Genomic DNA, 60,034 nt, shown 5'->3' on the forward strand with positions numbered 1-60,034 from the left:
AAACGTGCGCGGTGCTCGGCAGCGTGCCTCTCCCCGGCACCGCAAACGCCGTGGTGCCAGCAGCGCGCCTCTCCTCATCTCTACCCAGACATTGAGCACTGCTCATCCTGTCACCAAAGGTTTCCTGAAGGGGTGCTAAACCCTATATCCAGATGTTAAGTCACTACCCTCCATGGAATCTTCACCTAGTATTGTCCTGTTTAACTCACCAACCCTTTGAGCCTTAGCCACTGCTCCCTTTTGCACCTTTCAATGAAACAGCCCTTGGTGGCCATTACTCCTCCAGATGGGCAGGCGAGATAGCAGCTCTTGCGGCGGATCCACCATGTGCCCTTCTTCAAGGACAGAGTTGTTCTGCGTTTACACCCAAAAATTTCTTCCAAAAGTTCATGCCCCTTTTCACCTCAAGAACCAATACAGTTACCAACTTTCTTCCCGAAACCACACGCAACTCCTTGTGGCCACGATGCACACACCTGATGTGCGGAGGCCTTGTCCTTTATCTGGACAGAACACGACCTTCCGAGGCTCACCTGGACTCTTTGTCTCTATTGCGGACATTCAGGGCATGGCTATCTCTGCTCAGAGGCCTCGAGATGCATCTCTGAGGCACACGTCTCTGTTATCAGATAGGGAACGTTACACCTCCGGCATTGATTGGGACACATTCCACTGGATCTGTATCTACCCCTGTACCTTCCTACGCAGAGTACCCTTGTCAGACATCTGTAGGGCGGCCACCTGGTCCTCCCACCATACTTCATTACTCACTATGCCCTTACTGAGAGCCCTCTCTGACACTCGATTAGGCAGGGCAGTATTGCTACGGCATTCCTGCCAGATCCGAAGTCCTACCTCCTTGAGATACACGCTTTGAAGTCACCTAAAGTGAGCACCCACAGGGACATCTCTCGAAGAAGAAGAGGAGGTACTCACCTTGTGCAGTAACTGACGTTCTTCGAGATGAGTGCCCTGAGGGTCTGCCGGAATTTTTGGCTGGTGGCAGCGAGATCAAATCTGAGCTGGTAATTAAGCTTAGAGGGGTTCATGCTAGCTTCTCAGGTTATGAACGCTAAGGTTCAAATCGGAGTAGGAAAGCTACGACAGGTGCCAGAGTCAAAGGTGCCGGAGAAGAGGAGAGCTTGTATTTCAGCTGCACTCTACTTTCATCTCCAGGCCTAGAAGACTTCAGTGCCAGCGCCCTTCCTCTCTCGGTGGTCTGCTTAGAGATCTTATGCCTCTTCTTAGGTACCGGGGACAATGAGCTGCGTTGGGAATCAAGCAACATAAGAGGTGCACTCCTAAGCGATGCTGACCAACTGGACTCTGACAGAGATCTCAGGGCCACCTCCATGAGTAAAAACTTTAGTCTGGCTTCTGTGTCTTTCCTTGTCCGAGGCTTAAAGTCTTTGCAGGTCTGACAAACAATCCTGAATTTGAACTTCCCCTAAACATTTCAAGCAGCTTGAGTGTGAGTCCCTCATGGGCATTGGCCTAGCACAAGAGAGAGAGGTCTTGAAGCCTGGTGATCAAGACATCCCTCAGTACTGAGTAATGGAAAACACCCCAAACTGGGGACGAAAAAGGAAAACATACTTAGTTCATACTGTAAATAGTGTATTAACACTACATATCTAGAAAAATATCTACAGTTAATTTACAATGAACACACTGAGAGAGCACTTGCTAAGGCAAGTCAAGCAATTCCAATGACCGTCATAGGCAGTAAAAAGGAATTGAGGGAGTTTGGGTTCCTTTATACTGGCCTGCAGGGCATGCAGCAGCAAAGAACACTTGAGCCGCTTCTATAGTACCTATGAGGGAAAAATTTCCGATGACTGTGCACGAGGTACACACAGTGCGGATTAATGATTTTGCCGCCCCTAGGCCCTGAAATAATTGCCGCCCCGCCCCGACTCCACCCTTTCCCCACCCCCATTCCAACCCTTTCCTCAAAGTCCCCGCCCCAACTCTGCCCCCTTCCTGCCCCTATTGGATCCCTTCCCCAGCCCTGCCTCTTCCCCCAGCGTGTCATGTTCCCCCTCCTCCCCTTTCCCTCCCTGCCCCACAAAACAGCTGTTTTCGTGGCGCAAGTGCTGGGAGGCAGGGGAGAGAAAAAGGACATGGCAGCACGCTTGCGGAGGAGGCAGAAGCGAGCTGGAGTGGCGGGGCAGGGAGGTGAGCTTCTCCGTGGGTGCTCAAATTTGCCACCCCTGCACATTTGCTGCCCTAGGCGATAATACGCAGCTGGTACACATACACCAAGAGTGGAATGGCCATGTGCAGTCACTCGAAGAACTTGAACTGCCTGTCTAGAATAGGAGGGACAAAAACAAACACAATTTTAGGCTTATTTGTGTATTTGCATATAAATCTGAAAATAAGTATCAGCCTCCACACCTACAAACAGAGCTGCAATGAGGAGATCCAGCACGTAGATCAGAAAATCGTCATTATGTTAACCATGGAGGTCAATGACGTTCAGGCTGCAGAGTATGATGTGTGTTAAAATATGCTGCTTCACTGTGAAGTAAGGCAAAGTGCACCATTTGCTAAATTTTGTCTTTATGAAAGAACCTCATTGGTAATCAGTAAACACTGGGTAAAATCTACTCTGCTCTGATAACTGTTACCACTTTCAATGAACAATTAATAAAAATGAGCTAACTTCAGCACTGATAGGCCATTTTTAATGACTAATATTTGCAGAGATGACTAAGTTGAGAATTCTTTGTGTAGCCAATTTGCCTGCTGGCCCATTTTTGTTGGATTATTTTTATTTTTTTCATACACCTTCTTCAAAGGCTTTAAGATTGTCAGTGCAATTGCACAGATGTCAATGGTCAGAGAGTGACAGAAAGCTGCCAATACCTGTGCCCTGCTCCAATTCACACCACAGAGAGCAGACTGTCACACTTAAAGGGGACTGTTTCTGACAGCTGTGGAGATATAATTTAGCACTGAGAGCACTTGAGACCTTCTGCACTTATTTCAGGCTTGATAAACCATCAAGAAAACCTGCAGATTATCTCATTAAATAGCTCTACCAGAAGCAAGTCTAATCAGACTTTTCTAGCTGAAAACACTTTGAGAAACCTCATTGCTGCCTTCCTCAGCTTCCTCATAAGCCAGCTGTAAGTTTACATTTCAAGTCACTTATAAAAAATTTAAATCTTTTATTTTTTATTTGCAGAGTGACACTCAGTGAGTTAACCAGCCATGATGGCATTCTATGTGCAAGTGTTGATACATTTGATCGCCTGAACATTGCATATTTATCATAACCCACACACATTCTTTGCATATCTTTCTTTGGACTGTTATGCTTTCACAAGATGTGCTTGTGTCTTGGAGATTAGAATCTTAGAAGGCACAGTTGAGAAGTTTGAGATTGTGGAGTAAATTGGCTGGACCCTTCTGCTAAAATGGTCAGCAGTGAAATAGAAGAGTGTGCAGAAAGTAGCCCACAAAAATGATTTGAGGATTAGAGAAGCTGAAAGAGCTCAATTTATTTATCAAAGTAGGCTGATTTTATTAGAGTATATCGGTACCTTCACAGAGAGAATATAGGGTATTAAAGAGCTTTTTAGTTTAGTTGAGAATGAACCAGTGACTGGAAGCTGAAGCTAGACAAATTCAAACTAGAAAATAAGGCACAATCTAACAGTGAGTGGTTAAACATTGGAACAAGTTTCCAAGCAAAGTGGATTCTCCATTTCTTGCTATCTTCAAATAAAGAATGTATGACATTCTGGAAGAATACTTTAGTCCAGCAGTTCTCAAATTGTGGGGTGGGACCCCAAAGTGGGTCATGACCCTGTTTTAATGGGGTCACCAGGGCTAGTATTAACTTGCTAAGGCTTGGAGCCAAAGCCCAAGCCCCCATCACCTGGGGCCAAAATCCAAGGGCTTCAGCTGTGCCCCTCCCTGCCCAGGACAGTAGGGCTCAGGCTTAGATTCCCCCCCTACCCCCCGCCCCCATTTTGGGATCATGTAGTAACTTTTTATGTCAGAAGGAGTCCCAGTGCAATGATGTTAAATTGGAAAAGATGGGGATGAATGTGAAAGTTGTAAGGTGGATAAGGAACTGGTTAAAGGGGAGACTCCAGCGGGTCGTACTGAAGGGTGAACTGTCAGGCTGGAAGGAGGTTACTAGCGGAGTCCCTCAAGGATCGGTTTTGGGACCGATCTTATTTAACCTATTTATTACTGACCTTGGCACAAAGAGCGGGAATGTGTTAATAAAGTTTGCTGATGACACGAAGCTGGGGGGTATTGCTAACACGGAGAAGGACCGGGATACTATTCAGGAAGATCTGGACCACCTTGTACACTGGAGTAATAGTAATAGGATGAAATATAATAGTGAAAAGTGCAAGGTCATGCACTTAGGGATTAATAATAAGAATTTTAGATATACGTTGGGGACGCATCAGTTGGAAACGACGGAGGAGGAGAAGGACCTTGGGGTATTGGTTGATAGCAGGATGACTATGAGCCGCCAATGTGATATGGCTGTTAAAAAAGCAAATGCGGTTTTAGGATGCATCAGGCGAGGTATTTCCAGCAAGGAGAAGGAGGTGTTAGTGCCGTTATATACGGCGCTGGTGAGACCCCACCTGGGATATTGTGTGCAGTTCTGGTGTCCCATGTTTAAGAAGGATGAATTCAAACTGGAACAGGTTCAGAGACGGGCTACTAGGATGATCCGAGGAATGGAAAATCTGCCTTATGAAAGGAGACTCAAAGAGCTTGGCTTGTTTAGCCTGGCCAAAAGAAGGCTCCGGGGGGATATGCTTGCTCTATATAAATATATCAGGGGGATTAACGTTAGGGAGGGAGAGGAATTATTTAAGTTTAGTACTAATGTAGGCACGAGGACGAATGGGTACAAACTGGATATTAGGAAGTTTAGACTTGAAATTAGACGAAGGTTTCTAACCATTAGGGGAGTGAAGTTCTGGAACAGCCTTCCGAGGGAAGTAGTGGGGGCAAAAGACTTATCTGGCTTTAAGATTAAGCTTGATAAGTATATGGAGGGGATGTTATGATGGGATAGTTTAATTTGGGCAATTGATTTTGGATTATCGGCAGATAAGTCTGCTCAATGGTCTGTGAGGGGATGTTGGATGGGATGGGAACTGAGTTACTGCAGAGAATTCTTTCTTGGGTGCTGGCTGGTGAGTCTTGCCCACATGCTCAGGGTTTAGCTGATCGCCATATTTGGGGTCGGGAAGGAATTTTCCTCCAGGGCGGATTGGCAGGGGCCCTGGAGGTTTTTCGCCTTCCTCTGCAGCGTGGGGCATGGGTCGCTTGCTGGTGGATTCCCTGCAGCTTGAGGTCTTCAAATCTCAATTTTGAGGATTTCAATAACTCAGTCATGGGTTCGGGGTTGTTATAAATGTGTATGGGTAGGGTTTTGTGGCCTGCCTTGTGCAGGAGGTCAGACTAGATGATCATATTGGTTCCTTCTGACCTATGAGTCTATGAGTCTAAGTTTGAGAATTCCTGCTTTAGTCAAATACAATTTATTCATTCAGGGTAACTGAGTGAATTGTGGGCATGCATTGTAGAGGTTGGCTAGATAATCTAATCTGTTATACAAGAGTCATTTCAGAGATCTCGTTTTCTTTGCAGGAGCAAAATATTGATACCAAGGTCAAGTTTGATTTTTGGATATGCATGTACATCTCCAGTTGAAATCAGTGGGAGTGGCATGTACATATTAAGAGAGCTGTACAGTTGTCTTACCACAGTGAAGGGTTAAATTTGAAATAAGCAAAAGCATTGGTATAAGGCAGGCTAATTTTAGAGTTGGTTTTGGGAATCTAACCACTACCTATATATGATAATCAGCTGTCTTATATCACTTACCACCACAGGACTTTGGAAATAAAATATTTCAGTGCTAGAATGAAGTTTCCACAACAAATGTCAAAAGCCAATAGTATTGATTCTATAGGATCCAGCCCCCGACAATGCCATTCATTTTCACTGGAAGTCACTACTTCATGATTGACTTCTTAGCAGATGTCCCAAAGAGCACATCTGACATGGTCAGTAGCATGGACTTCAGAAGCAGTTGTCAACTGAGAAACAGATTAAACGGGACAGAATAGAAGATACAAAAAATTGGCAATGGACCCAAAATGATCAAGGATAAGCAAAATGCAATAGACTGGATTGCAACACGCCCTAAAGGCAGCCATTGACAGACACCTGCAGAACTACTCCATGACAAAATCCTGCTCCTGACCAGAAGCAGACAAGTAAGAGGAACATGGAAAGCAAAAGGAGACCTCATGTGTGTAAGGATGTAAGATGCGATGAAAGAATTACTGTTATAAATCTATTGATCTATTTCATTTATAAAGGCCTTCATTCAATTGGTTTAATTCATTCTTCGCTTTGGAATTCTCCAAATCCCTGATCCCAACCTAGGAGATGGAGACAAAACTAATACACACATACAGTATTTTTTTTTTTCCAGTCAGTCTGCACTCCACCAAAGAGTTCATTTCTTAGGCTGGTTAATAGCAAATATTTGTTCTACTCCATTCTACAACATCATTTGTCACATGGCAAGTAGTTCACACGCCACTGAGGTGAAGGGAGGGAAGAATTCAGAGCTTGGCAATTGCACTACACTGACATTTTTTCAATGGGGATAGCATAGGTTGTATCAGAAGTGAAATTAATGCTGGCATGTATTAACAGCCTATCCCATTGCATCTCCCAGATGATCTCATGTAGTTAATGAACAGAAAAGCATGATGTATCCTCTGACTGTGAAAGTGAAGGACTTTGAGACAAGCAGCATTTGCTCATTCCCCTTGTTGGACACTGTCCCTTATGCCCCAGGAGCTCGCAGCCCCACTGCCTCGAGCATTGCACTGGCAGCGCAGTGAGCTGAGGCTGCAGGGGAGGGAGGGGCCGGGGGCTAGCCTCCTGGGCCAGGAGCTCTGGGGCCGGACAGGACAGTCCCATGGCCTGTAGTTTGCCCACCTTTGATTTAAAGTGTTCCTTCCTAATGGAAAAAAGTAATTACACGTTTGAGGGAGTTTAAGAACTAACTTCTCCTCCTAATACCAAAGTAAGCAACATGTCACTGAAAGGTACTCAGACAGGATATAGCACCAGTACATAACAGCTTATAACAATTTTTATTAGAAAAGTTATACATACAGCATCACCTATTTTCAAGAATATCAACCTTGAAAAGCAACAAAAAACAGACTAACAAAATGCATAACAAGAAACTAATGACCTTTCTATAATTAAACACTCAAGTTATCTACAATGTCTTTTTACAAAGGGGCAAATCATGGTTTTACAGGCACATTATGTTGAAAATAAAACTGCAGTAACTATTTTATACAATTAACTTTTTCAACAATTATTAAAACACGGTCATTATGTAGTCTCAATTTTTAAAACATTCACATAATTTTACACTTGAGTATACACTGAAATTTCAGAGTCCCAAAAGAGAATCATTTCACAGAAGTGCCAACATTAAAACCAGAACTTTCAGTGTGAATAATTTTGCCCTAAAAAAGTTAAGACGTGTTTCCATAATCAACATATTCACATAATTTCTGATACTATCTGGTCCTAACAGTAAAGCTTTTATTCTTTATAGTAAAACCCAATAGGACTTATTTTGCAAAGCTGTTAAAATGTTCTGAACAGAGGAGTGTGCATTATTGGAAAAAATTGTTACTAAAACTATAAATATATCTGAAGAGCCATTAATACACTTTACACAGCAACATTTGCTTTAAGTGTAACTATGTCTGCTTACTATATATTTAGTTTGCTGTCCTTTCAGTACAGGTTGTGTCTTGATTTAATTCAATATTTTACAAATGCAAACTATTCAACTTCTCCTATGCTCATCTCCATAGGCTTGCTTAATGTCAGAAAATATACAATCCAGAAGTGTGTTCTTTAAAAAAGTTTGGGGTTTATGTACAGCTCTATCAAACCTAAAGCACATGGATATTTTAAGTTTTAAATGAAATTACTAGAATTATTTGCTGCCTATTAACAGTAGCTAGTCATTATCAGTAGTGGACTGCAATGAGGTGATAAATGAAAAGGAATGTTTTGTCTAAGATGTTTTACACATACTCTGTCCTTCTGCAGAAGTAGGATCAGTTATAGGAAGTGCTTTCCATAGACATCTGTTTTCCTTTAGCATCAAGGGCTACAAAATCCTACTGCAAAAATGACAAAGCAAAATTCACATGCCAGGCACTACCATTCACACTGGCAGCTGCAAGAGACCCATGGTACTCTGGAAGAAAACAGACACAGAAATCTAGGGAAGGAAAATTTCATTACTATGAGAAGCAGACAGAACATATTAGACAAGTTTGGCAAAGTTTTTAATCAGACAATAGGTTGGCCTTTCAGGTTTACTTGTGTAGGTTAAAAATATCATTACTCAATTAAGCTAGTCAAATTATAGTAAGACATTTTCATTGTCACAACATTACATGCACCAATATTGCACACATCTGCTCTGAATAAAACAAACAATCTTTATCTGGGTCCTTGAATTGCTTGTCTTGTTTTTGCAGTTGGAACTCAAGCCATCCACCCCAGCAGTGTCACTAAAAATGAAAAGTGGTAATTTTAAAATACAAGAACCAAAACCAAAAGAAAACCAAGGACTTTGTACAGACAATTAAAATCTAAATTTTCTCCAATGGTCTTGTGGGCCCTACACATGGGGCAATACATATGCACTAGTGAAATTAACACTAGCTATGATGTATCTAACCATTCAAATAATATGGAATCTGGGACCAGGTGTTGCAATGATGTCACTGTATGGCTCTTCTTGTGTCAGCTCTATAGCTTGCTGCTTTTTGAGTACCAAGAAACTGTAGAATTTTGCTGCCGCTTGTTTTCTGTTTGTATTTCTGCACAGCTCAAGCAAACTGATAGATTCTGCTCCAGTCTTCGCAAGAGCCCTCTGGAAAAAAAAAAAAAGAAACACAAAAGTTGGTTGATACCATAAACAATCCCTGCAAAATTCTACATATCCAATTATGATCAACACTGATTAGTACAGAAGTCAAATATTGCAAAAGCTCAAGAGCGTTTTGGCAGCTGTGGGTTTGGTGTCAAGGCACTCATTAATGGGTGCAGGATGTTTTAATCAGCAGGGAGGGGCAACTACATTCAGGATTTGAGGTTCCACTTAATGTCATCCACAGCTGCTGGGGCAGGAGACTTTACTTCTCCTCCAACTCAGGATACATTGGCTCTCAAAGTAATCCCCATTTTAGCAGGGAGCACACCTGTGATAGATGCACCACTAGTTCTGCCAGAAAGAACAATTAGAGAGATATAACAATACATGTGAGATCAAGTAACTTCAATCCTCTGGTAGAATCCCAAGCCACTTAAAGCCATATGCTTGCCTGTGATTCAGTAAGTATTTGGGAGAAGAGGCATATTACAGTAATCAAGTAAAGGACAAGATTTTCAGAAATGACTAGAGATTTTGGGTGCCTGTGTTTTTGGATGCTCAACTTGAGATTATTATTATTATTTTTTTTTAAGGGGGCTTGATTTTCCAACAGTGGGTACTTCTGAAAAAAATCAGACACCTTTCTGGTGAGAGCATCGCAAATCACTCCTTTTTTCAAAATTGCTAGGGTTCAGGAGAATTGAGATTCTCCTAGCCAACAATAATTTTGTAATGACAGACCAAAGTGACAGTTTCTGCTGAACATAAATTACAGTTAGTAGATGTACATGTACAGAACAGTTTGCCTTACAAAGTCTATCGAATGGGAAAAAAATCCATGGATAGTCAAACCAAAACAGAAGTATCCACAAAGGGGTTTGCATGAGTTTAATGAAATTAATTTTATTCCTTTAGTTAAACTGATTCAACTTATAACAGATAAGCCCTAAGGTGGAACTCCGGCATTGTATTCAGAAGGAAGTTAGGATGCTTCTGAACACGAGCTTCATCTGTGAAGAATTTAGTCAAGACAGATTACTGATGTTCAGTTTTCAGAATGAGAAATCTGTGATATCAACTAAAACTTCCATGTATGAAGTGAGCTCACAGGTTCAATGCGACACCAAAAGGAGCTTTTATCAGCAGCTAAAGCCACATTAATATTGCACAGGACAGGCAGGCTTTTAAATAGGGTATTATAAATGCTCTAATCGCCTCTCCCTAAAACAAATATTGGGAAAGTGGGTTATCTTCAGTGTCTGTAGAAATTAAAGAGCTGTCAAATGAATTGAGGGAAAAAAGAATCCAGACCGACAGGTCAAGGAGATCAAGTAACAAGTATAGGGGGCCTTTTTTGTATCAGATCGCAACCATTTTCTGTTCAGATTTGTGCAATCTTATGCCCAAATGCAAACTAGTACTCATGTCAAGCAGCTAGGGTTCAGACAACTGATCAGAAACCCACCCCCTCTCCCCAAGAATTATGCCTACAAAGGGATGACTTCTAGACTGAGATGTAGCAAGGTGATTTGATTCGGGGAGTTCAGTTCAAACTTACCTACTGACCTCCCCAACAACGCTGAGAATCATATTTATTTCAACCAGGAGGACTGAGAATGTGTGTTTCTCATGAACTTGCTCAGAGAGATTTTGCTATGAGAAAGTAGTAAAGTCATATGGAATTTCTTCTATAGCTTTTAAGAGACTCTAGTGCAGTTTTTTCCTGGTGCTTTGTGTGGAACCAGTATTTTGTTGTTCAGAGACAGGAACAGAACTCTTATGTCCTATTCAAGATCAATCTGATCCAGGTGCTCCAGATTCAGGTAGAATTCATACAAATTCACGGTCAGTTAAGTGTAACAACATCTTGAGACATGGCTTTATCCCACATTTGTAGGGTTTCCTGAGACAGCAGGAATGATTTTGTTTTTCTGCAAACTGATATAGAATACAGTGACTTGACTCTCTGAATTAAGACCAATTTCAGGGATGCACGTTCTTCGAAAGGTTCCCTCAGACAGTTGCTCAAGCAGCAGACTGAAGGTCAGGATCTCAGTCATGCGTGTGTCTGAAGTATGTGAGAATAGTAGGAAGTACAGCTGTTTCTAGTATATATGATTGGGTGTGAATGGTCTTTTCAATACTGAGCTGTGTTCATATGGTTCTTGGCCAATTTCACTGAGTACTACTTCTCTTTGTTGAAGTGGTCAAGAGTATTTCCATAACTTGAGATATTTGCTAACCAAGGTTAGGAGTTCCGAATGCGGTCTGCAGGCAGCTGAAAGAACTGGAGGTGCCTAGGTTCCACTCCAGGAGCTGGAATGTGTTACTCGGAAAACAATTAGGAATTTGAGTTTTTGGAGTTCCTGCCTTTGCTGCAAACTGAAGTACAGACCCAAAGGTAGAACACAGACAGGTCCTACAAGTATCTGGCTCAACTGTCCCTCTATTGAACACACGCTTACTTTTAGAGAGTGCTTTCAATGATTTTCGTAATCACAACCTACACTTTTTCTATGCTCATTTCAAAATCAAACCTTTAAACTGTCAGTCAGGTATGTGGTGTCTACTGCCAGCCTAGCTTTTACTTGACATGTTCATTGGTCAAAACACGTTAAACTGGTTCAAGAAGTAATTTTAAAGATAAGTGCTATATGTACCTGAAGACCATGAAGCATCTGCTGAGTTCTCTTATTCCATCTTCTTTCTTCTTGATCTTGATCACCCCCCGTACCATCTTCTTCCTGCAGCCAACAAAAAATTCACACTTAAACACCTGTAGGCTTAGGTTACTATTTACACACTTAAAGTTTGAAATGAAATCCATGTTTCTAGAGTTGTTTTCAAGCACTCCTCTCCTCAAGCCAATCAAGAATTTGCTGGAAGGTCACGATGGCTTGACTTATAAGGGATGAAGAATGGCAACACATACAAGGAAACTGGATATCCCGGTGGGACTTAAAATAATTGACAAAAGGGTGCTTGTCTGCCCTTATTATATGTTAAAGATATGTTTACACAGCAATTAAACACCTGAGGCCAACAGTAGTGAGGAGGCCTCACTCCCCGCCACGCCTGAGAGGGACAAGCCAGAAAAGGAGCGGCAGGGGGCGGAGCCACCCCCACCTGTCCCCGCCCCCCCGCAAGTCAAGGGGCAGGACAGGAAGTATAAAAGCCTGGCCCTGGAGCTCAGTTGGAGGGAGGCTGCCGGAGAGGACAGATGCTGCCCTGTGCCCAGCCTGCCCTGTGCCCAGAGGAGCGCTGGCTTGACCTGCCCCGTGCCCGGTATCTGGAGGAGCTGCCTGAACTTCCCGACGCCCCGCATCTAGACGAGCTGCCTGAGCCACCCCACACCCGGTACACAGAGGAATGGCCTGGAGTTCCCGATGCCTGGTATGCTGAGGAGCCCATGGTCTGGGACCCACTGGACAGCACCGGCGGATGGAAGTGGCCCGGGGGCAGCCGACCCTAGTCAGGCTGCAGATTCACCTATAAGCCTATGTCAGTGTGTTTCGGTCAGGATCCCCACTGACCGTCAGCGGTGTTAGCCGCTACTAGGGCACCGGGCTGGAACGCAGTGGAGTGGGAGGGCCTGCATTCCCCCTGCCACCCTTCCAGGGGTGGCAGACTCCCCCTCCCCTTGACCTGAGGAGGCCATTCAGACTGGTTGTTTGCTCAGTCCTTCCTGAAGGGCCTGAGCTCTGAGTCGCTTGCTGCCCTGAGCCAGGGCCTGGGCTTTATACACCTGAACTGCTTATTGCCCCGCCCTGCCCCAGGGCCTGGGCTTTTAGACTGCTTGTTTGCTCAGCCCTGAGCCAAAAGGGCATGAGCTTTGCCACTGCATTTGGTGCCCTGCCCAAACCTAGGGCTGAGCCCCCGACTAACTGTGTATTGTTGCTCAGCCCTGCAGCAGAGGGTCTGAGCCCCCAGCTAACTGTGTATTGTTGTTCCGCCCTGCAGCAGAGGGTCTGAGCCCCGAACTGACTGTGTGTTGCTGCTCAGCCCTGCAGCAGAGGGCCTGAGCTCCCAGCTAACTGTATGGTGTTGCTCAGCCCGGAAGCAAAGGGCCTGAACTCCTAATTAACTGTGTGTGATTGCTCCGCCTTGCCGCAGAAGGCCGGAGCCCTCAAGTGACTGGGCATTGTCACTCAGCCCAGAAGCAAAGGGCAGGACCCTGACCGACAGAGTGTGGTGAGCCGGTGTGGTTCCCCTCTGCCCTCAGGGAGGGTTGAGCCGGTCCCACTCTTCTACACCGACCCATGTCCAGTGATGTGGGCTTTTGCTGCAGAATTGTCATGCAGCCCAGGGGTTAGCAACCTTTCAGACGTGGTGTGCCGAGTCTTCATTTATTCACTCTAATTTAAGGTTGTGTGTGCCAGTAATACATTAACATTTTTAGAAAGTCTCTTTCTAGAAGTCTGTAATGTATAATTAAACTATTGTTGTATGTCAAGTAAATAAGAGGTTTTTAAAATATTTAAGAAGCTTCACTTAAAAATTAAATTAAAATGCAGAGGCTCCCGGACTGGTGGCCAGGACCCGGCCAGTGTGAGTGCCACTGAAAATCAGCTCGCGTGCCGCCTTCGGCACATGTGCCATACATTGCCTACCCTGATGTAGACATTCAGATTCTTGGACTCCCATGAAACAGGCATAGAAAAGTGATTTGCTCAAAAGCTACAGAGGAAATCTATGGCATCACTGAGACTAGAACTTCTCTCTCTCAATGCCCATTCCTGCACTTCAAGAGCATCCTACCTCTCCTTATGGAGAGTAAGCTCAACTTTTAAAGGAAGTGTTATACATTCTAAAACTTTCTGAAACACTGAAAATGCTAGGTAAGATTGCAAGCCAAAACCCATCTGCTTTAGTAATCTTCCAATATTTAATTTCCTTTTGCTTCAATTAACACTGTTCAAAGTAGGATGAAAACTAATTTACAGGCTGATTTGCGGCTTTCCTACTGTCCCACCATCACTATGTTTAAGCAAAAAAAGCCACTGCCTATTGGCAAACGCAGGAATTGCAAGCTTAAGGAGATGTCCTTATTTCTAGAACTCTGATGTGATAGTTATGGGTTTTCAAAACTACATTTTGGTGCCTGTCTGATCCTTTTCATTGTACCGCAATAAGTTATATGTACATTATTCCTCAGTGCATGCATATGGCTTTTTTACATGACCACAGTGCTATGCAGACAACATTGTCAGGTTTAAAACCTACAGTGCAAAAAAGTATCTTCACCCAGGCCATTCATGCCTTATTTTTTAAAATTCCTATTACATTAACACTCAAGAGGCCACATCAAGATCAGGGATCCTTTTCAAACACGTAAGTTACAATCTTTGTTCCAAAGAATTTCCAGGCTAAGAATGAATTTAATTTGTCACTTATACTCTGTTTACTTTTAAATTCTCTCTCAGCTTGTGCAATGGAAATAATTTAAGTCAGTTTCAGGACCATAATTATGTAACATTTGTGTTTCAAACGCCACAACAGAGTGCTTAAAATTCTACAAAAGAATTTTAGATTTGTGAAAACGTTTAACTTCATCTTAAACTTTTTTTTGTAAAACTTGTTTTTACAAAATTGATCAACATTTAAAATCTGATAACACCCCCTGAAGTTCAAAACGTAACACGTATAGCTGTTAACCGTATGTTAAGTACAGCCAATACCTCTCCTATCAGTTGAGCAGCTCATCAAGTCAAGCATGCAATCAGGAGTATTCTCCATCTCTCAAAGTTCTACCCTTTGTCTCGCTCCCCAAGTAACCAGAAAATGCTTCCTTAGCTGAAACACTTAGTTTAAGGGATGTCACAAGTAAAGAGATGGCAGTAAAAATATCTTCAGGAACCCCACTATTTCCTGTGTCAAATCTATAGACTGATCCTCAAGAGCTCATGCCTACCTCCTCCTCCTCCTCCTCTTCCTTCTCTTTTTCCTTCTCCTTCTCTTTTTCTGGCAGAAGTTCCAGCTCTGGTATTAGTTGGCAGATATTTTGAGGCTCTTCTGGTGGCATTTCTACAGGTGGCATTTCCAATTGTTGTAATGGCTGAGGCTTTGAGAACACACAAGATATTAAAGTTAAATGGGAATTAACATGAAGGTTTCAGCTACTGCAACTTTTAGACTGAAAATCTTAAATATACACTTTGGCATCTTTATAATCCCACAAAATTAAACTTAATCCAAGTTTCTAAATTTTAGACACTTGCTACAAATAATCCAAGTGTTCTTTGCAAAGAAATACCACATTTATTTTCCTTAGCTCCCCATAAATACCTCAAATTTTAGATTCCATTAAACCTAGAAATTCTAATAAAATATTAGAAACACAAGTCTGTTTCCCAAGAAGTTGGTTTAGTACATCATCCTGGGAACTGATCTCACTACAGAGAAATATGGTGTACTTTGGATTAGATATAGCTTTAAGATCGCCCAGATAGCCAGATGCATTGTTGTATAAACCCCATTGTCAACTGATGGGGGAAATGCCTCTTCAATGCATTAAAACCTATGGTGGCATCCTCTGTGGGATAAGAGTGAGGACACTGGTATGAAGGCACTAGCTAATATTTTCAGAAGTGACTTAAAAATACGGTACTGAAGACCCCATTCCCCACAGATCGTGGAGAACTGGAAACACACTGCTTGCTAAACACTGAAGCAGAGGTATCCAAGTTGTTAAGTGCTCCTCATCCTTATAAATGAAGGGTGAACACAGACAATTGAGGTTTTTCTTGCCAAAATTGTCTGCCAACAAGCAATTCTTTACACCAAGAGACAGCAGCACAAGCAATATTATAACTGTGTGTTGCATTGAATTATATCTTGGTGAAACCTGCATTAAATTACATCATCTATTGAGTGGTTATAGAAGCAACTCTCATTGTAAGAAGTATTCTAAATATGTTAACAAATGCATTGGGACATTCTCTTTCCTTTAAATGTAAGAGCTTAGCATAGCACCAGCTTTTCCCATATAGACCTTTTTACCACGACCTTACTGTTTTGGGGCTGGTTTCATTTTTACTCAAATTCTGTAGGACATGGTCCCAGAGCCACCTTGATATGATTCTGTGGGGTGGGGGCTGGGAGAATTGCTTTGAGGATTTGTAGCAGAGATTAATACCACCATTTCCTTCCCACCAGAGAATGTTATCTGTTTCCGGATAAAGGGATGCTACAGGCTCTCTTTACAGAGGATATAGTCACCACTCCTGTGTAACTCACATCTTCACTATAATCTTACTCACAGGTAATACAGGCTCTGGTTCCACTTGCTGAGCCTTGCGCTTCACACCTGTTTGAGGTGGTGGGGGTGGCATGACAGATTCATCCAAGTTGGTTCTGCTGCCTTCCATCATTGATTCCTGTAGGCGGCTTGGCTCTTCCAAGATAGGTTCATCTAGATTTTGTGATATTCAATACATTTTATAAACAGATATTTTGATTCCATTGTATATATAGTTTATAAATAACCATGTCACTCACCAATCAACTCACAGCACCTCCAGAGTTTACAACAATTAGGTCCATATTTTCATACTCACAGTTTTTGTACTGATTTAATAAGATTGACACAAAAGTCAATTTAGTTAAATCAGTGCAAATGTGTGTACAGATCAGCCCTTAGTGCCCATTTAATCCGCTGGACATAGCTGTCTCATGTAAGTCTGCTACATTTAGAAAAGATCTACCAACAAAGGAGTTACTGACCGTAGCAAGCTATACAATGAGTAATTACAAAGCCCTGTGCTACATAACCTAGGTAAATGTTTCCCCTCTAGTAATTTAAAATAAAGGACAAATCCAAATGAAAATTAAGCTTTGAAAGGAAGTAGAGCATATTGTTTAATGAGTTACAAACCAATAACATCTCGCTGTTGCTGCGGTTCCTCTCTGGGCACCTCTGGGTTTTCAAAGTCTTTAAGGAACTCATCCAAGTTATCAGCTTCTCCACCTTTCCTCCTCTTTCTGAGGTCTTCTGGTACAAGAGGTGTAAGACAGCGAGTAAAAAGCTGTAAGAAAAAACAATCACTCCTGTAGACTAGTAATTCTCTGATCTGTAGTTAAACACAATTTTTCACATTATATTTGTTGCAGAGATGGACTTCTCGTTATGTGTCCTTGTTCTAAAAAGCTTCTTTCCCTGAATGTTAAGAAATTGTTATATATCAGCAGGCTTGGCCGAATCCAATTTTTTTTTTTTTTTTATAGCTTGGACTAATACAGAAGTTTCTTTTTAAGCATTTTGTCGATTTAAATTTTTCATAGCTGTGCAAAATTATAGTGGCCAGACTATACCTATTTAATGAAAGTAGATGCTAAGGGTATGGCTACACTCGAAATTTCAAAGCGCTGCTGCGGGAGCACTGCGGCGGCAGCGCTTTGAAGTGCGAGTGTGGTCGCAGCGACAGCGCTGCATGCACTCCACTTTCTCATGGGGATTAGCTTGCAGTGCTGGGATCCGCGCTCCCAGCGCTGCGGCACTGTTTACACTGGTGCTTTACAGCGCTGTATCTTACAGCGCTCAGGGGGGTGTATTTTTCACACCCCTGAGCGAGAAAGTTGCAGAGCTGTAAAGTGCCAGTGTAGCCAAGGCCTAAGAGTCAAAAAGGTAAAGATTAATAATAGTCTAATCAAATTCTCAGCATATATCGAAACAAAGTAAATAGCCTTCAATAAAACTACGTGGTCACAAAACACTTTTCTTACTTTCACTGTCTGCAAATTTCAGTCAGATGAAAATATTTTTTTCTTGGCTTGTGTGGGTGGTGAAAACCACTGATTGACATTTACTGTTAAAAATCTAATCCTTTCCAGCCTACATATCAGTGACTGAACTATATGCAGACTCCAGAAGTTTGTTTTCAGTTGAAGCAAGTTTTCAAAAATGTACCAGTTACCAAATGCTGCTAATGCACATTTCTGCTTGCTATATAAGCTTTCAGCCTCACCCACATGATCAGTTCTTAATGTAATTCATTTAAAAATAAACCTTCAGAAATCTGTATTACCTTCAACAGTCTGTTGTTCCACAAAGGCTGAGCAGGCAGAGAGAAAAGTTTTTCAACTCCTCCTGTCTCTTTCCACATCATCAATTTCTTAGTGGGAGGCGCTAAGTCCAAAGTAGTGACAATATCAGAGTAGTCACTTAATTGGGCTCTAATAGTCTTGCTATCCAGCTCTTTCACACTGTCTACAATCAGCTTTCTCTTCCTCTTTGCTTTGGTTTCCTTGACTGTTGAAGACAAGAGAGAGGAAAACAGAGACTTGATACTATGTTACAGTAAAAATCCTACAGGCTCCTAAGAATTCCCTAAATTTAAGACAGTAAAATGTCTTAACTTATTTGATGGCAGCACTAAATATTTGTACAGTGCTTTTAAGATGTGAACTGATATTAGCTTTTAATGTTACCCATACTGTAGACCAAGTAAATACCAGTCATTTTGCTAGCAACTCAACTATGCTACTATCCATTTTGACCAGAGTAACAACCAAGTGTGTTTTAGTAATAACTGAACTAAAATTACTAACAATATTTATTTTCCTTCACGTCAGCATGAGTTGCTTCTTATACACTCCAGACAGCTATGTCCTAAATATAATTTTAGTATGTAGATTTTAATTTGTTTCAGTAAAAACATGTCTGATTTAACATACAACAGTTATTAGATAACTAGACAAAAAACTTCAGGTTCTGCCTTAGCAAGGCTGATATTCCAATATGTTCGACTGCACTGTATATGCTCCAAGCAAGACAGCTGGTAGTGAATTTCTTGGGAAAGCAAGACAAAATTCCATGTTCCAAAAAGAAAATGGGACACCCCCCCCCACTAAACTGAGTTAGCAATAATACCAAGAGATTTTTTTCTATTCCACTAACTCAAGGTTTTCCTAGATCAAAAGGTCTCATATTTCCATTAAAGTGTTCTCAAATGGCTTACTTACCAGTGATGTCAATAGGCTCCAAAGCAAAAGCTTCTTCTTCATTTGGAACCAGTGTTGTTTGATCAGTCATAGTTGGTAACGGTTCAACTGGATCTACTGAGTCTGGGCTGTCTGGTCCACCCACTACCAAACAAAACAAAAGTTAAACATCTTGGACTAAGTTGGAACACAAAGAAAACACCACAATATATCAACGGGTTCAACACAAGCTTTTATAAACTTCAGTCGACAACGTGTTTTATTATGAAACTAAACAATTCCTAGTGAGATAGTTTTAAAAATGAAACTTAGTCCCAGATTAAATACTCACTTGATACGTTATCATCATCATCCAGATCATCATGGGGAGGCTGTTCTGGCATCATTACTCCACCTTCTGAGAGAGCAGGTGGGTCATCAAAGATGCCTCCATCATTATTACTAAGAAGTTTGTCATCTGAAATAGCAACAGAAGAATCAGTTGTAGTAGTGTGCATAAACAAACCAAAAACCCCCCAAGTAATCAAAATGTTGTACACTTATAACAGCACAGGAAACTAAAGTACTAAAGATATACAAACTATCCGAATTTTTTTTGTAGCAGTCATGCTCCCTCAAAGGAAAAAAAATGTGCTTTTTTTAAAGTGAAATCCAGCAAACAAACATACAATATTAAGTCAAGTTAGTTACCACACTTGTCTGTTTTATTGGTATGCTGTTAAGTTCGGACTACCCATTTATACTTAATGTTTGCATGTTGCATGCAAAGCTTAAGTCTATCATGCAAGAATTCCACAGGATTTTTTTTAAAGTTCAGGGATCATATTAAAAAGGATCCAACACTTAAGTCTCACTGTATAAATTTAATCCCTCCCAAGGAAGTCAGAGGGGTTTAAATGAGGCAGAAGATTCACATACTAGTTTCTCTTCCAAGCCTCACACGTACAGTGAAGTGCCTTGAATTTGGGAAGTGATTTAATTCAAACTGCGTATTTTAAAATAAAATGGTTTACTGGGATAATAATTATTAGACACTGTACAAACAACAACAAAACATGGCCCTTGCCCCAGAGAGCTTACAATTTAGACAGAAGACAAGGGACAGTTAACAAAACCCAGTTGCTACACTAAATTTCTCAAACATACCCAATATTCCTCCATCATTTCCTTCTCCAAAATTGTCATCCTTGTATTGGTCTTCATATTCCAGGTGGTTAGCTTTCTCATTAAGATGACTGGTGCTCTGTTCAGGCTCCAGTAAAAGATTGGACGCACTGGTACTCACTAGCATGTCATCCTCAAATGCACTACCTTCTCTCATCATCTCACGATCATCCATTCCAAAATCACCTGCAAGAATATAATTTTAGCCAAAACAGATAAATAATTTAGGTTTAAGCAAACCAACAAGCAGATCATTAATCACTTCACTTAATCTATGAAAAAATGACCCACTAGATAATTTTGTTCTATAATTGTAATTTCTCGGTAAATTTTAGGACTATTTCTGTTCACCAAAATGCAGTTATATTTCTATAGTTTTCAACCCTTTTACAATTTATCTGTTAATTACTTTCTTAAATGTAGAGTTAATGGTGGACACATTGAAGACACCTTCTTCAGTGCTGTTTTAATTTCAGAGGTTTGTTCAAAACAAATTCCTCTCTTGTCCTCCTCCTGATGTTCTCTCTCTTATGTAGAAAATATGTTCTAAGCATACCTATTGAGAATGGCTTTAGTACTGCACCAAAACATTTAAAAATATTCATTTTAGAGGCCTCCATTGGATCTATTCGAAGAAAAAGCTTCCTAAGCACTAAGTTTGTGTTTAATGCATATCCAAAAACAGATTAACACCAGAGAGGTCTATTAATCCCGTGTGTAGACTACTGATTAACAGGTTCCTATTTTATGGATAATATTAAACAAGCTTGGTGCACAGAGAATTTTAGGATATTCATATACATTTTTATTAGTTCTAAAGCAACTCTTTGTACAACGATACACACATCAAGAGATATTGAAACAAAAAAAATCTTAGAATACCACTTTGATCATTGCAATTGCTCCGCCACTAAGAAAAACTTATAAGGAGTCAAAAAGTTATTTCTGAATGCAAATGAAAATTGGTAGAAAAGAGCTGCTGGATAATGAATTTAGACTGCCACATTTAAAGAGAAAATTAACATTTCATACATTCACTTAAGCATTAATCCACCTGACAAATGGTTATTGTGCTTCGTTATAAACAGCAACAATTTTTTTGTCTATTAGATGACAGATTTTTGGAAAAAACTCATCCTAGAATGAGGGCATTCACTCTTGTAAAAACATTTGACTAATACATCTAAGTGATATTTCATGTAAAATTCTCACAGTGCTAATTAACCCACTTTTTGTAGTATTTCCACAAGATTTGTGAAACTTTCATTCCAGTCCAAGAGCCAGCAAAACCTAACTTGTATTAAAAATATTAAAGCATTTTACCAAAGTCATTATCCTGAAGAATACTGATGTTGCCCACTTCTTCTCTCATTGTAATTTCTTCCACTCTACTCTGGTTTAAACTGAATTGTTGAGCCACATCAATATCACTTAAATAAAAAGAACATACAGTTTTAAAAGACTTTCCTTGATTATATTTGATCAATTTAAAACGATTTACAGGTTACTTAACAGACTATTGTTTTATTAGGAAACCTGCCTATAGAAATATATTGTGTACTTGTATAAATACAGTCATGAAGACAACCCTAAAAAATGTAACAAACAAATATGACTTTAGGATATACTAAGAGTGAGGCAATAGAAAAAATTGAGATCAGTTTCTAGAAAGCTAGGAATAAAGAAAAGCTATAGATATACTGTGCCTCTTGTGGCACTAAGATTAATTTTGGAATAACATAAGCTCCAAAAAGTACTTATGAAATTCAGAAGTTACATTATCTATATTCAGCAAAAGTTTAAATTTATATAATGCACAGCAAAGAGCATTAAGCTAAATGGTTAGGAAAGCATAAATAACTTGGAACATATTGTGACTTATTTCTCAATTTACACAATGCATTTTAAATTTAACTGTAAACCAAATAAATATTGGCATAGCAATTTGCATTCCAGGAGTTCCATAGGCAAAACAATCCAGGCAAAAAAAGTATGTCATTTTTTTAAAAAGGTTAAGTATCCAATTTGAAATGGTACTTATCTGCTATTGTTTGTGTTAACTAATAAATTTAGATTTGAAATTGCTACTCCAGAAAAGCAAGCCTACTTTAGTAAGAGAAAGTAAGCTTACTCTAGATCAGGCAATGGCTGGTCAAAATCATGAAATTCCTCAGGTAAAGTGATAGCATTGTAGGCAGCTTCTCGATTTTCCTCAGGCAAATCAACAACACCTGAAAAGGAGAACACTCAGACATAAGTTTCTATATCTACACAAAAGATGGGATTCCCCCCCCAACAAGCTTGGTGTTGGCCTCTCTGCTCCCTGAGGCAAGACTCCCATTGTCTTCAGTGGGAAAACACCAAGCCAATACTCAACGAGTCTGAAAAATCCCACTCCAAATGTTTTTGTTACAGGTGAAAGTTAAATGCAATAAAGCAGGCAGTGAAATGTCACTGAAAACCATGGCAATATACTTGAGACACTCTGGATCAGAAAGGGACATCCAAAAAAACTAAATAAAAATGCTACATACTTCTTCAAGTCTCAACTTTTTAAAGCTGTTTTGTGCCAGTTTTCAAAAATATGCCCCTGTAAAAAAAACAAAACAAAACAAAACAAAAACACACACCTCGATTCCTTAAGTTAAGTCCCCAAGGCCACATTTAGGCACTCAGAAGTACTGAGCACCCAGAAGCTTCCACTGAAGTCCCTTCTGAACAATTTCAAATTGGCAAAAAATTTTAATAATTCCCACACTAAAATCAGAGATAATCAACTAAGTTACTCAACTTAAAGTTGGGTTAAAAGTAGTTTCAGGTATTAACAACATCTGTTCCCTCCTTCCTCACCTCCAAGTCTCCCTGCCAATTCTTCTGGTTTTACGATCACATTCTCCTACTTAAATTATTTTTCTTTGTTGCTGTGTGAAACATCCACACAATAGGAGAAACTGACTATCCTAAGGAAAACAGTCATACCGAGTAGACATCAAATACTGTAATATAAAATACACATACCGAAAAGACATTCCTGGCAGTTATTGCAGCTTAAGTATTACTTTTACAGTTGCAGACAAAAAATGTTTAGGCACAAGGAATAGGATAATAAGATAGCATCTCTTTGAACAGCTTGCTTCTATATTTCCCTTTTTCACCTCCTGCCTGCATGGCCTCTTGATACTCCACTGGTTCCAAATTCCCCTCAGTGCTTCCAAATTGCATGTGCAGCTATTTAACAAGCAGCACATTCCCATATCACCTGCTGAATAGGTCTTATTGACAAGAGTGCTGAAACCTTAGTCCAGAACACTCAACTGAAGCAGTGCTAGGGAAGAAGCAGAATTTCAGCCAGTCAACTGAAAGATGGTATTTCCCTATGCAAAGGAACACAAACTTCTCTTATTTCAATAGGAGCAACAGGAATGTAAAATGGTACGCGTGCTTATTAAGTCTCACTACATATTGTAATGTAACTTGTGGGGAAAAGTGTTTAAGATACATGACAAGTACCTGGACGAAAAGCCATCTTGATCTTAATGAAGGCTTCATTACAGTCTGCAAGAAGGTATTTAGCTTTCCTGTGGTAGATTCTAACAACTCCCAATAAGAGATGTCCTGAGGTTCGAAGTGCCATCTTCACCTAAAAATATATTTACTGATTGCAACAACAGGTATATCTTGTTTATAAAAAAAACAAACAGTACTTTCACAGGAGAAAAAAACCTCTAGCAAGACTGGCTTGCACTAAGTTTTTCTTATGACACACTCCTTTTACATCAATTTTAGGATAAACAGTGAAGCATCTCAAAGTAACTTTATACTGCCAGAGACAATATTAAGCAACAAGTAGTAGTTTGCAAACCCCATCCTTTCAACTAAATCTGAACAGCCATTTGTTAATTGTACTTTGTACTATTTCAAGAAATATCTACAAAAGTAATACTTAATATAGTGTATGCGTTCAAAAAGTTTTACAGTCAGTTCCCACAGTGGGATGCAACTAAGTATTCCAATGCTATACATGGGGAAACTGTCCAACCCCATGGAGGGAGACAGCATCAGAGCCAGGATGAGAATTCAGGGAATTCCTAGCTTTAAGCCCAATATTTTGATTACCACACTATTAGTATAGAGTGGCATGCAGGTTTAGTTTGTTATTTTTGCTTAGGGGAAATGAAGAGAAGGCCTGTTACGTTTGCAAACAAAGGGGTATTCATTGAGTCAGCATGCCTAGCGATTACAGCAAATGCTTTATTTCCTAAACATTCAAACTTAACTTTATTAATTAAAACTGAAACATGTCACTTTGGAATAGATTAGTAAGCAGCACACAAAACCAAATCCATCTCACTGCATCCTGTATAGCTTCTTCATGCCTGTGTTTCTTTGGTTAACCTTCAATCCTGCTCAAATTTGTGGACATCACCAAGATTTAATAGGTGGACAATGGGGTCCTCCTGGTCCACTACAGGGGCCCCAGGCTCTATGATAATACAAAACAAAGAACAGAACTAAACTGCATATTGAACCAGAAATAAGGTTAAAAGTGACTGCAGGCAATGAGGAAAGATTTACTAATAGTAAATCTAGAGTTTCACACCAAAATAGGAAATAAAACAGCACAGTTAAAAGTTTTGGGAAGCGCACGAAGAAGCAGCTGTATCCATCACATTAAAACAAATTTGTGTTCCTCTTGTCACCAAGTCTCAAACGGTTTCAGTGGTTTTTTTTATGTAACCAAGTATCTTATTTGCTGCAGGGAAGGAGTGCGATTAATCAAAAGATGTGACCAGGAAAGAATATCTTCAGTGGCTCATAATCTGAAGAAGTTTGAGAACTGTGTTGACGGATAAGTGGAATAAGATTTCCTAGGAAGATTAAGTCCTAAAACTTCTAACCTCAATTAACTGAATTACAGATACCCAGGCTTTTCATTACACACAATAATAAAAGCTCTTCTGAGCCTCCAGAAACCAGATAAAAACACACAACCCCCCCTTAAAAAAAACAAAAACAGATTTTAAGAATGCCTAGCTCTGAAAGTCTTACAAAAATCCTTGCAAGCCTCAAGGCACATGCATAACCCTGTGAGTGAGCATTTCCAAGGCCTTCGTTCTCATCCTCCTTTCTCTGACTCCTCCCTGGGTTGTCTAATGAGGTTCTTGTCTTAACTAAGGCTTTGTCTACACTGGCAAGTTTCTGCGCAGTAAATCAGCTTTCTGCGGTGTAACTCCCCGAGGTGTACACACTGCCAAACCACTTAGTGGCAGAAACTGCGCAGTTTCTGCACACTAAAGAAAAACCACCCCAATGAGAGGTGTATAGCTTTCTGTGCAGAGGCTACAGCGCCACTGTGCCAGTGTAGACACCTGGTCGATTACAGCACTGCAACTGGCCTCTGGGCAGCCCCACAATGCCTGTTCTCGCCTCTCTGGCCATCGGTTTGAACTCTTCTGCCCTGCCAAAAGTGCCCAACTCTGAGCCCCACCCTTAAATTCCCTGGGAATTTTGAAAGTCCCCTTTCTGTTTGCTTGGTGATGTGTGCAGTGGTCTCAGCATCTCTTTCCAGGTGACCATGCCTGCTCCACGGATCAGATAATCTCCTGCTTGGAGCAACACCAAGCTGCTGGACCTCATGAGCATTTGGGGAGAGGAAGCTGTCCAGCCCCTGCTGTGCTCCAGCCGTAGGAATTATACCACCTATGGACAGATTTCACAATGCATGACAGAAAGGGGCCATGACCTGGACACATTACAGTGCATGGTCAAAGTGAAGGAGCTGCGGAACGCCTACCACAAGGTGAGAGGGGGAAACCGCCACTCCAGTGCTGTGCCCATGAGCTGCTAGTTCTACAAAAAGCTGGACATGATACTCGGTGGTGACCCCACCTCCACTGCGAAGGCCACTGTGGATATTTCAGTGACTCGCGTGCCAGTAGAGAGTGGACTGAGCCAGGAGGAAATCTTGGATGAGGATGTAGAGGGGGACCCAGAGGCAGAGGACGACTCGGGGGTCAGAGATGCATGCAGCCAGAGGCGACAAGCCAGTCACATGTATCGGAGCTTGGCAAAGCGCAAACAGGAGGCGGCGGCCCTGGTAAGTGGCTTTGATTTTGGCAATCATTGAAGCAAATTGTTGGGGGCATGAGGGTTGCAGAAAGCAGGCTTGTGTCTGTACGATGTGTGTACAACCACATGCCTAGTCTGAGCGGCGGAAGAGTGTTTATTCACTCCCTCACGTCACTGGAATCTGCCTCAGACCTCCATGAAACGCTCATGAACATAACGCTCATGGACATACTGGGCAATCCGCTGCCGCACGTTCTTTGGCAGAGCTGCTTTGTTTCTTGCCTCATTAAGGGTAACTTTCCTGCACCACGCTGCCATCACTGCACTCTGCTGTCACTAGGGACCATTGCTGCACACAGGCAAGCTGCATAAGGGCCAGGGCAGAAATCGCAGTTTTGGAGAAGACGGTCCCTTGATTCCCTGCTCACTCTCAGCAGCGAGATATCTTCCACAATTAACAAAGTCTGTGAAAAATTATAAGCCTCCCCCACACCTCCCACAGTGCTGGCTCTCCCCAAGAGACAGGTGCCCAGTGTACAGTAGGTCCTGGAACACTGATTTCCCCTGCCCCTGTGGTTACTCGTCACTTTGGAGGTCTTGAGGCTCATGTGTGCTTGCCTGGGTTCAGCCACTTAGTCACAGGTATGTGAATAGTGGTTGTGTTTTAAATCACTGAATCAGTGGTCTCTGTGTTGCAAACAATACTGCTGCTGTAAAATGTTGCATTTTGGCTTCACAGATATGAGCACAGGAGTCCAGTCTCTCCTCTTTGTTATCACCGGCTGAACAGTTGTGCAGGATTGGAAAGCGGCCACGAAAAACTAAAGAGGACTTTCTGCATGATGTCATGATGTACTCTGCGGTGCGCCAAAACGAAGCCACGGAGCTGCTCTTAAACATTATGAAGCGCCAAGTGGACATGCTCCAGATGCTTTTAGCATTGCAAACCAAACACCTCTGCACCCACTCTCCCCTGAAGCGGCTGTCGCAAAACTCTTTACCATGATCTCCCCCAGACACCACCACCACACTCTTACCAACCTCCTGGTTCCAGTCTGTACACACTGCATTCCACTCCTGCCCCATCACAGTCCAGCCCTGCGGACTCCAGTACCCACTGCACTCAGCATCCGTCTCTCTAAAGTTTAGCCTTGCTGAAGTACAGTACCCACTGCACTGTACTCCAAAGGACAAGGCTGCATATGATACCTGGACATACACAAATCTTTAACCATCCTGGCACTCTGCCTCCTCCTGGGACCCTCCCTGACCCCCTCCCAGTGCTGATGTATTCTTTTGTTTGCCTCTCTCCTCCAGTTGTTTAATAAAAGAATTGTTTTGGTTTCAAAGCAATCTTTATTCCCTTAACTGAAAGTAAACAGAGCGCTGCAAAGCAACAGCCAATTTTCTTAAACCTTCACAGTGCATCGTCTGCACCAATCACAATCACCTTCTAGCACTATAAGCACTGCACTCCCGAACATAGCAACAAATATTAGTGGCTTTCAGCTTCAAATTCAGGGTGGATAAAAATCAATGATTTTTTAAAAAATAAATAAAATTGGATTATTTAAAATTTAAATGGTTTTCCCATCAAAAAACATCATCAAAAAAATCTGATCTAAAGGAAGTTTTAATTAAGATCCATGATGAGAATCTTTGAGCTATAATGTAATACGGATCATAAATTCTAATTCTATAGTATAAGACAATATAGTCATGTAATGTTTAAGAAAAGTTTTGTAAATGAGTTCCAATGGTTCATGGATTAGGGACCCAATTTTATGAGGTTCCAGGGGCTCGTGTATAGATTATTTAGGTTAATCTTCCTATCTGCCGAATGGGATTCGGTGCTCAGTCTAGAAGATACCATCAGAGATGCTTGGTTTTGCAGTTCTCAAACTGTGGATTTGTCTCCCCAGAGGTAACATGCTTGTTAACAGTCAAAATGTGACAGACAGAAACAAAAGTGAGAAACAACAGGCCTCAACGCTATTGTCCCTCTGCAAATTTGCGTACATAAGAGTCAATCCCTTACCCTTCTCTAAAAGTGCAAAGTTTCAAAAAGTTCAACGAATAGAAGATTATGGGGGGAAGAATAGATCTGGACAAGGAGAAGTCTGAGGGTAAATGTGAGAAGCGAGGAACATATGCTTGTTTTTTTTTTTTAAATATTATGTGGTTGCTGTTGAAGAAAAAATCTAGAATACGTAATGTCTTCATTTTAGTTAAATAAAACAAACAGTTTAAATGTCTGTCTGGTGATGTTCTCCTCCTAATACAGCATGGCAAGAAAATCCTTCAAATATTAATGATTAACCTGTTGAACTGGAGATAGTTCACCTCCCAATGACTTTATAAATATCTGCTTCAATTACCTTTGGTAAATGAAATAACCAATCATTCATTTTCTGATATAGCTGTAAAACTAATCTGAAAAGTTTTCAAAATAAATCACTTTAAAATGCATAGTGTGTACCTTCTAAAAATGAAACCTACATCGATCTCTGAGTTGTGAAGAATACGTATTAAGGTTATAACAACCAACAAGAATGCACTTTTATGTAGAAAACCAGGATTAAATCGAGTCTTCCTGACTAGTGATTTAAATCAAATCCACCCCGTTCAAATTGCTGCCTTGAGGCATCCCTGATCCTTATGGCCCTGCACTGTGCCCCTCTAACAGCCCTAGTCTCTGGCTGTTCAAATTCAGGCTCCAGACTATGAGCCTCAGTGGTTCAGCCCTGAGTGAAGCTTTCATCCTTCCCTTCACAAATATTATGGAGTGTACAAACCACGGCTATAAGCATAGGAATATTGTCATCAGCCATGTCCAGCTTCCCACATAGACAGTGCCAGTGGGCCTTTAAATGGCCAAAAGCACACTCACCAGTCATTCTGCACTTGCTCAGCCTGTTACTGAACTGTTCCTTGCTACTATCAAGGTTCCCCGTGTATGGCTTTGTAAGCCACGGCATTAAGGGGTAGGCAGGGTCTCCCAGGATCACAATGGGCATTTTGACTTCCCTTACAGTGATCTTCTGGTCTGGGAAGAAAGTCCCTGCTTGCAGCTTACAGAACAGACCAGTGTTCCGAAAGATGCTTGTCTCCTGCACCTTTCCAGAACAGCCCGTGTTAATGTCTGTGAAACATCCACAGTGATTCATAAGCGCCTAGAGAACCATAGAAAAATACCCCTTCCAATTAATGTACTCGGTGGGTAAGTGGTCTGGTGTCAGAATTGGAACATGCGGGCCATCTATTGCCCCTCGACAGTTAGGGAAGCCCATTTGTGCAAACCCATCCACAATGTCATGCATGTCTCTGGGCAATGTTGGAACAGCATGTGATTAATGGCCCTGCACACTTCCATAACACGACTCCAATTGTCAACTTTCCCACTTCGAACTGGTTAGAGACCGATCGGTAGCAGTCTGGAGTAGCCAGCTTCCATAGTGCAATCGCCATGCGCTTCTCCAAAGACAGGGCAGCTCTCATTCTTGTGTCCTTGTGCCGCAGGGCTGGAGACAGCTCATCACACTGTCCCATGAATGCGGCTCTCCTCATCCGAAAGTTCTGTAGCCACTGCTCGTTATCCCAGATGTGCATGATGATGTGATCCCACCACTCAGTGCTTGTTTCCCAAGCCCAAAAGCAGTGTTCCACTGTGGTCAGCACCTCCGTGAATGCCACAAGCAATCTCATGTCATAGCTACTAAGCTTGGCGAGATCAACGTCAAACTCCTTTTGCCTTTGTAATTTAAGGAATAAATCCATTGCCACTTGTGATGCATTAGTGAGAGCGAGCAGCATATTGGTCAGCAGTACAGGATCCATTCCTGAAGACCGAAAAGGCAGAGTGCACAGTACACAAACCGTTGAAAGACGGTGCGCTGGAATGCGAAGCAATGCATCACGGGGCACTGGAACTGGACCCAGGATGTCCCGCAACCCCCTCCGCCTTCCCACAATTCCTAGCAGCAGAAGAGGAAGAGATGCTCCGTGGGATAGCTGCCCAGAGTGCACTGCTCCAAATAGCGCTGCAAGTGTGAACATGCTATTGCGCAGGTAGCTGACAGTGTGAAAACATGACAGTGGTTTCCATTCAGTGCTCTGAGCGGCAATGTAACTCTGCCAGTGTAAACATACCCTTCAGTTACAAACTCTTGTAGGCAGGGAATTAGCCTGTTCTGTAAAGCACCATGCATATCTACAGTGCTCTGATTAATAGAGGATTTAGCTATTATATTTGTGTATATTTATAACTCTTGTAAAGATCATATTAGCTGCACTGAATTGACAGCCAGAACATCTGTTTAGCTGAAGAAAGTGTTTATGCATACTAGGAAACAAGCTTTAGGTTTTTTAAAAAAATAAAAAAGCTTTTCTCTAAGGCATCCAAATGTCTGCTGTCAAGTAAAACAGTTTATATTTGACTTATGTGCACATAACTAGTCCATTTTTAGAGGCAAGTTAAAAAAGAAAAACATCCATGAACACATAAGACCTGAAAAATCTTCCCTCTGATTACTAGGTATATGGTAAGAAAGTGTTCCATTCTCTCCCCCTTAACTGTGAGGTTATGTCCTTCAGGACTTTTCACAGTTGCTCTGTTGGCTGTAGCTAATACCAAGCAAAGCACCAAAAGCAACTTAAGGCCTGACCTGGGGAAAACTGTTCTCAGCTACCCAATAACATTACTTGCTATTTACTACATTTTTCAACCCTTTGAACATAAAGGACAAGAAAGAGTATTTAAATAATCATTCTTAATTTCAACAGCTCTCAATGTCAAGCATATTCAAATATTACCACAAGTCTTTTGAAAGCTACTTGCTGACAGGTACAAGATGTTTTTTTCCCCCTTTCCCTCTCCCACCATAAAAAATGTCTATGTATACACATGATACGTCAAGATAATTCAGATAAAGATACTCTGCATAAAACCTATTAACCAAAGAACCAAATTTGAAACCTGGCCACTTCTTGCAAAACTATAAAATAAGAATTGAGTGAAAAGCTCAGATTATTTCGTAGAATACAGGTATTCATAGATTTCTTCATACTTCATGTAAAACAATTGCGAGCACACTTTTTTCATTAAAAGAGTTAACATTTTAGAATTTTTCAGGTTAGAGGTATCAGTATATTAGTTACTTCTTGTATACTGATCATGTGCTGTCGTAATTTCTCTCTGCTGAACCAGCAACATTAACATCAAGATGACTGTAAAATAGATACCTTAGGTGAGATGATACTCTCCACGCTGCTCTCTAGATTACACTCGAACACATGGGCTTTGGTTAGCTTCTTATCCCAATGGGCCGCTAGCCAGATTTTGGCCAGCGGCCCACGCTTGCTCAGGACAAAATGAGCGTAGAACATTGTCCCAGCCGCCTATAAAGGTATAAACCTGTAAAGAAAAATATAATTTTATACTGAATTGGGTTACTGCAAAAAATCTCACCATATGTATATATAGCCTCCAAGTGGCATATCAACATGTTTTCTTTTCAACCAGCAAGATTCTAGAATGGTTTTGTACAAGAAAAAGGACAGAAATTTTCAAGTAGAACAGAAAATGCCCCATATACCTTGAAATCTGAAAGGATTTTGTTCAAGATAAAGAGAGTTTTGCTAGTTTTTTCCCTCATTAGTGGCTATAAGTTTATAAGTGTAGACGTTTACTGCACTGGAAACTTGAGCAGGTAAACTAGAAAAAAGTTACCCCTACAGAAATGTGGGGCTGGAAGGCTGGACCTCAAAAGACATTTAAGTCCATCTCCCAGCACTGAGGCAGGATTAAGTATACCTACACAAACATCTGCCAGCAATGGTCTAAGTTTATCATCATCCTTGACTATGACCTGTGGTCTCTTATTAGACCTGTCTATGATTCTTCCAAGAGCTCATTTCCCAATGCTAGTCACTAGGACTCCTCCATTGTAAAAATCTTTATTCATGCTTCCATCTCCATTCATCACAATCTTCTACAAAGCCTTATAAAGTGCCAGCTATTCAGACCCCAGCACATATGGAATACTACTGACCCAAATTTTTTCACACAAAGAATGATCATCCTCAAAGAGTTCCTGCATCTTTTCATTCCAAAACAAAAAGTTAAGATCTACTCATTCTACAAGCCTTCCATATGTTTATTCCAGGGGTTCTCAAACTGGGGTTCGGGACTCCTCGGGGGGGGGGGAGGGGTGGTCACGAGGTGTCAGTCTCCACCCCAAACCCCACTTTGCCTCCAGCATTTATAATGGTGTTAAATATATAAACAAGTGTTTTTAATTTGTAAGTGGGGAGGGAGGTCACACTCAGAGGCTTGCTGTGTAAAGGGGTCACCAGTAAAAAAAAAAGTTTGAGAACCACTGGTTTATTCCAACCTTTCTAAAGGACTCTTATATCTACAGCCCTTTCCCTCTGAGTGTGGCATTGTTTTCCTTTTGTCCTTTTGTCTTGCTGCTGGTGGTCCAGGAGCCCACTCCTAGCAGCTTTGAGAAGGGAAAATATACTGTATAAGGGACTGATCACCATAATATGAGATAGACATAAGACTACAGTCTCATCACTAGCTTATGGGGAAACCTTACTTGTTAGTTTCATTCGAGTTAAGATTTTGTCACAGGTATTTTTAGTAAAAGTCATGAACAGGTCACAGGCAATAAACAAAAATCCATAGAAGTCTACAGCATGTCTGTGACTTTTACCAAAAATATTCGAGACTAACAGTCCGAGCCCTGCTGGGGGCTGCCTGACAGCCCCGGTTGCTGCTTCTGCAGCAGGCACTGACAGCTGCTACTGACCCGCTGCTGTGGTGGGAGCTGAAGCCAAAGTAGTCATGGAGGTCTGCTAAAGTCATGGAATCCATGACCTCCGACAAAAGTTGCATCCTTACCAATAAGTGCGTGTATTAGGGAAGCAGAAGACTGATGCCATTAACAGGCAGCTAATTGGAAATGAGTAAGTAAGGGGAGCACATCATCATCCTCAGAGGATGGATCCGGCTCCTGGCAAGTCCAAGCACCATCTGTCTTGCCTCTTCTATCCTTCTCTTGCTCTCACTGTACCTACAATGGAGGATCAAACCTATGCCTTTAAAGCTCCTATATAGAACATCTCCCTAGCAGGCACAACATGTGACACTAGAAGCAGAGCAGTTTAATTTGATGCATCAAGCAAAGAAGTATCAATTTCTAGCAAAACTGACAATTGTCTCCTGCTGGAAAGTTTCCAAGATGCAGAGTAGCATACAGAATGCAAGCTTCCTGTTTTTCCAGGACAGGTTTAAACCTGTGGTCCCAAAGGTATACAGAAGTGCAATGTCTAAACTGCAAATAAACTGCAGCTGGCCTGTGCCAGGTGAATCAGGTTCACTGGGCTCAAGCTGCAGGACTGTTTCATTGCAGTGTAGACTTCCTGGCTAAGGCTGTGTCCCAAGCTCTGGGACCCTCCCACCATGCAAGGTCCTCGAGCCCAGGCTCCAGCCTGAATCCAGATGACTACATTGCCATTAAACAGCCTCTGACAACATCCACAGGTGTTTAATTGCAGTGGAGACATACCTTTACATTCTTTCAGTTACTCCACAGTTGTGCAATATTCTGCAACCAGCTCTCAGCATGCCCACTCATGTAATTTGGTTTATATTTATCTGAACATGTGTTTTATTAGCCCTACAGTATTACCATAGTACCAACAAGCTCCAGTCACAAACTGGGAACCCACTGTGCTAGACACTGTACAAACAGAATAAAAAAACAAACCAACCAACCACCCACCCACCAAAGCAGTTTGTGCCCTAAAGACCTTACAGCACAGGTATAAGACAAGAGACAGATGGATACAGGCAGATAAACTGGGGAGTACAAGGAAACAATGTGACAATATAGGTCAGCATTATAGGTAGCGTCTCAGCACACTGGCAGCCTAACCTTTGTTAATTTTTTTTGTAGGATCATGGAAAAAAAGTTCTTAAAGTAGTATAATGAGTTAAGTTTTACAGATGTTTATAGGGAGCTCCTCCAAAGCATGAGGGGCCACATTAAAAAAAAGCACTCCTTTGAAGATTAAGAAGTGGGTGATGGAGGTTAGCATTACAAGCTGTTCCGAGGCAGGACTCAACCCTCAAGAGTGAATGAAAGATTATAGCTAGGGTAGGGACAGGACTCAAGGGGCCTTGAATGTGAAGGCAAGTAGCTTTGTTTGACGTGATAAGAGAAGGGAGGGCCTGTGAGGGATTCAGAGAGAGGGGGTGATGTAATCAAGCAATGTGCTATGAGAACGACTTTTGCAGAAGCAATCAAAATGGATATGAGTGGGGCAAATTTGCATTTGTCAAGGCTAGAGAAAAGGATGCTGCACTAATTGGGAAATGAGATGATGAGAGCTTGGATGAGAGTTTTAGCAGTGTGGATGAAAGAAAAGGCCAAATCTTAGAGATCGTATGCAGAAAGAATTGGCAAGAGTTAGACAGAGCTGAATGTAAGATCTCACAGAGGACTGAGTTGAAGAGGGCAGCCAGGTTACAGGCCTCAGTGACAGGAAAGATGGTGGTATTGTTCTCAATGCTAGAAAAGGGAGGTGAGGGGAAGGTGAAGAGCTCACTTTCAGCCATGTTGAGCTTGTTGTTTGGCTAGAAATAGGCCTGGAGTAGAGGAAGATTTGAGAGTCACCAGAAATAGTTGTGGTACCGTAACTCCTCACTTAAAGTCATCCTGGTTAACAATGTTTTGTCAATTAGAGAACATACCTGTTTAAAGTTGTGCAATGCTCCCTTATGACCTTGTTTGGCAGCCACCTGCATTGTCCACTGCTTGCAGGAAGAGCAGCCCGTTGGAGCTAGCTGGTGGGGGTGAACTGGCAGCCCCGCATCAGCTCCCCACTCCCATAAGTTCCATGTGCGGCAGCCGCCCAGCAGGCTATCAATTGCCAGAAGTTCAGCTGTCCCTCCCACCATTGCCATGTGCTGCTCCTGCCCTCCGCCTTAGAGCTGCTCCTGGGAGCGTCCTGCTTGCTGTGGAGGCGGAGAGAGAGGAGAGCTAATGTCAGGGTGTCCATGGGAGAGGGAGGAAGGAGAGAACAACAGGACAGGGGTCAGGACCAAGGGAGCTTCCTGGGAGCAGCTGCTGTCTCAACTTGCTGATTAATTAACAAGGCAGTATACTTAGAGGGAGTCAGCCTACTTACAGGGGCAATGCACATTTTTCTCACACAGGGTGTGTGTGTGTCTGCCATGCTGTCTCCCCTCTCTCCATTCTGCTGCCTTGTAGAGTGAGAGGCTACATTAACAACAGTGGGTTAACCCTTGAGGGTTCAGTCAAAAGCTAGTTCATCATCTAGCAGTAAGGCATTCCCTGGGAAATAGCCCACCCTCTGACTTCACCACCTCAACCAAGCTTCACAATCATCATCGCTGTGAAGAGTATTAAATTGTTTGTTTAAAACTTATACTCTGTGTGTGTGTGTATATATATATACACATACATATACACACACACACACACACTAGTCTTGTCTGGTGAAAAAAATTCCCCTGGAACCTACCGCCCCACCCCCTCCATTTACACTAATTCTTATGGGGAAATTGGATTCACTTAACATCGTTTCACTTGAAGTCACATTTTTCAGGAATATAACTGCAACGTTAAGCGAGAAGTTAGCGCAGCTGAATTTGTATCTGCAAATGAGATTACCCACACTTAATGTGAAGAGGGAGAAGAGAAAGGAACCAAGGACAGAAATCTGTTGCAGCCTCACTGAAAGGGGGGAGGGAGGGGAGATGCAGAGGATCCTTCAAAAGACCTGCCAAAGGAGCAATTTTATGGGAATTACCCAGATCATCAAATGAAAGGGGACACTATAAATCACAAACTGTATTTCTCAGTGCAATGGATTTAAAAAAGTATTTCACAAATCTATGAGGTGGCTTTGTTGTACAATGCAATATTTCTCAAAAACATTAGACATAAGAGAATGGAGAAGGAGTGAGGAGTTAAAGACATCAGTATTAAATCTCTGTCACAACTTTCCAACTCCAGTTGTAAAAACTGTTCTTTGATTTTTTTGTGGATTGACATAATTATTAGATTTGACATGTTCACAATCAGTTCAAAATATATAGTTTGAACTTCAGGGAAAGATCAGACATACTTGACTCAAACCTGAAAATATAATGAAGGTTTCCCATTAAACATGAAGAGCATTATGTGGATCAATAAGACACAGAAGCAACTGTATTCATTCCAGTTCCCTGACAGCACAGATAGCAGCTGCTAGCATGGATATATTGCCACTACTATCTTTCAGCAATATTGCTGCACTTGGTCTGCAAGTTCCCCACACTAGAGCTACAAGAGAAGTAAGTATCAGAGGGGTAGCCGTGTTAGTCTGGATCTGCAAAAGCAGCAAAGAATCCTGTGGCACCTTATAGACTAACAGACGTTTTGGAGCATGAGCAAGAGGAAGTAACTTTCCAATGGTGCCAGGAACACACATGCACTAAATGCTAAGGGGTAAAAAAGTTAGTTCCTTGTGAGGACAAATTGTTTATTTCTTCTATTCTGGGAATATACATGGGCATTTGGGGGGAGGGAAGGGGGAGGAAAGAAGGGAGAGAGGAAGAAGTGCTCCCCAGTGTGATAGGGAAAGGTTTAATCTTTCACACAAACACAGGTCATTAATACAACAAACAGGGCTGAGAACCTATTACACTTTTATTGTGGGGAAGATGAGGATAGGAAGCCCAAATGGTAAAGGGTCAGCATGCTGATGTTTCACAGGACTAGCACAGAGAATTGCTAAATCTATGCAAGGGTTAGGGAGAGCCTGAAACTCAAGGGCAACATTAGAGAAGAATGAGAGTTACTTGTTTCAAGTACACCTCTACCCCGATATAACGCGACCCGATATAACACAGGTTCGCATATAGTGCGGTAGCCCCGGGGCTCAGGCAGCAGGGCTTGGGCGGCGCTTTAAAAGGCCTGGGACTCCGGTTGCTGCGGGCAGCCCCAGTCCTTTAAGTCACCACTGGAGCCCTGCTGCCGTCACTCCGGAGCTGCAGCAGCAGGGCTCAGGTGGCGATTTAAAGGGCCCTGGGCTCTTTAAATCACTGCTGAAGGCCACCGCTGTTACCCCGATATAACAGGATTTCACTTGTAACACGGTAGGGAATTTTGTTTCCTGAGGACCATGTTATATCGGGGTAGAGGTGTATTGAAAAACTTGAAAAGAGGAAATAAAGTAGAAGTAAACTGCTTCTGGCAGAGATTAGCAGTTTTCCTCCATATATTATGGAGGTGCTGCCACAGAAAGTTATACATATAAATAGAGGAAAAAAATTAAAGAGTGATGTTACCAGACTAAAAATAATTTAACAAATGCATTTAAAAGTTACAACATCTTACATTAAAATATTAATTTCTATTTGCAATGTCTACTTTATGCAGTGCAGTCTGCTTGAACTAATACACAAGTCAGCGTCACTTCTAAGTTCTAATGCACTATCCCAATACTGCAATGAGAATACATCGACATGCAGCTTGTATAAATTTCAAAAATACATTTCCAGTGGAATTATTACTGAAGTGCTCATCAACTTTTTTTTCTTGGAATCCCCATCTGGGGTGCACTAGAGCACAGGCACCATGCATGATCCTTTGCAGCATGGCAGCAACAGTTGCTGCCTTTTTCTCACGCTTCTGTCTTCTCTCTTTTCAGTATATTTTCTTCTCCTTGTTTCTTTCTTGTTTTCTCTCCTTTACTTTTTTTTTGGTCTGACTCTTCTCTCCAGAAAAGTGCAGGCAGATGGTGGTGGGGAGAGCAATAGGACATTTGATACAACCTAATGCTGAACTAACTGCTAGATGTGCAAAGAGAAGCTTAGGTTGGCATGGTACTCCCTGACTATACACCTGTGCATGTGAGTTGCTCCTGCAGCCAACAATATTAGGGCTCACAGCAGATGCAGGAAGGGTAATTACTTTCAAGTAGCCAGCTGGCATTTTAACTAGAGAAGCAATAGATCAGATCTGGGATCCTACTACTTTCCTCTACACCAGGGGTTCTCAAACTTTTTCTTTCTGAGTCATCCCCCCGCTATAAAGACTCCACCGTCCAGCTGTGCCACAACTGTTTTTCTGCATATAAAAGCTAGGGCTGACGTTAGGGGGTAGCAAGCAGGACAATTGCCCAGGGGCCCATGCCACAGGGGCACTGTGAAGCTAAGTTGTTCAGACTTTAGCTTTAGCCCCAGGTGGGGATGCTTGGGGCACCAGGCTGCAGTCCTGCATGGTAGGACTTTGGCTTCTCTGCCCTGGGTCCTAGCAAGTCTAACGCTGGCCATGCTTGTCAGCCCCCTGAAACCCATTCATGGCTCCCAATCCCTAGTTGAGAAACACTGTTCTACACAGTAATCTAGTCTTCTGCCCAGCAACCCTATTGGGCACCTCACGGGCAGCCCCACTTACCTCAGATTGGGAAACTTTCTACTATGATCAAATTTTGGACCTGTCAAAAGATGTCCTTTTACAAAGGGACACCAAACTGAAGTCTAATCAACTTAAAATTATTTCAAATGCCAGAGTCGTCCTTGAGCCCTCCTGCCTATTTGTGTTTTGATAAGCAAGCACTCCTATTTTGTTTAAAGTGTGTGTATGTTGTGTGGAAAGCCCAAAACAATCACAGGAAAACTGACTATACTATGTCTGTACATTTGACAACACCGTGTATATAAAGCAAAACTGAAAAAAGGATGTTGGAATTGCCATAGTGAATTAGACCCATGGTCCATCTACCCCAGGATCCTGTCTTGGACAATGGCCAGCACCAGATGTGTCTGAGGAAGGTGCAAGAAACCTCAGAATGGGCTAATGTGGAGTAATCTGCCCCTCAGAAAGTCTCATCCCAATTCCCAGTCAAAAGAGACTGGGTTAAACCTAAAGCATTAGGTTTTATATCCCTTCTAAAATGTATTAGCATTAAACTATTGTAATTCTGGAAATACTTGTTAGCCATATTAAGTGTCCTACAGCTCTTTGAATCTAGCTAATATCTTGGGCTCTTTCACATTTTAATCATACACTGCATGAAAAATTCCTTTTATCAGTTTGAATTTGCCATCGTGTTCCTTTGTTCTTAGTTGAGAGAAAAGGAGAGCGAAAGTTCCTGATCTACCTTCTCTATATCATTATTTTATATACTTTTTATCATGTTACATCTTATTTGTGTCTTAAGGTAAAAAATCCCAAGCTTTTCAGTCACTTCTCATACTACAGTTTTTTCGTACACCACGTTCTTGCTGCCCTTCCCTTAGCCCCTTTAATTTTGCTATAGCCTTTTCTGAGTCAGGTGACTTGCACATAAAATTCCAGACGAGGGTATTCAATTGATTTACATAACAGCATAGTTTTAATATTATTCTCCATCCTGTTACTTGTGCATCTTAATGTCTTCTTTGCTTTTTTCACCACAGCTGCACACTGAGTAGGTCTCCACTCCCACAATGAGGCCCAGGCCTCTTTCCAGAGTTAAGTTAATGGCCAGGCTAGTTCAAATTTCCTGTCAATGGACATTACTTTGCTTTTACCAACACTGAACTTAATCCACAGTAGCTGTCCATTTATCTACCTTTGCTAGGTCCCTACAGTTCCTCACAATCTTCTCTATACTTCACTAACTTAAATAACACATCTGCCAATTTTCCCACCATACCCACTTTCTCTGATTGTCAATATACTGGGTTCATTTTGTTTTAATTACTGTTCACAAATTCACAGCATGCCACATGCTTACAATGAGTCTTTAGAAAGTAAACTAAGGCCCCGATCCTACAAACACAGGTCAAGAAGACTACTCATATTTGTGAAAGAAAGCATGTGTGTTTGTTGAATCTTGACCAAAGAAACTACTGTTGAAATTTTGCAATATTCTGTCCAAAGTGTTCAAATTCAACAAACAAGGTAAATTAATTTAAATAAGACACAGCAACCAAACAAAAAAACAACAAAGTTTTAAAAAGGAAAATGTGACTTACAGCTGAACTTTGGCAGGCAGGGTGATTCTGGGGCAGGTTTCAGAAAAGTCAAAAGGAATCACAATATCACAGATTCTGACCTCCCGCACATCACAAATCATTAAGTTTCACTCACATACCCCTATGCTGAGTTCAATGACTTCAGTTAAAAAAAGAAGATTTTAGTCCTCAGGAGGCTAAACTGTTGCGCACCATGAGTTGAGAACAGCAGGGATCCCAAGATCTCTGTGATGGCAGAGAATGGCTTAGTTGAGATACATCCTAGCACACAATCCATGCTTCCTCTCATGCTGCAGAAGAAAGTGAAAAAATCCCATGGTCCCTGCCAATCTGACCTTGGGGAAAATTCCTTCCAACCACCAAACCTAGTGATCAGCAAGACCATAAGCCTGTGAGCAAGATTCTCTGTACCACTTCCAAGCACCAGTCCACCCCAGCTGGTATCCCATCTCTAGGTGTGGCGGGATGCTTCAGAGGAAGGTGAACCCAACCTCGCACCACCTCCAGAATACAACTGTACATCAGGACCCTGTGTGTGAGAGAGAGGCTTCCTGACTTCTGCAGACCAGATGAAACCATGAAGACAGGATTAGATTACAGCACAGAGCTACAAATATTATAAGCATGTAGAGAGCAATACACGCAATCCTACTGTCCCCAAAACTTCTTTTAACTCTAAAAACCTAGCAAATGTAACACGGATATCCCTTTGATGCACCACTTAAACTAATCACTAGCTATTGCATGAATTATTGCTAGTAAAAAAGCCCTAGATTATCCATCTCTACTAATACAGGGCTGATCTGAACCCCCAAACATATATTTTCTAGTGTAAGTGGGTTCTCAAACTTTTCCCTTTCAGGTCCCTCATTCTAAACCTTCACTTCCCACGCAAACGACCCCGCATAAACCCAATCCCAGAGATTACACAGTTTCAGCAAAAGGCTCGCGAAATAGTGTCCCACATAATAGTCTACAAGAATATAAATTAGTTGACCCGCACAGAGGGAAGCAAACATTTTTACTGAGTGCCTCTGATCGCTTCACATTTAAAAGCGCACGGCAACTAGACACGCAATGAACCCTCCACCCCCGCCGCCAACCAATCACCTGTCCGGTGCCCCGGACTGGACACGGATCCAATGCCGGCAGCAGCCCCTCACCTCCAGCAGCTCAGGGCCGCACCCGAGGGACTAGGAAGCGGGGACTTTGGGGCACGTCACCTTCGCTTACGGGGAAGTTTTGCAGCAGCAGCCCCCACCCCAGCTGACTCACGTCGAACTGCTCCGCGCTGCCTGCCCCGGGCTCCCTCACGGGCCTCACCCGTCTCGGCTCGGCAGCGGGGCGAACTCCAGGGGACAGCGGACTAGAGAGCAGCCCTCCCGGCTCCCGCAGGCACTGGCCGCAGCACCCCGCGCGCCTCTGGTGAAGCGGCCCCGGGAGACACAGTAAAGCCCCGCGACCACCGCCACGTCTCCCGGATTCGGTTAGAGGGTCCCCAGGAGCAGCGGGCCGGGGCTGCCCAGCCGCAACATGGGGCGGCGAGGACTAGGCCTCTCCGCGTCCCGGAGGAAGCGCAGCTCTGAGCCCGGACGGCTGCAGATCCCGCCGAGGGACGCGCTGCCTACTCCGCCGGGGCGGGCGCAGCGAGACCGGCTCCTTACCCCGAGTCTTGCGTGGCGGCAGGGGAGGCCAATGCAGCGGCTGGCGGGGCCGGGCTCGGTAACTACACCGCTCCGCCTCCTCCCCGATCCGAGCCACTCAAACAAACAAGATGGCGGCCGCAGCCCTTCCTGCCGCCCAAACCCGCCGTTCAAATCGGCAGGATGTTTACTGTTAAAATGCCCCCTCCCGGCACAGGGACCAAACACGCATGCGCGCAACTGCAGCCACTATGACGATCAGGGCTCTGGGAGTGCAAGAAGATACCAAATGCGCATGCGCCCAAGCTCCTGCCTTCCGGTAGCAGAACGAAGGAAAGGGCGGAGCGTCGAAAGGTGGTGAAAAGGCGCATGCGTAACCGCTGAAACTCACAAGGCCCAAGAAGGGGGGTGGGGCTAGGGCACGGAGCGAGGAGAAAGAGCCAAGGAAGAGGAATTGCGCGTGGTCGCTGAGCCGGTGTGGCTGAAGCGTCTCGCCCGGAAAGGAAGAGGGCGGTGGTAGCGCCCCCTTTAGGGCAGGAGTGGCTAGCGCAGTTGCTGGAGTACATGGCTGCAGGTCTCTGGCTGGGAAGTTGTATAGTTACTGCCCCTGGCATCAGGCTTATGAAATACTGTCAACCCCAACACAGCATGCAGGGATCAGCCTCAGGGCAGGGGTGGGGATAAAAAATCCTGAGTCAGATGACAACCCCCCCAAGTGAGATTGGCGGCAAAATCAGGAGATTAAAAAGCACCCCATCAAATCATGTTTTTAGTCTCTTGACTTTGTACACCCCTCCTCTGCCCACCTGATAATTTCAGCTTGAAGAGTCAGTCTTTAGTGCACACACAAATTCATGCCTCTCCCTAGTTTCTCAGATGGACAGTCCACTTACCCTCTCCTTGCTCTCTCCACCCCCCTCCGACAGGGGAACTGCCATCCATTTCTGTTATTATGGCCCTACCAAGTCCATGGCCCATTTTTGGTAAATGTCATAGTCAAAGCATTTTTAAAATCCTGAATTTCATGGTTTCAGATATTTAAATCTTAAATTTCAGTATTGTAACAAAGCAGGAATATGTATTTAAAAACAGCAAAATATGCACATGTAAAGCACTTAAGTCAGCATTTCTCAGACTGGGGGTCCCAACTCAAAGGGGAGTTTTCCAAGGCAATTGACGGGAGGGCGCTGTCTTGCTATCCTTACTTCTACCTTCAGTGCTGTGTGCCCAGCCAGTAGCACTGCTCTCGGGTCACCCAGTTCTACAGGCAGTGCAGAAGTAAGGAATGGGACTGCTGCAACGCCCCTACAATAGACATGCAACCCCCTTATGTGTCAAGACCCCCAGTTTGAGAAATGCTATGTACTTTTGTGTACTTTTACCCTATACTATAGGGTACTATGGGGTGAAAGTATACAAAAGATCAGATTTCATGGAGGAGACCAATTTTAACAGTCTGCGATGAGTTTTTCATGGCCATGAATTTGGTAGGGCCCTACCTATTATTGTCTTGACTCTCTCACCTCCTACTTTTCTACCTCTCCCCATATTGCCTTCTGTATGAGGTCTATAAAATGAATCTGGAAAATGATCAGAGCTCTCTGCAGCAAGCACCGAAAATCTCAGGAATGGAGGAGCTTCTGACATCATTGCAATAGTGCCTTCTGTGGGTGCCAAAATCTGTAACTCATACTTAATTCGCAAGAGCTGGGAACTCTGCTGAAGCACTGAAAAGTTATGAGTCTTGTTCTCAAGATCATTACATTTAAAAATAATAATTCATTTTGGGGTCTTTTTAGTTATCAGTTGGAAGCGACAGAGGTAGAGAAAAACCTGGGTGCATTGTTTGGTCACAGGACGATTATGAGCTGTCAATGTAATGCAGCCTTGAAAAATGCTAATGCAGTCCTAGGATGCATCAGGTGACGTATTTCCAGGAGAGATAGGGAAGTATTAAAACCAATATACAAGGCACTGATGAGACCTCATCTGGAATACTGTGTGCAATTCTGGTCTCTCATGTTTAAAAAAGATGAATTCAAACTGACACAGGTGCAGAGAAGGGCTACTAGGATGATCCGAGGAATGGAAAACCTACTTTATGAAAGGAGACTCAAAGAGCTTGGCTTGTTTAGCCTAACCAAAAGAAGGCTCAGTGGAAAAATGATTACTCTCTATAAATATATCGGGGATAAATACCAAGGAGGGAGAGGAGTTATTTAAGTTAAGCACCAATGTGGACAGAACAAATGGATATAAACAAGTGTCAAAGTTAGAATCAGGACTCACAATTTGTCAGACCACTCTGTTTATTAGCGCAGCACTCCACCAATAACATTCAGAATATGTGAATAGCCATGCAAGGCCTAAACAGTCTTATTTATACAGATAAAAGAGCGGGAATTAGACAAAGGGACAAAGAAAGCAAAAAACAGTAAAAATCACCTGGGACACAGCATGCATATCCCACTTCCTTACTGATTGGTATCGATCTAAGGCTAATACTTTCCAATTGCCCTTAAACGGTGCAATTGTTCTATGCTAATGTCTGTGTTCCTGACACCTGGATTGCAACATTCCAACAACTTTGCTTAAAGGTGCAGACAACATTTCTTTAATCCTTTCTATTCTTACAATATAATTTCATTCTACTTTCACAATCCTCCTTTTGGTCAGGCGTACGCCATGACCAACCATCACTGGGTTCCACAAATTAACCGTTCCTTATCTCTTTGTTCATCAGTGATATTCAAAATCATCATATTAGCACTCTGTTTTGGGGCAGTCATCTGGTGACACAATTCTGGATACAACAGGAGATTAACTGAAAGCAGACAAAAAATCACTAAGATTCCAAACAGGATAGTTAGGGCTCCCTGAAACAACCAGTTTCCTATGCCAGAGAAATTGAACAGGTTACTTAGCCACTTCCATAAAGAACTCGCTCTTCATGAGGAAGATATGCGATTTGTTCTAAGTGGCTAGCACGATCTATCACCTCATTGGTATTGTCAGGTATAAACACACAACATTCTTTTCCAATGAGAGCACAGGTCCCTCCTTGGCCGCCAGCACTATGTCTAATGCTTGACGGTTTTTGGAGGGCCACCTGTCTTGATCACCCCTGTTTCTGTGGCCAGGGTTTTTTAAACTTTCTCCGTTTCATTTGCCATTATTTCAACCACTGCTTGTAACCTCAGGAGTCTTTTTGCATGGTGTATTACTCCCCAAGTGGATAAAGGAAGTGCCAATGGCCTCTTCCCAAGTTAAGGGCTTATGTTATGTATACCATTGGGCATCTGTTAAGTCCCTTCTTTTTCGCCTGAAATTACGGAGGCGTTCTCGTGGGAGGGACTCTAGTACTCGAATTGTGGGAAGAGTTGGGGCTGGATAACAGATACCTGACCAGTGAGCTGGTAATACAGTATAAGCTTTGGTTCCACAACCCAATGATGGCCTATTAAGGCGGGAAGGGTCGATTGCATCCATTTGTTACATAGGTATCTACAAATGAGGAGTAATATCCTCCAAAGGGCACAGGGTAATCCTCCTTACGAGGAGTGGTAGTGTTTGTATGGCATTGGAAGATTGTATTATTTTTACTAAGATTACTGTAGGGGGAACATGAGATTGATTTTTCTGTTTGATCCCAGGTTGAGAAAAAATTCATATCCCCATACCCAGTCCAGCCACTCTTTAGTTTTGTTTGAATAATCCCATACACCATTTGCCACAATATGCTGAAGGCAATGGCTTTTTCCCAGATCCAGCCCTGTCCCATTACACACCCAACACCAATGACTTTTCCCCCCACCACCACACTTATCCATTTAGATACATTTATTCCACTGTTTCCAAGTGTCATTACTGTTCCATTGTTTTGTTAAATGGACGAGGTCCTCCAGTAAGGTCTGGGGAATTGAGTGGGATAGCCAGGACAGGAACACCAGCTTGAGAGTGGGCTGGGATGTGGCTGCAGAGCCCAGCATTTAGAAATGTTAAGGGTCTGAGCTATCCACACTTGCTGCTGGATAAAAGAATTGTCATTGTGGGCTTCCCAGATCTTAAGATACCAGCAGCCGAGAAACAGGCGCCACCAGAGGTGCATGTTGACGAAGCCGTTACTGGTAAGGATTATTACGTGGTCAAGAATCTGATGCTGTATCGGGAAAACCACAAGGCTGGCTTTTTTCTTGTCTGCAGGACTGTTCCCTCTAAACGTGCTCTTCCTCCCTCTGGATCAAAACCTAAAGGGAGCATAAGACTAGCGAACCCCCGTCCTGAAGGTGATGATTCGGATTAAACATTGCATGGGGAATGAAAGAGGATGTCTGGTTACCACTGTAAGGCATGTTATCCACGCTGCCGAGGCCAGATAGCATCTTCCCTTAACAGCTGCTTGACAGGGGTAGTAATCAAGTACTTGCATAGGGACCCATATCCACTCCGAGGTTCCAGGTGTTTTCAGATGGTCGAATTGCCTTACGTAGCACCCGTCACCTGGCTTAAGGTGTGGGCACTCCAGGAGTCAGAGCTGAAGCGTTCCGGGAGGCCAGGCAGCTTAACCCTGTGAATGGAAGTCACTTACCAGCTTGCATAATCCCTTGCAATATTGAGAGCGGTTACTGTGAGTCAAAATCAAGTCTGGATGGAGTAATCGGTAGCCAACAGTTCGCAGTAGGACGTCCATAACGATTTCAAAAGACTCGTTTATTGCCTTTGGATGGAGCGATCGCATTTCCATAAAGGCGCTAAGTTGGTAAAGCTTTGCGGCCAGCTTAACCCTGTGGAGTCACAATCATCTAGCAGGTTTTTATATTTTCTTAATACACCATTTCGCCCCTTTCTACAGCACCTGCATTTTGTGTAGTAGGACATTGCAGCAGGTGTTTGATTGTGACGATGACATGTTAATATACTTCCAGGTTGCTGCATAATCTTTCCTGGTTTTATAAAGGTGTGTGCTTATCCCCAGTCACGGACTCAGAGTCTTGGCAAGGATATTCCTGAGGCAGGCAAATAGTTTAACCAAAACATTAGCAACGGGACAGTGATGTCAGCCTTGCGGCAAGGATAAGGGGTTTCATATCCAACCAGAAAAAAAAACATACCATATACCAAAATTAACAATTCAAATCGTGACTTAGCATTTGTACACAATAAAGTTGCCAATGCAGAAGGGTGCTTGGGGCAAGCCCGAAATCCTCTGACCACTTTTACAGGTTACAATATTGTGGTTTTGGCAAGTCGGTGGTCGAGGGCGGAGCACAGGTCGCGGACTGCAAAAATTGAGTGGCTTGATAATGTGTTGGGAGCCCACGTCGTGGTGAGTTGGAGAGATTCCCTACTCGATGCTTTTCGTTATGTCCTTTAAGGATGTACGGACTTTTCGCTTCCTGTTAATGAACACGTGTGCAGGCGAGCCATGATGAACGTAAGAAGGAAAAAGGGTGCCACAAAGCACCATTGGTGCAGAACCCCGCGCGAAAGGAAATCAGGATGTAAGAGAGCAATCCCAGGAGTCTTTTTCGTTTTCCAGGGACAGAAGTTCTGGAGCAGGGTGAGGTCAAACGATGGGACAGTGGTGGTGACATAGAAACAGAGAGTAGAACCTAGAAATGCAATCCTGTGGGAAGGTTTCGGTTATGGCTGCAGCAATGATTTTAGCCAGAGGCATCAGCAAAATGCGCTTAACCCTTTAGCACATCAGTGTCTGCGCATCGAGTCGTCCCAGGGGCCACTTTAACATCAATTAGTCACAGGGCAGAGGGAAAAGTAAATACTGATACTGGAACGGTGCGAGGCGATAATGATGTGGCAGCGAGTTATAGGCCGATTTCATAGGGGGTTACCGGCATAATGATGTAAGTGGAACCGCCGAGCTGTTGCCAGGCGAGTTGACAATCCATGTATCTTATACGCCCAAATAGGACATAGCATGCTGAGTCAGTGCAGTAAATGTGTGCTTGATGCGTCGTCACTCAATGCAGTGTGCACTTGTGGCTTTAAGCAGCAAGGCCGGTGAATTGGATACAATCAGCAACTTGTGCTGAGGGTTACAGAAGGTAAAGGCGCAGCGTTCTAGATTGGTTTCGCAGAGGTAGGTGAACTACAGTCAGTATCTGCTAAGGAGTTTGATCGATGCCTTGTGGTGTACTCGAAAAACAGAGAACATCAGAAACAAACAAGGTCAGAGTTAGGGAGAGGACATCAGAAGTCAGAGCACGGGACATGGTGGGTGATAGTCGAGCAGCAGAGATTTTTGGTTGTCTATGGCAGTGTTTGTTTAGGTTGATCACCTGGTCATGGTTAGGAGTATCAAAAGGTAGGATGAGTCTGGGCAGGATTTAAGGATATTGTGTAGGGATTACACGTGGGTGGAGCGCTTATAGTGTGTAGATGATATGGGTGTTCAAGTTGAAGTGTTCTACCTGGTAAGCGGATAATACAGTAGTAGTGGCTCTTTGTACTTGATTGTAATAGCATGACTGGTAGTTTCTGTATTGCAGAGAGAGCTTCGTTGTGAGGGACATAGGTTGGTTTCGGGAGTATTAGCAGGTCTCAGGGAGTGGAGGATTGGGTGGACGGTGTTGTGTTTGGGGTTATTGGGGTGGTGCATTTGTGGTTAGTTTGGTTTATTACTTGGTTAGGGTTGGAGTAGTTCTAGAAGTCTGTGACGGTTCGGCGGCTGCGGCAACACAGCACACAGGCAGAGGGGCAGGCCTTGACACAGGGTCCAAAGTGGCAGGAGAAAATAAGCTACTGCGGCGGTTCTGCCTCCGTGCACCTGGAGTGTAACTCCAAGGCACCATCCAGATTGTTCATGGCAGAAAAGGGTAAAAGCTTAGAATAGTGCTAGCAGCCCTAAAGCGGGGCAGAAAGGCCAAACCTGTTTAGGAGGGAAACAAAGGGCAGAGTTGCTTGAGGTGCCATGGCATGGATGTAGGCCAGAGATCATGAGTGAGGTTCCTGTAGAGTGTTTTGGCAAGGAGGCATACTTGGGGAAATCCTGTGGCTGACAAAATCCCCAGCCATGCCAAAAATTATTCGGACATGCGTGGATGCAGGGTCAGGGAAAAGCTAAGGATAGCCGGACAACGGGTGGGAGAAAGCGTAACGGAACCGGGAGAGAGAGAGAAAACCAGGTATGTGAAGAGCGTTTGAACAGAGCTGTAGTTAGATGCGAAAGCCTTGTGACCGTTGTTTGCTAGGCGGCCAGTAAGGAGCACTAAAGTTTCAGGAGCAGATAACGACGGGGATACAGAGAAGGAGGTCATCTACAAATTGGACTAGAGTGGACCCGATGGGGAAAACAAGCGTCAGCTAGGTCTCGGCTAATGCCTGGGAGAAGTAATGATGGACTTATCCGTATTACGCTCGGGAGCTGTGGTCCATGTATATTGCTGTCCCCTGTAGGAAAGGCAGAAGAGGTACTGGAGTCAGGTCGTGAACTGGAACAGAAGAAGAAAGCAGAAACATGAAATCAGACAGGTAAAATGAGTTGCACTGTGGGTAAGAAGCAGGATCGTTGATGGGTTTGGGACAACAGGAAAGCGTGTCAGACTTAATCGACATCGTAATGGATCGAAGGTCCGAACAAACATCAGCCAGATTCCGATCAGGATTTTGCGAATCGGGAGTGATAGGAGTGTTACAGGACTGGAACAGGAACCAATATGCCTTGCTCTCTGAGGCAAGTTCAAGGCCAGAGCAATCCAAGCCTCTGCCCTCAGGGTGTTTAAAGTACGGGATAGGCGACACAGGGGTTTGGAAGAGTCAACCAGTAATGCCAGACCAGAGATCCAGTATTTAAGCGGCCACCCTCAGAAGGATGTGGGTTGCACAGAGAGGATGGAACTGCGAATTAGTGCTCGAGGGACGGACCATGAGGCAACAAGGTGGACCAAGGTAGAAAGACGTTTTCAGACAGCAGGCGGAAGGCTACAGAATCACTCAGGGAAGACTGAGGAATTTAGTAAAAAATATTACCCTCATCCGGGAACAGTATATGGTGCAGCAAGCTTACATAACAGGATTCCACCAAAGGTTCCGGAGGTGGATCAGAGAGAAGGAAGGCATGATCCGCAGAAAGGGACCAACCGGTTGAACGTAGAGGATTTTTGAAAGGGAAAGGGTTGGGATCCCCGTAGTCCCACGCGGACATTGATGTTTCGGAAGCAGGACTTCAGGCAGGTCGGTAGTAAGCGAGTACAACTGCACGAGAGCGAAGCTCCGTATCAAAAGGAAAGGGAGAGAAAGATCATGATCGTTAACACACACCCTGCCCCACTCACCAGCGGGAGTGAGAGGTAGTAAAGGGCTAATTTTCCTGAGGTCCCCGATTATGTCCCGCATTGTTGTGGGGCAAATAAGCTGGGGCCTGAACTGGCTGTGCTGGCAGGGAGTTTAAAACTTGGTTGCTTTCACAGAGTTACCAGTGCCGCTGGACACTCATTCTTTCCAAATGTCCCGGTGACTTTTACAGTAATTACAAACATCCCATAACCCGAAAATCCCAGTCTGTCGCTCCCAAAACCAGGGCGTCCCTCCCTGGCTGTTTTTTCTCCCGTCCCGGGTATATTGTTTTTGCCCTGCCTGAATAATGGCATGTATTGCAAGTGGCCATTACATTTGCCTGAGCTGATTGTTCTTGCCTTTCCCTTTAAAGTAACGTTGGCAGTTGCTCGCACTGTTGCAATTTTTCCATTGGTTTCGGTCTTCCATCCAATCACTATTCATTTAGCGTAAATTGCAATAGCAGGCAGATGAGCCATGTAAACAAATGATAGCCAGGGCACCCTGTCCATTTGTTATCTGGTTGCTGTATACCAGCAATTTGCAGAAAAATGTCATGTTAGCCGGTGTGAATAGTTCGCTCCCGGGTTTTTCTCCTCTGTCGTTGCTACCAAGCCATTTTGGCCGTCCAGTTGGCTTTTAAGGAAGTCCATACTCGGGATGGCTTTTCAAATAGTTTTTAGCTCAGTCCTTACACTTTTTTTTCGGTACTTCAGCATTATAAGACAGTGTCCTGGGTAATGTAGAGTGGCAGTCAGCAGCGATCAATCTGCTGCTGTGAGCCATTTTCATGCTCACTAGGGGCTTGTTTACAAGTACCAGTTGCACAGCTGCAGGAGTTTGCCTCAGGATTATAGGTATCACACACTAACAATTCCTCTGCACAATCTTGTAGGATTTTCTCACGCTTAGGAAAGCCTTTTACAATTGAAGGAGCTCATGGCAAGTCCAGGGTTATAGACTCCAAGTGGACTCCATCCTGGTCCCAAGTATGCAGAGATTCGGAGGGAGCCCTGAATATTTTATTAAGGCCCAACGCGTGCGAGCTTTTTACGAGGCAGAGTGGGTCCAGAGGGAATGGGCCTCGCAGCACCGGATGGTCCAGACGAGCTCCTGACTGGAGATTTCTGGGAAATTGTTCTGAGCTGGGAGATCTGGGACTGTTGTGTTCCTGAGCTGGGGGCGTCGTGGCCACCTATCATCGATGCCAAGGCTGCCAGCCAGTAATCGTCTCCTTTTCATCCTTATCCCAGAATCTAGCAAGTGGGTTTTTCATCTTTTCCCACCCCGAGACAGGAGTATGAAGGGGGTTCTAGCTTGGAGAACAGGGGGTAAAGGGAGCACTCAGTCTAGTGGTGCGGAGAGGGATTTCCAATAAAGCTTTAATATATCATTGATACTTTAAGAGAGTCGGGTTTCGTTCTGTCATCTACGATTTGCCTCTGTCCACTAATTGCCATGAAAAAATGCCACCTCTCCTTTTGCCAATTAGTTTTTAATTGGATCGCAGTTTGTCTTTAAGACATCACTCGATCCTTCTCCAAGACTCCTAACAGGGCCACTGAGTTTTGGATCTCTCTGAGTTTAGCCTAGACCATTTTCCCAGAAACTTACAGGAGTCCAGACCTTTTCCTAAAATACATAAAATAAAGGCCAGGAAAATTCCTTTAGGAAGTGGCCCATGCTTAGACGTCTGTACCATACAGAGGACTTCATACAACCAATACACCAAGAAAGGCATTAGGTTCGTCAGCAGCAATGCCCAGCTGCAACATAAAAGGCAGCCCAATAGGCTTGCCTCAAATCGCCCTTGGTTCACATAAGGGATTTAACCAAGGTGGCCGGTGCCGGCTGCGATGTGGTCAATTCACTCACTCAGACCACGGGGACAGGACCCCTTTCGGATTGCGGCCGATCCCCGACGGCAGACGGCCACCAGACTCGCAAAGCACTCCCACAGGGAACGGTATAGGAACACAGGAGACAGAGATCAGCTCAGTCCGGGACAAAAACACAAATAATTACCTGACCAGATTCCTGATTCAACGAATCCCGGGATCCCTACCAGAGACGAGTGGGAACCAACAGGTTCGATGGCGTAGACTTCACTGTGGTCATGCGCTTTCCCTTCTAGCTGTGAGGACCGCTGGGCCAATTGTGCCAGCGTGCGGCTGCCACATGTCGCCTACAAAAAACATGTCAGGAATCACACAGCCCAGTGGAAGACGGTTTGCCATCTGGTGGAATACCTCCAATTGTCAAAGTTAGAATTCAGGACTCACAGTTGTCAGACCCACTCTGTTTATTAGCGCACACCCACCAATACATTCAGAATATGTGGAAGTAGCCATGGCAAACCTAAAAGTCTTATTTATACAGATAAAAGAATTAGACAAAGGGACCAAAGAAGCAAAAGTAAATCACCTGGGCGCACAGCATGCATTTCCACTTTCCTTTAACAACTGTTTCTCATCGAAGGCTAATACGTTCACACAATTACCCTTTAAACTCGTGCAAAATTGTTCTATGTTAATGTCTGTATTCCTGATACCTGGATTGCAACATTCCAACAATTTTGCTTAAAGGTACAGACAACATTTCTTTAATCCTCTCTATTCGTACAATATAATTTATTCTACTTTCACAATACAAATTTAGGCTCAAAATTAGGTGAAGATTTCTAACCATTGGAGGAGTGAAGTTCTGGAACAGCCTTCCAAAGGGAGCAGTGGGGGCAAAAAACTTAACTGGCTTCAAGACTGAGCTTGATAAGTTTATGGAGGTGAATATGTGATGGGACTGCCTACAATGGCATGTGCCCAGTCAGTAACTGCTAGTAGCAAAAATCTCCAAAGGCTGGAAACAGCACACTAGATGGGGAGGGCTATCAGTTACTACAGAGAATTTTTTCCCAGGTATCTGCCTTGTGGGTCTTGCCCACATGCTCAATGTCTAACTGAGAACCATATTTGGGGTTGGGAAGGAATTTTCCCCTGGGTCCGATTAGCAGAGATGCTGGGGATTTTTCGCCTTCCTATGCAGAATGGGGCACAGCCCACTTGCAGGTTTAAACTAGCGTAAATGGTGAATTCCCTGTAACTTGATGTCTTTAAACCATGATTTGAGGACTTCAGTAACTCAGCCAGAGGTTAGGGGTCTATTTCAGGAGTGGATGAGTGAGGTTTTGTGGCCTGCAACGTGCAAGAGGTCAGACTAAATGATCACGATGGTCCCTTCTGACCTTAAAGTCTATGAGTCTATTTGTCCTTTGGTTTCTGAGCCTTTAGCTTACACTGGAGACACATCTTCAAGCTTTTTTCTGCAATCATGAAGACAAAGAACTTACTTTTTGAAAATGAAAGCTAAGATTCCTATGCAATCCTATGAGTTCAGGAGCTGAGGGCCTTAAGGGAAACACCAAATATCACAAGATTTGTGATAAAATTGTGAGAGTTGAGAACACTGACGTGTATGTGCTTGCTGGCCAAATGAATCCAACTGGTGGGACAGTTCCTGAACAAGTCGGGTAATGAGTGATGAGGTAGCAGAATGGCTAGCGGGTCTGCTGATGTACTGCATGTGAGGTGGTGATGTGTACTGTTCCTGACCGAGCAGTTTGACACTTGGGATCATTAACATCTCTTGTTTAGTGTTAAAAAGTTCTAATACAATACATGCAAGCTCTAAGCTTAATTACTCTGTTAACTAAGACCTTGCCAAACACAAAGTTGTACCACTTTAATTGTACTGGTATAGTTAAAGTGGTATGTGTATGCAATTATATTGCTATAAAGGGGCTTATACGGGTAAAGCTTATTCCTATATGTGAATCAATATAACACTGTCACACTAGAGGTTTTACTGGTATAGCTATATCAGTACCTAACTGACATAACTGCTCTGGTGCAAAATCTATGTGTAGATCAGACATCAGTGTTCCTGTTGCTGTTACCATCTCAGAACTCTATTAAGAAGCAACTGAGTAGACCCCAGATCCGAGGCTAGCATCTTCATCCCACCAAGGAAAAGCAGAGCCTAGAGAAGTCCATGAATAGTTGTCTCAAACAGGCAGCATTTGTTGGCAGAACTCAAGAGAGTACCATTGCTTTTCTCCACAATGCACAATTTGAATCCGGGCGTGAAAAAGGACTAGTGCCCATGAGTGCCAGCAGGGTCTAATCTACTTTCTACCATAGGTACATTAGGTCAGGACATTGTCTTTGGCCAGAGGTAAACTGTCGTTATTACAGATTCCCCCCGAACAAGTAAAGCAAAGAGAACCTTCATCTAGGCTAGCGAACGCACAGTCATGATGTTTGTCATTTGAATTCAGATGCAAACTACTCCGCTCCAGATTGATCTATTAGGGGCCACACACCCACGCTGGAGGCCTGATAAGTTGTTTGATCTCAGACACAAATCCTTCAGACACAGCTCTTGGCTTTCTAGGGAAGAAAAACAAACAGTCCTGTTATTACCAGGCAGCAAAAATCACTTCCCTTGCCTGTTTTGCTACGGACTCTACAAACAGGTTTCATTAGTCTGGAAAAAGGGCTCCATACCATAAATCAAACATCCTCTTTTAAAGCCTGCTTCCCTATTGGAGGCACAGCTGTCAGGTCTTCCCTCCAAGCTTCACAGCTCACTCCTGCTCTCTGGAGCACTGCGGATATTTCTTCTCCCTTTCCTCAGCAACGTTCATTAACCACTTCCTCCCATGGCTGGACATGGCACCTGCACACCCCAGACCTTTTTTCTTGCTTGAAGTAATTTGGTTTCAGAACCACATGTTTTGGAAGTTTGAAAATAGTAAGCATTTCCCTAGCAACCAAATGTATTATCTCACAGAAGGATTATGACTGCAGTTGGAAAATAAGCAGCAGGAGTAGATGATTAGTAATCAAATACTCTATTGTTATACTAATGACTAATTTTTTTTAGAGGGAAGAAACGAGATACAGAAAACCAGGAAACATTTTTTTCTGAATAGAATGTTTTTCCATCACCTCTATGAGGCATCAGTGAGTCTGTGAAACCATGGCTATGCAAAGTCAAACAACGTATTGGATCAACTATAAAAGAAAGTGCCATAAATCATCCTTGTCCCAAAGAGACCTTAAATATATGAGCATAATGAAAACTTTCTTATAAAACAATATTGTACATTTCTTTAATAGACTATCAGCGCATAAACAAGCTGGAACACTGAAATACCACAAAACTCCACTTTCCCTCCAAGGGTTTAAACAATATTACTGTAATTGAGCAAATCTATCATATCAGATGATAATATAATCTTAGCAAATGGTTGCATATCAAACAAATACTGTAAAAATATGCAGTCTAGTCTCCTGATCCCACTTCCTCTGACTCAATTTTGCAGTTTTCAGTATTCATTTTCCATAATAGTGTCTCATTAGAATCTTTATGCAAAACAAACACTGATTCTCCTTATGTCCCACATGGAACTTTGCTGGGTAAAGTAATGCTCCCAGGATGCCTTCTGTCAGAAAATGCCTGCTGTAACACTATTAATCCCTTTCTTTTTTTCTCAATACAGTGGCTTAGTGGTTGAAGCACCAGGTTGGAAACACTTAAACTCCCTGGAACCACAGATTTTTAGTCTCAGCAAGACTGACTTGTTATTTCAGCGGTACATATATTGAGTTCCGTGCATTTTAATCGGAAGTTCTTTTGCTCTCAATAGGATATTAAATATAACACATCACTTTTAATAAATGGAAGAGTTTGCCCCATGGTCTTTGGCCAACAATTATTTTCTCCCCACTACTGGGTAGTATGCCAGCTGTTTACCTACCTGTCACAGTCCACATTACTCTTGATTAGTAGCAGAGCTCAACTTTAGGGAAGAGTATGATGCATTCCTAAAACATTCTTTTATATCTCCTGAATATCACTCAGCTCTTTTTCTCAACCATGGACTTAAAAATCATTGTACTCTTTGTCTCACCTACTTTGGGTATTCTTGGTATTCTGGTACTCGGGCTGAATTCTAATATTAGTAGTCAAGCACTTATTACAGAAGGGATCCTTTCTTGCAACTCAGATCTTGAATCCTTTCTTGCAAATCAGATCTAAAATACTTGAAATTAGCTCGTCCATAAGACCTATTGACCGATTAGAATCATGAAGCCATTAAGGTGTAGTTTCGATCCTTTCTTGATGCATAGCCAAACTTTTGCAATTCTGTCAGCGTTTTAGTGTCTGATCCTCCTCCATTTATTATTATTGAGCTACTAAAGCATGCCAAAGCATTTCACAGAAGTACAGACATACAACCTGAGCTCCAAAGAGCTTCCAATCTAAAAGTAACCTAATTTAAATCTAAATTATCTGAATGATAATTTCTTCATCTTTACTCTGCTGTCCACTGTTTGAACATGACTATCAAGATCAATTCACTCTGTAAGCTTGTTCTCCAACCTGGTCTTGTTCATCACTGTAGAAGATTTCAGTCTAATTTAATGTTACATAGTTTGTCCAAGAGATTTCTGATTGATTGTCATCTCATGAGACTGTTTCTCTCCCATCACAGTTAATTAAGATGGCCTCTTTGCATGGCCTGAAGCTGAGCTTAATCACATGATGTAAAATATTTGGTTTAAACTGTTATTGAGATTTTCAGACATAATTGTGGGAAGCTCTTCTAAAGATTACTAAAACTATAATACAACAAACAAAAAGATTCCCTAGACAGAAGCTCAGCACAATGTGTTCTGTTTCTTTATGCATAAAGCTCCAGCTCCAATCACTAAACAACCATTTTTAAAGAATATCAATGAGCTGTCTTCATTTTAAATCAAATAATAAATTATTGTATGAGTGTTTCAAAGGGCCACTTCCATGTTCAAAAGATTTATTTTTAATAAAACTTTTCTTCAGTTGCCATAAATACCCCAAAGGAGGGGTGGGCAAACTTTGTGGCCGGAGGGCTACATCTGGGTATGGAAATTGTATGGCGGGCCATGAATGCTCACAAAATTGAGGGTTGGGGTGCGGGAGGGGGTGAGGGCTCCGACTGGGGGTGAGGGCTCTGGATTGGGGCCAGAAATGAGGAGTTCAGGTGCGGGAAGGGGCTCCAGGCTGGGGCAAGGGATTGGAGTGCAGGAGGAGTGAGGGATCTGGCTGGGAGTGCAGGCTCTGGGGTGGGGCTGGGTATGAGAGGTTGGGGGTGCAGGAAGGTACTCCAGGCTGGGACTGAGGGGTTCAGAGGGCAGGAGGGGGATCAGGGCTGGGGCAGAGAGTTGGGCACGGAAGGGGGTGAGGGACGCATGCTCCAGGCGGTGCTTACCTCAAGCAGCTCCTGGAAGCAACGGCATGTCCCCCATCCGGCTCCTACACGGAGGCATGGCCAGGTGGCTTTGAGCACTGCCCATCCGCAGGTGCCGACCCTACAGCTCCCATTGGCCTTGGTTCCCAGCCAATGGAAGCTGCGGGAGTGACACTTGGAGCAGGGGCAGCGTGCAGAGCCCTTTGGCTGCCCCTAACATGTAGGAACCGGACAAGGGACATGCTGCTGCTTCCGGGAGCTGTGCGGAGTCACGACATGTGCAGAGCAGGGCAAGCCCCCGACTCCCCCTGGCTGGAGCTCAAGGGTTGGTTTAAAATGTCTGAAGGGCCAAATGTGGTCCCCGGGCCATAGTTTACCCACCCCTGCCCTAAAGCATTAAAGCAAAGGATTTTTAAAATATAATTTAATTTTTCACCACTCATGTTGCTTGTGTAGCTTCTCTATTTCACTCAACTTGGAAAGTGATCTGTAGAAGTGACCTGATGCTTGAAATGTAAATTGACCTCCTGACTCAGTTGCCTTGTAACTGCCATTGAACAGCAAAAGAAACATACTGTATAATTTGAATGCTGCTCCCAGTACTTCGCTGAATTTCTCATCTGGCTTTGCTCAGTTATTTGCATTCCACACTGTACTCCAGGAAGAGAGCTGGTAGTTGACTATATGTTCTTTCACCAATATATAGGGAATAGAACCAATTCAGTGACATTTAAAAGGAAACTGAGGCCTATTTTCACTTCTAGCCTCTGGTCAAATGCACCCAGCCAGTCAGTGCATCCAGAATTTTAAAGAGGAAATTAGCTTACATCAGCTAAACAACTTTTTCTTGAGAGGGGGACAGCTTTTTTTGAGAGCTGTATTCACTTTGAATAAATGTTTTTGAGGTAATCACGTTTCCCCACTGGACACTCAAATATGAGATACAGGTTGTCTGTAGATCCACTGTTCCATGCACCGTCTTCCTCCAGTCTAAGCTGCTTTGATTTGCACAGAAACATGTAAAGAATCTATAGCTGCAAACTATGGACAACGTAGCTACCAGCTAAACTGCACGAGTCACCCCACTCCTTCAACTCTCTCCTCACATTATAATTATCAGGGGTTGAGAGGTTATGGTTATCTAAGATCAGAACCTCCCTTTCTCTCCAAAACATTCTATTTTCACTGTGTTTAAATATATATATTGTACCAATTGTGACTTGACTAATTCTGTGGAAAAGGCCCATTCTTTGTGTTATGTTTTATCCCATCAAGTCTTTCTGATGTACAGTATACTCAAAGTACTATTGCCTTAATGTATTTTAGTTGGGAACAGTCTTGTACTAAAGTATATATCATAAAAGTGATAGTACAATACTTTATATGTACATCAGAGCCTTGCCAGTCTGCTGATATATAAAGTACTGGTGTTATATTTGTCTTGGGAATAGTTCCATGCTAAAATATTTTATTAGCGTGACGGTATTTTCCATACACAGAATCAGAAAGAGGTCCAATGCTGTTGTTTATAAAAAGCTTCTGTCTTTAATAATACACTGTAGCTTATTCTCATGCTACAATGCATCATTTACGGTGCTTGGTTCTAACTGTATCTCATCATACATTTCTCTGAAAGTATTAAAAATATCCACACAATTAGAGGCATTTATATGATTAGGAATCACAATGAAGTAAAAAGAAAACAACACATTTTTGTAGCTGAGTAGGCAGAGCCAGCGCTCTACCCATAGGGTCAGTGCAAGGATGTGAAATATAGTTGCACCTTGCATGGAGGTGTTACAATTTACTTTCCTCCAAGAGCAAGGGGATACCAGCAGAGCAACTGTGACTGACAATCAAAGTACTTTCCAAGAGCTCTTCCTTGAGTGGCTCAGAAGCATGCAATCTTTTCATCAGCACCTCACGGCTCACTGTAGTCTCAACCACATATTTGCAGTTAATATCTGCTATGTGTGTAGGTGAGAAACATCTTGTTTATTAATTATCAGAGAGGACAATTTAGAATGGAACTGGCATGTCAGAAATTAAGTAGTTGACATTTCTAAACTGTGTTAATTTAGATGGATTAATGGGGCCGGAGAGTCAAAGGTGTTAACATGACCCAGACCCCGTCTACACTGCGCCTTAAATTCGAATTTAACAGTGTTAATTCGAATTAATGGTGCACCCGTCCACACTACAACGCCCTTTAATTCGAATTAAAGGGCTATTTAAATCGATTTTAGTACTCCTTCAAAACCACAGGAGTAACCCTAAAATCGATGTTACTAATTCGGAATTGGAGGTGTGCGTTGCACGGTTGCTGGTGGACGTTAAATCGAGTTACTAGGCCTCCTAGGGATAGTGTGGAGTATCCAGAGAGACTCAGCTAGCCGCGCTCTGGACGCGCAGTCATGGACCTTCCGACCTGCACTGGCCGGTACAGGAAAAGCCCCGCGGGTTTTTGGGGGAAATTCCCAGTTTCCTGTTTTGGCTCGAGTGGGCTCTGCAGCAGCCCAGCACAATGGCGTGATGCCACGTTTTGCAGCTCAAGCGCGCACATTCGTACAAAATGCAGTTTCTCGTGAGATAACGATAAACGCAGAAGAACC

The 60,034-nt window shown here is 42.9% G+C and overlaps 1 protein-coding gene across 1 annotated transcript; it reads right to left on the reverse strand.

Annotated features, from left to right (window-relative positions):
- Positions 1 to 7,144: 7,144 nt before the first annotated feature.
- RAD21 (RAD21 cohesin complex component) lies at positions 7,145 to 42,126 on the reverse strand. The gene is made up of 14 exons (XM_032765273.2): positions 41,858 to 42,126; positions 31,397 to 31,568; positions 23,597 to 23,726; positions 22,218 to 22,317; positions 21,410 to 21,516; positions 20,069 to 20,272; positions 19,254 to 19,379; positions 18,944 to 19,066; positions 18,007 to 18,230; positions 16,857 to 17,007; positions 16,243 to 16,394; positions 14,895 to 15,044; positions 11,644 to 11,727; positions 7,145 to 8,983 (listed from the first exon to the last, which is right to left on the reverse strand). Exons 2-14 carry the CDS (start codon positions 31,538 to 31,540, stop codon positions 8,792 to 8,794), a joined length of 1,887 nt encoding a protein of 628 aa, XP_032621164.1. The 5' UTR covers positions 31,541 to 31,568; positions 41,858 to 42,126; the 3' UTR covers positions 7,145 to 8,791.
- Between the last annotated feature and the right edge of the window lie 17,908 nt (positions 42,127 to 60,034).

The sequence above is a fragment of the Chelonoidis abingdonii genome, chromosome 2 (assembly GCF_003597395.2).
Source record: "Chelonoidis abingdonii isolate Lonesome George chromosome 2, CheloAbing_2.0, whole genome shotgun sequence".
In the NCBI taxonomy this organism is placed as follows: domain Eukaryota; kingdom Metazoa; phylum Chordata; order Testudines; family Testudinidae; genus Chelonoidis; species Chelonoidis abingdonii.

Bases quoted from the DNA above. Each gene is read 5' to 3' on its own strand.
- RAD21 (XM_032765273.2), bottom strand. From the start codon at position 31,540: ATGTTCTACGCTCATTTTGTCCTGAGCAAGCGTGGGCCGCTGGCCAAA. The intron at 22,318-23,596 runs GTACTTGTCATG...TCTCCTTTTCAG, and splicing joins CAAGATGGCTTTTCGTCCAG to GTGTTGTTGATTTGCCTGAG. The intron at 17,008-18,006 runs GTAATACAGATT...TTTTTCTTACAG, and splicing joins GGAACAACAGACTGTTGAAG to CTTTTTACTCGCTGTCTTAC.